We start from the raw sequence: 67666 nt of genomic DNA on the forward strand, positions 1-67666 counted from the left end.
TTCATCGCCTCCATTCTTCTCCTTGAACTGCTTCTCCCACGGCTATCGCTACTACTGCTGCCGGTGGTGCCTTTGGGCGCCGGTGAAAGACATACTACTACAGTACTACCACCAACACCAAAGGCAGCACCTGATGAAGACCTAGAGCTCCCTTGGATTGACGGAGAGAAAGAAGAGAAAGATTGAAAGAGGGGAGTGTTGATTTTCCGGCAAGATATCGCTAGTTCGGCAAGATATCGCCAAAAAATCGACGATATCCGGCAGATATCGTTTCGCCCCTTGGGTTCGGTTCGCCGGGGGGCGAAATCATCGAATTCCGAATTCGGTGAAGATAAGTTCCTTGATCCCAACCCCAATTTCCCTATATATAAAGTATCTTTGTTACAAAAAAGATGTTAAAAGGATTTAAAATTTACAAGCTCATCCTTTTAATTATTTAAATTCATAATTTGAAACCAAAATTACTGAGCCTCAATACAACGAAACTTCGTTCGAATCTAAACCCTAAGCATTCACATCTTGCTGCCGTCGTCTCATCCAATCTCTTTTCGTGATTCCTCTGTCAGACCCAAGCAAACATCACCAAAGATGAAACTGGCAGAGCTGGTGGTGGCAGAACGCTTGAATGGGTTGAGTTTTGGAATGATGTAGTCATCACTAGACCAGCAATGTGGAGAATACTTGCAGATGACTAAAATCTAAAAGTACAATAAACTAGCAAGAACAAGTAATCCATGGTCTAGCATATTTAGTTATTTATTGAGTTGGATTTAAAGGTCAAAAATTCTAAGGTTATAACCCCCATTCTAACACTAACAGCCTCACAACTCACCATAATCTAGTTCCAAGAATAAACAAGGGAGAATGAAAGAAAAAAGAATAATGAATAAAATTGAAACCAACAGCATAAAGGACAAGGAGAGGTTATGTTTTATATTGATTAGTGAAAAAAATCCCCAATTCAAGTTCAGCAATTAGAATGTCATTTTTCTTCTTCTTAAAGATTCCCAAATCTCTTTCCCTACATACTACACATCCCATCAAATCTCCAAAAAGAAGAATTGAAGGTCAGCAAGATTGGGTCATTGAAGACGAGGGCAACAAGTTCTTGATGATTAGGGTTTAGATTTGAATGAAGTCTCATTCTGTTGAGCTGAATTACCTGTGTTTCAAATTGTGAATTTACATAATTACAATGATGAGTTTGCAAATTTTAAAACCTTTTAAAATATCCTTGATTACTTGAACCGTCAGATTCCAACGTGGACAGGTGTCAGATTTTGGCGCCTGCATGGATATCAGCAGGGACGATATTCATGTAGGCGCAAACAAAAATCCGAGGCAAAGAGGCTTGGTAATGGTGGAGTCGCTCACATTAAATTTCTTTCTTGATTTGATTTGATTTTACACATCTAAATAAATAAATAAATCCTTATATATATATATATATATAAGGATGCCAAAATTTGTGAAAAATTGAGTAAAAAAGTTATATAAAAAATATGATATTTAAAATAAAAATAAAGGATACAGTATTCAAGCGAAAGATTTGCCACAAAACAGGAGTACAAGTTTGATATATGTAAAATGTGGGTTTATTACCAAGGAATGTGATGTTTTTAGTGTAATACATTACTTTATAATATATTGATTTACAAATTTTAAAAGACTTTGCATAGTCAAGTAAACAACTTGGCAAAATTAATTTTACTTTATTATATTTACAACAAAATGACATCAAAGGGAAAAAATATTCATTGCACTTACACTTTACTTTCGGTCTCTTTTTTATTCTTGTTGCAACCAAACATACTCTATATATAATCCAAGCATACCCACATTTATGAAAAATAAAGAAGACCAAAAGTTTGGCCTTTTTGGATTGTTTAAGTCATTTTAGAGCAAAAGTTGGTGTTGAGACTTGAAATGGATATGCCGCATGACTTTTAAATGGCACCTTTAAAATATGAGTTGAACTTCTATTACTTTTATTACCCCAAAAAATCCCCTTTTTAAAAATTAATTTATCTTTTAATTCTTTTTTTTTTATTTATGAAGAAAATATTTTATTATAAAGAAAAACCACGATTACAACATCATACAACATTAACCATCTAAGATGATCAGGGGGTGTGTGTACATATAAGAAAGTTTCCTATGTTAACGCCCCTTCCTTGGCCAAAGCATCAGTTACAAAATTAGCTTCCCTAAGCACATGTGTAAATGAGATACATTCAAAATTTGCCACCATCCTTCGAATATCAGAGATGATAGGAAATATCTTCCATGGTACCTTTGAGGGCTGCTTTTGAAGGATGGAGATGAGTGCTTGGTTGTCACTTTCTAAGGCAACGGAATTCAAGTTGAAGTCTTTGGCCCATAGCATGGCTCTGCGCATTGTTAGAGCCTCTAGAGTTAGGACATCATGGGCTGAAGAGCCACTTCCAAAACTAAGTATCATCTTGCCCTGGAAATTTCGCACAATTCCACCAAAACCAACTAGATTTTTCTCCTTAAAAAATGAGCCATCTACATTAATTTTGATAGTATTTGGAAGAGGACATACTCATTTAATAACCTTCATAGTTGTGGATGGGCCAAAATTTGTATCTTTTTTTCTACTGTAAAACTGCAAGCCCTTCCATATCAGGAAACTAAGTTGAGAATGCTGAGTTGTGTGACTCGCTGTGATATTAGTAGTATAAGATTTCCATAGGAGCCATAATGCTAGCAGGATATGAAGGGTCTTATCACTAGTGTCGTGGCTCTGTGTGGACATGATAAACTGAATAACCGTTTCCCTGATGGTGCAAGCTGAAAGCAGTTCATGAAACTGCAAATCACTCCAGACTTGCCTTGCATACCAGCAACGGAGGAAAATGTGGTCGGGAGAGGATTCCTGATCACCATAGAACAAGCATTCTTCAGAGCACGAACAACCCCGATGGACAAGTAAATCTGTCGTAGGAAGTTTTTGATGCAATAACTTCCATAGAAAATGAATGGCCCTTGGGGGGAGCGATAGTTGCCAAAATTTTCGCCATGGGGATGCGCCTGCTGATAGAACCCTTGGACAATTCAATTGTACACATGCAAGTCTATAGGCAGATTTCACTGTGAAAATTCCTGATGTTGTCCATTGCCAAATAGTGCGATCAGGCATATCCAATTGAGGAAGCTGATGTTTGTTGGATTCTATTAGGAGTCTAATAAGAGTTTGTATAGGAGTTAAATTAGAGTTTGCATTCATGTAAAATTCTATTCTTTGTAATAGTCTACGTTCCACTTAATTATAAATAGAGGGCTTGTGATCATGGATCAATAAGCCATTCTACCACAATCTACTTTCTCAACATGGCATCAGAGCCTAAGTTCGATTAGGATCTTTTTTTTTTTTCCTTTTCTTCAAACTTTCAAATCCATCACAAACCATTGCAATTGGGTTTGACGGAGAGAAGAAGAGAACCACCACCACCGCTGCCTGTAGCTACTGCATTGCAAACCTCATGTTACTAAACTTGTCGCTGCCGGCAATTTTTTTCAGTACCGTCTCGAGGGAAGAACAAAGAATGAAAAAAAGAGGAAACCAGAAGAGAAAAAGCTGCTCCTACTTTGCTGCACTACTGCTGCTGCTTCCTATGTCAATAACATATTCACAGCTATTGGTTGCTGCTTCTGCAATTCTTGCTTCTGCAACTGCTGCTTCCAACTCCAAGAATATACTCGCAGCCAACACAGTTTTCCTCAAAATCGCAGAATACAAACAATTATGGTCCATCGCTTGTCAGAATCGCAGCATATCGATCGTCTAATCACACCCAAATCGCAGAATATCGATCATAATCACAGTGAGTTTTCTTTGGTTTTTTTCTTCTGAAACTCTTCGTCTCCGTCAAATTTTTTTTTCATCTAATTCTTTCTTTCGAACCTTGAATCAATTCCTAACTTGTATCGAATCAAGCCCCAACTTGTATCGAATCATACCTAGTTTATTTTCTCCCTCAGCTACCATTCTATTTGCCCAGAAAAAAAGGAAAAAAAAAAAAAAAGAAAGGAAGAAACAGAATACGATGGTTGAGGGACTTCTTTGGTAAATTTACTTTTTCCCAGTAACCTACATGTAAATTCCCATAATTTTAGGGGTTTAGTTGTAAATTCAGATAATTATAGGGGCCTATTTGTAAATTCAAGTAGTTTTAGGGACCTATTTGTAATTTCATCTTTTCCAGGGACTTGTGATTTCAGCTTTTCTAGGGACGTGTTTGTAATTTCCACAAAAAGAAGAAGAAGAAGAAAGAAAAAAAGTAGATCTGTTTGGGTTGTTTGGCTATTGCATTCTGCAACATTTCTGTTACTTCGAAAGGGTGAAGACTGAAGAACTACAGATAATTTTGTCAACATGACAACTATTGATGGTACAGCCTTGACCACTGCTTCCTCTATTACCCATACCAACACCTACCTTGCTACTTCAGGTAAAACCTTTACAAGCTTTCAAGCTTCTTCAGTTTCTACTCCTTGGATCATTGATACAGGAGCTACATATCATGTGACAGGTTTATCCTCCTCTTTCTTACAATATTCTCCAACTTCTGGAAAGGATAAAGTTCGAATTGCTGATGGCTCCCATTCAGCATTCTCCATCACTTTCTTTGTCTAAGGTTTTACATGTTCCCTCTTTCTCTACTAACTTGCTCTCTATCAGTAGTCTTACACATGACTTGAATTGTAAAGTGACTTTTTTCCCATCTTACTGTGTCTTCCAGGATCTGGTCACGGGGAAGGAGATTGGACGTGGTAAACTAGACAATGGACTTTATTTGCTCGAGTCGATTGGAGAATCTATGTCTGCTTTGAGTACATCTTCTAATCCGGTCCATCAGTAATATCAGACCTTCATCAGTGGCACCGTAGGCTAGGTCACCCCCCTCTAGGAACTCTTAAGAAAATACTTCCTGATTTGGTTTCTTCTTATACTGAAAATAATTTTTTTTGTGAAGCCTGCATTTTTGCAAAATAGACTCATTCTACTTATTTACTTTCTCTTCATAATAGAAAACCTATTCCTTTTATGCTAATTCATACTGATGTGTGGGGTCCCTGCCGACGTGTGTCTATTACTGGCCATAGGTACTTTGTTACTTTTATTGATTGTCACTCTCGTTCTACATGCATTTATCTTTTAAAACAAAAAAAAATGAGGTTTTCCGATGTTTTCGTGACTTTCATAATATGATTAAAACTCGGTTCAATGCCACTGTGAAGATCCTTCACAATGACAATGGCACAGAGTATATTGATGGTGAATTTCAAAGATATCTCTCTGATTCTGGCATAATACATCAGACCAGTTGCATTGATACGGCTGCCCAAAGTGGGGTTGCCGAAAGGAAGAATCGGCATCTCTTAGAGATAGCCCGTTCCATTATAATTTCTATGAATGTCCCTGACCAATACTGGAGTGACGCTATTCTCACTGCTACTTACCTTATGAATAGGATGCCCAGTAGGATACTTGGTTTTAAATGTCCTAATGAGATTCTTCAGGGAGCCTCTTCTTTTGTTATTCCCCCAAAGGTTTTTGGATGTGTGTGTTATGCCAAAATCACAGCCCACCAGAGTAAGCTGGCTCCCCGCGATCTACGCTACATATTTTTGGGGTATTCTGCTACTCAGAAAGGGTACAAATGTCATCATCATCCTTCCAGGAAAACCATTGTATCCATGGAGTAATTTTTAATGAGTCTTGCCCTTACTATACACCTCTCCAGGGGGAGATTCCTAGAGGAGAGGTGTTGTTTCCAACTCTAGATCTTCCTATCACACACCAACACAACTTAATAGTCCCAGAAGAGTTTCGTGACCAGGGGTAGACTTTGGCCAGTATACCTGGGGACTCTAATCCTCCCCCTTCGATTTCTGAACCCTGTGAAGAACCTAGCCAGGGGGAGACCACTCCTGTGAAACACACTGTTGGGGTCTTTCAAAACCAGATTGACCAGAATAAGGAGGTGCAGACTTATCAGAGGAAGAAATACAACCGGCTAAAGCAGGTGGAGAAAGGTGATACGTTACCACTTCAGTCTCCTGCTCCAGAATCAGATTCTACTGAGGTATCTTCTTCCAATCTTCCTATTGCTGTTAGAAAAGGGGTCAGATCTTATACTCAACATCCCATAGCTAAATATGTTTCTTATAACTCTTTGTTTGACTCCTACCGTGCTTTTATATCCTCTCTGTGTTCTGTATCTGTTCCTAAAAGTTGGCAGGAAGCCTATGCTGATAAGAGATGGAAGGAAGCTATGGTAGAGGAAATGCAGGCAATGAAGAAAAATGACACTTGGGAGCTGATTACACTTCCTCCAGGAAAAAAATCAGTGGGCTGCAAATGGGTATTTGTGGTTAAACAAAATATGGATGGATCATTCAACAAGTTGAAAGCTAGACTAGTTGCAAAGGGGTTTACCCAGACCTATGTGATTGATTATCAGGAGACCTTTGCCCCTATTGCGAAACTAAATACTGTCAGAGTTCTGTTGTCTGTAGCTGTGAACAAACACTGGAACTTGCACCAACTAGATGTAAAGAATGTCTTCTTACATGGGGAGTTAGCAGAAGAGGTCTATATAGAAATCCCACATGGTTTTTCTGATGACAATACTGCAGGGAAAGTCTGTCGGTTGAAGAGGTCAATATATGGGTTAAAATAGTCTCCTAGATGTTGGTTTGGACGCCTTCTAAAGGCAATGACTTCTATTGGGTACAAGCAAAGCAATGCTGATCATACACTATTTGTCAAGAAGTCAGATACTAGCATCACACTTCTCATTGTTTATGTAGATGATATTGTCATCACAGGGAATGATGGTGAAGAAATTCAAAAGCTGAAAGACTTTCTTGGCAGAGAATTTGAAATTAAAGATCGAGGGAAGTTACAGTATTTCTTAGGGATTGAGGTGGCTCGATCAAATAAAGGTATATTCCTATCCCAAAGAAAGTATGTCCTAGATCTATTATTAGAAGTGGGAATGTTGGGGTGTAAAGCAGTTGATACCCCTATTGAAGCTAGAGCTAAACTTAAAGAAAAAGAGGGAGAACCAGTGGATAAAGGAAGATACCAAAGGCTGGTAGGGAAGCTTATTTACTTGTCCCACACCAGGCCAGACATCGCTTATGCTGTAGGAATAGTGAGCTAATTCATGCATGATCCATATTTAGCTCATATGAAGGTTGTTACCAGAATACTACAGTATTTGAAAGGAACTCCTGGAAAAGGAATACTTCTATCACCCACCGATAATCTAAAAGTAGAAACATACACTGATGCGGACTGGGCTGGATCTCCAGACAGGAAGTCAATTTCAGGTTGGAGGTAATCTAGTTACTTGGAGAAGTAAGAAATAGAATGTGGTAGCTTTATCTAGTACCGAAGCTGAATATAGATCTATGGTTCGTGGAGTTTGTGAGCTACTATGGTTGAAAGGCTTGCTGCAAGATATTAGAGTCAAGTTCCAAACCCTATGATGTTATATTGTGGCAACAAGTCTGTTATTAGTATTGCTAATAATCCAGTGCAACATGATCGAACTAAGCACATTGAAATTGACAGGTTTTTTGTCAAAGGAAAGTTGGAACAAGGGCTTATCTGTATGTCTTTTGTAAGATCTGAAGACCAAGTAGCAGATGTTTTCACTAAGGGTTTGAAAGAAAGAGATTTCCTTCCTATTATAGGCAAGTTGGGCATGACTAATATCTATGCCTCAACTTGAGAGGGAGTGTTGGATTCTATTAGGAATCTAATAAGAGTTTGTATAGGAGTTAAATTAGAGTTTGCATTCATGTAAAATTATATTCCTTGTAATAGTCTACTTTCCACTTAATTATAAATAGAGGGCTTGTGATCATGGATCAATAAGCCATTCTACCACAATCTACTTTCTCAACAATGTTCATAATTTTGTCCACCACTTGGCAAGGCCACCATGACAGTAGGAGATCGCAATTCCATGTATGAGTACGCTGATCAATCAATTGAGCAACAGAGGAAGGACCCGTGGTGGCAAATGGATAACAGCCCACATCCTAGAGAGTATCAGGGATCCAATTCGAAGTCCACGGATTGATAAGTTCACCATTACCTACTTGGAAAAACAAGCCCTGCTAAACAAGATCGCGGCTCATCAGAATGGATTTCCATCCCCATGAATCCAAAGATTGAGGCTGGACTTCTAAGAAGGAGTGATGCCTGCAATATTTATGCATCCTAAGTCTTCCCCAAAGGGATGAAGGATGATGAAAGAGTTCCCATGCCTTTCAAGACAGAAGTGCTAGGTTGAAAGCTTGAAGGTTTCGAATATTGAGTCCACCTTCAGATTTTGGAGAATATATAGTTTTCCAATCCACCGTATGAACATGTTGTTTTTCTCCATTAGACCAATAGAAATTTCGCATATATTTTTCAATATCCATCACAGTTGTTGTAGGCAACTTGAAGCAAGACATAAAATGAGAAGGTAAAGCTGCAATAGTAGATTGAATGAGAATTGCTTTACCAAAAGAAGAGAGGAGCTTCGATTTCCATCCTTGCAAGCGTTGAGACACACGCGCTATCAAAGTGTCACAATGTTTTTTCTTTAATTTCCCAGTAAAAAGAGGAATGCCTAGATATATATCCAATTCTGACATTGGGGTAATGTGAAAGTGAGTGGATAGAATCCTCTTCATGCTTGCTGAAGTACTTGGACTATAATGTGCCCTGGTTTTCTGTACATTGAGCTCTTGCCCTGATTGGGAGCAGTACTGCTGAAGGATTTGGCCGAAAGTTCTTGCCTCAGATTTTGTGGCATGACCAAAAAGGATAATATCATCCGCAAAGGCAAGATGTGAAAGTCTTTCACCCCCTTGTGCTATGGAAATACCATGTAATTTCCTCTGTGATACCACAATTTCCAAGTGAGAAGAAAGGAGTTCAGCACATAAGATAAACAGATAGGGGGAAAGCGGATCTCCTTGGCGAAGCCCTCTAGAAGGAGTGATACTGCCAGAAATGGACCCATTCACCAGTAATGAATATTTGACTGTTTTAACACAAAACATTATCCAATCTATCCATTTGGGAGGGAAGCCATAAGAGCATAAGGCTTGATGAAGAAAACCCCAATCCAGTCTATCATATGCTTTGCTCATATCAAGTTTGACTGCCATAAGTCCTTTTTTCCTCTTTTTGTGTCTAAATTTTAGTAAGGATTTCATGGGCAATTAGATATTATCCTGAATATGTCTTCCTTTGACAAAACCATTCTGCTGAAATGAAACCAATTGGGGGATAATATGTTTCAACCTATTTACCAACAACTTAGAGATAATTTTATAGCTCGAACTGCACAAGCTAATTGGTCTAAAATCACCCACCCCCTGCAGGCCTTCAGTCTTAGGAATGAGAGTAATGAAAGTATGATTATGTGATAAGGAAAAAGTACCTGAATGATAAAATTGAGATACCATATCCTCGTCATCTAATTTAACTGACTCCCACGCATGCTGATAGAAAAGACCAGGATACCCATCAGGACCTGGAGATCAGGCCATTCATATCAAAGACTGCCGCTTTAATTTCTTCAATGGTGAAAGGGCGAACCAACCAAGATTTGTCCTCTTCTGACACCTGATTAGCAATGGGTGCAAAATATGAGATTGAAGTTGTAATTTGGGCCGAAGAAAATAATTGCTTAAAATGATGTTGAAATGCTGATGCTATGTCTCCATGATCCATGAGGGTTAAACCATGATGAGATAGCTGCCTGATCTTGTTTCTGGCCCTACAAACCATGGTACTCTGGTGAAAAAAGCGGGTACTACGGTCTCCATACTGTAGCCAATCAAGTCGGGATTTTTGTCTCCATTTCTATGATAGCTGCTATAGGTTGTGTCTAAGAATAGCCACCCTTCTTTTTTCCTCCACATACCAACTCTCATCCATATCATCCAGGGCTACAGATTAATGAGCTGCAATAGAAGTTCTGATGGCTTCCTCTCTGATTTCAAGGCGTTTCACTGTTGTTTTATTCCAGAGCTTTAGGAATGAGGCTAATCTTGACAACTTCCTTTTTAGAATGTATGAAGAGGAACCAGAAACTGGAATGGCCCAGGATTGGTGAAGGAGTTCAACATATGTTTCTTCCTGAATCCAAAAAGATTCAAATCTGAAAGGCCTGTTTTGTAATCCTGCATCAGGCATCTTGAGAGATAATGCTTTGTGATCCGAGTGGGGAACTGAGATATGCTCAATATTAGCATCTGGGAACTGTGTTAGCCACTCCATATTACACATTACTCTGTCCAGAAGTCCCTCAATATGATGAGTATCTTTTTGCTTGTTAGACCATGTAAATTTGCTGCCTATATATGGAACTTGAAGCAAGCCAAATTCATGAGTGAAAGACTAAAATGGGAACAAATCATTAGCAGTAAGGGCCCGACCCCCTTGTCGATCATTCCTGTCCAAATAGGAATTCCAATCTCCACCAATGGCCCACGGTTTATCAATGAATGAAGCCATATTTGTAAGAGTTTGCCACTGATACTTTTGGATATGATGGTGTGAGCTTAAATACACACAAGTTAGATAGGATAAGTTATTTGAATCCCCAACAATAAGATGAACACACCACGAAGAGAACCACACCACATCAACTGCTATATTATCACACCAACAAAAAACTAAACCACTAGCTTTGCCTTCAGGAGGCACCGATACACACTTAGAGAAACCTAGCTTTTTACAAAATAAGCTGATGTCAATAGAAACTGACCTAACTTCTGAAAGAAAAACAAAAGATGGCCGATGCTTTAGAACTAAAGCATGGATTTCACTTTGTATAGAGGATCGGCCCAATCCCCTACAATTCAACATTAAACCATTCATTTTTCATCGGATGGCGCTTCATGGCTGGCCATCATAGCCTCGAACACTTGGTGAGATAAAGTGGTATCATCCATTCTAAGTTTTTTCCACCCGGACTCATGAGAATTCATGGATGCATTAACCAAACGTGCATGCAATTCTAACTTTCTCTTACAAAACAGTTCCACTGAGTGAGAAATTCTTTTACCTTCGCTAGAATCCGATGAAGAACTTGAGGAGGGGAAATGAGCCAAGATAATTGCATGCAGACCCTTAGCTGATATCAGCTGAGACATATGGACATCATCTACAGTTAAAGATGGTGAAGTTCGAGAAGATGAATAATGCCTCATGGACTCTAAGGAAGATTTGGGTGAGCCTTTCCCCTTCTCGTGAAAGAAACTTGAAGAAGGCAGATGAGCATAGATTAGAGCTTGAGTGTACTCAAAATTCTCCTCGATAACAGTCAGCTGACCACTGGATTAATAAACTTTCTCCATTGGACGAGCAGGAGTTCATGCTTAGCAAAGTCAGTTGCTAGCCGATCAGATGAGAGAGGCAAATAAGAGGATGATGAACAGCGAGGAGAATACATAGCTTTAAGTGCTTCACACCACATAATGCAAAGCTTCAGATTATAGTGAAGATCAGAACCCCATAATTCACTACCTTCAGTTTCACCTTGAGTTTGTGATGTCGTAGCTTGTATTTGATGAAGATATAGAGAAAAGATAAAGTGAAGAAACTCATAGATTCACTAGCTCTTGAAAATTGCATGAACATGCAATCTTCCATTCGTCGAAGATATAGAGAAACCACTTAAAGATGTTTGAAATATTGCTGCCGTAGATGGAGAATTCAACAATTGTGTACACACACTTGATAAACCATCTGATGGGTAAGAGATCTGGGTATGTTCGTCGCAGCTAACTAACCAAGCCAAGCCTGATTTCGATAGCCAAAGAGTAACAGTTGCTAGTAGCATGGAATGACAAGAAGAGATGTGTTAGGAATTCTAACCATTACGTAGCGGATAAACACCAAGAACAATAAAGAAGAAAGAATTAAACAGACAGTACACAGGGTTTACTTGGTTCAGTCAGTGACCTACATCCAAGGATGAGATGAGCTCTCACCAAGCTCATGCAATCTTCAAATAATAGAGAAGGTGGTTACAGCACTATGATATCTACCCAACAAGAGCCCAAGCATGAGACAAGAAAATGATTAACTAAACAAGAACGAAAGCACCTGTTTACAGCAGAGTTCCAATCCTTTTCTTCAAGGCAACCGAATCAACATATACCAGAGATTCTCTCAAGCCTTCAGAAGCAAGCAAGCTTCAACCGATCATGCTTCATTACTCTTGTATCTAGCAGCTTCAAGCACAGCAACCAGCAACCTTTCGGTTTCTTCAAGAAACCAGAAACCGAAACCAGAGAGGAGAGGAGAGAAAAAAAGAACGAGAGGTGAGAGAGAGTGTTTAATCGAATGAATTGATAAAACCCTAACCCCCAAATCTTGTATACAAATAGAGATAGTAAAAATACTATCATACTGCTTAAACAAATCAATAAGACAAAGCCAATCCCAAAACCTATGGAAAGACTAAAATACCCCTGTACTTATTACAACAAGATGAAAAGACATCCTTGTTGTTGCTGTGTTGTCCATACTGTTTTCAGATGACAATAAATAAGACAAACAGTAGAATAAAGACTGAAATTATGCCAACCATCATTCTCACAAAGTGCCTGCAAACGATCTTGTGAATAAGTCATACTGAGAAACAAAGTTTGACTACTTTCTGAGTAGATGATGCAACGAAGCCACTTTGCTTCCATACAGTGAAACGGTGCTGAGATAGAGTAGCTTAGTAAATGAGAACGTGTCTCCTAGCAGCTTTAGCTACTGCATGCACTCGATGAGCGGAGAAGACCATGCAGTGCATAAGCATGGTGAGGAGGAGATTGTGCATAATTACTTCAACGGATGGATCTGCCTATAACTGCCGATTTGAGTTGTAACAAGAAAGGATGACACTTTGATCCGATGCACCATCAATCTGTGTCAATAGTGAAGATCTGACTGTGGACTGAAATTGAGAAGATCTGGCTTTGAATTGAGCGGATTATGACCCAAGTCCCTACAATCGACTTGGAAGACTTAGAAATCAGTAGAACAGAGAAGGGAGAAAACATGCAGAAGTCGGCAAACCCAGATCTAGGACTTGAAGAAGCATAGTTTAGCCTTTGTTCGCTGGAGCTCCGTTCTCTCTCTCTTCTTTTGAAGTCTGTTGCTCATCTCTTTTAATTCTCAAGAATAAGATGTTGAAAAAGAAGTTTTGTTTGTAACAAATTGATATGGAGAGTTTATGATCAGACCGGGTTCATACCTGGTCCGACCCTCGACCCCGGTCGAGACAGAGAAAACCGAATCGCTCCCGAGCGAACCGGATCCGGAAGATGGCTTGCTGAAGAAGAAAGCTTATTCGGCTGCAAGCGTGCCCTAATCTTACTTATGGATTAGGGTAATCACCCTGATGACAGCAGACTCAAACTGACGGCTGCGGATAATCATCATCAAAGGGATAACCATCGCATAACCTAACGGTTATCTCAGGAGTCCTCTACTAGTCCAAACTAGTAGAAGTCTATCGCTCAACGGATCTCATGGATAAGATCCAACGACTACCCGAAGAAGGCTCGAGTGCATCCAACGAAGGAGATTCGAAGGTACACTCTATATAAACCTCACTACCATACAAGGTGAGGGACGGATCAATCGATCAAAAAGAATACTATCTGAGACTCGGGTTCGGATACATACCGATAGATCCAAACTATCGGCGTTCCGCTATCTAGATCACCTTTCCCGTTTCTTCATTCATTAGCTCTGTGCTCCTAGCAGAGCCGTTTGTGATTAAGTTCATCAACTGACTTAGCCTTCGGAGGTGGACTCCCGACCCCAACGGTCGGGCCACATCTGACGCTTTCGTTTTGCAGGACATCACGTAGAGATCCAAGGGCTGAGCAGATTTTGAACGCATCAATTGGCGCCGTCTGTGGGAAAGACTTGAAAAAGCCATGGTGACTAGATCAGCAGCCGCAGCAGCCGCTGCACAACGCAATTCTGGTGTTCAGATACCTGGGGTGAATAATCCAGATATTCCCTAGGAAAGCCAAAATCCTATCGAGGTGGACAATGGCCAGGGAGGACGTAATCTTCCTCCTGATACAATCCAAGATCAATTGGATCAGGTAAAGATTCAACTCTTGGAGGTAAGCCAAGCACTCCGCGTGCTCACCAGATGAGTGGTTTTACCACAAGAACCTGATCAACACGATTCAGGGAGACGTGCATTGCCACGTGACCAAAGAATGGCTGAAGACCGGAATGTTGATCAGAATTTCCATGAAGGAGACCGAGGACTTCGGAGGATTGATGATCAACCAAGGCGAGGCGATCGGTTCGACAGACCACAAGAGAGTACAACTGATTCAAATACAAGGTTGGATACAGGGGTAAGAACTCACTCACCCGCTGTCAGAAGAACCGTTCGTGATGATCGAGCAGTTCGTGACGAGAGAAACGTTCGTGAAGGACGGGCTGTTCGTGATGATCAGGTAGCACGTAATGATCGTGTTAATCGAGGTCGTGATCGTATTGCTGAAGATCACCCGACCCAGATTGGTCAAGAATTGGCCAACATCAATGAGAAGTTAGGGCAGTTGGCTAAGGGAAGAATAACTGAGGATATTTACTCAGTCATTTGGAAGACTCCTTTTGCTGAGCCAATTGTGGGATATCGGTTTCCCCATAACTCTCGTTTGCCTACATTCTCAACATTCGATGGCTCCGGAGATCCAACAGCTCACATCAGCTATTACCAACGCGACCATGGCGAGTTTCGGGTAATTCGATGAAATTTTATGCGGGTTTTCGGTTCATCTCTAACCGAGCGGCACAAAAGTGGTTTTCTAACCTCCCCTCGGGAAGGATAGTAAACTTTGACGAATTGGCGCGCCAATTCATAGGGCGATTCCGAGTGGGATACGAGGTCAAGAAAACGGAAGAAACCTTGTTTCTTGTCAAACAAGGAAAGAATGAATCGATCAAAGAGTTTACGAAAAGATTCAACAAAGTGACGATGGAGATAGAAAACTTGGATGAACAAGTAGCCGAGCCGCTCTATTCACAGGACTCACAAATCGGAAACTCCTGGAGTTATTACTACGGGATATACCCACGACTTATGCTTGAGTTGGTACGGAGATGCCGAAAGCGGCTGAAGTCATGGAGATTCTAGATGAGCGCCAAGGAGATAATAAAGTCTCCAATAAGGAACAAAAGACTCTGAGCGAGCGAAAGCCAAAGAAGAATGTTCGCGATCGGGTTGGAAAATCCCAACCTTGGCGCCAAAGATCCCCCGGTAGAAGTGAGTACACTCCATTGAATGCTCCTCGGGCCGATATTTTGAATATCCTCAAAAGAAAAAATATTTTGAAGTGGCCGCCTAAAATTCTTTTGAAACCCGGAGAGCAACGGGATCGGGAAAAGTATTGCCGATTCCACAAGGACTATGGTCATTACACTAATGAATGTCGTCATCGAAGGCGGATATTGAGAGATTGATATCTCGGGGACATCTGCCGATTTGTTAGCGGGAGAAGGGAGGAGCCACGTGGGTCACGTGCGGCTGCTCCTAAAAGGGATCGTTCGGTTAGTTCAGAACGATCGAGGGAGGCCCCGAAGTCTAAAAAAGGCAAGGAGGTGATTGAAGCTGCTCCTCGGTCACCCATCCTTACCATCTTCGGGGGACCAGAGCGAATCATTCCGGAGTCTGAAAACAAAATCCAAATTTGTTGAATTCGGAGAGGCGCAGAAGCGGAAGAAGCTGAATGGTGAAGATTCTATCACCTTTAGCAAAGAAGACGAAAGAGACGTTTGTTTACCTCATGATGATGCTATAGTCATCAAGGTAGAGATTGCACGGCGGGAAGTGCATAGAGTATTGATTGATACAGGATCTGCAGCTGACCTAATTTCTTACGAAGTGTATCAAAAATTGAAGGTGGATCAGGACTTGATGAAACCTTCATCTACACACCTATATGCTTTGCAGGGTCATCTGCAGTAGCGGAAGGATCGGTTCAGTTGGATCTTTCCATTGGAAGTTTTCCTAAAGAAACAACTGTCCGAATCAATTTTTTGGTGGTTTGAGAACTACCAGCCTATAATATGATTCTCGGGCGACCATCTTTATCCAAGATAAGTGCTATTGTTTCGACAAAGCACTGAAGATAAAATTCCCGATCGATATGGGAATCGGTCAAGTCTCCTCCGACCCGGAAGATCTCTCGGCGGTGTTATGTTGCCTATTTAAAAGACAAGGAGGGTCTGAGGAAGGTTATTGGCCTCCCCATAGAAGTTCGAGATGATCGGGAAGAGACAGAGATGCAAAGGCCCGAACCAGTGGAGAAACTGGAGCAAATCCAGCTATGTACCGAGGATGAGAAAAAGATTACTTATATCGGGTCCGAACAATTGGAAGAGTTTAAAGATGAGTTGAAGTTATTTCTTCAACGAATAAAGATGTATTCGCATGGTCTGCCGAGGACATGCTCGGGATCGATCGGGTCATTGCAGAGCACAAACTCGGATAGACCCTAAGGCGAAACCAGTGGATACGAAAAGAAGAAATTTTTCTATTGAAAAGTATGAAGCCGTTCGGAACGAAGTTGAAAAACTTAAGAATTCTGGTTTCATAGAACCAATCGAGTGCCCAACTTGGTTGGCCAACGTGGTGATGGTGAAAAAGGCGAATGGGAAGTGGAGGATGTGTACGACTACACGGATCTAAACAAAGCTTGCTCAAAAGATTGCTACCCGTTGCCTCGGATTGACCTCTTGATAGATGCTATCGCAGGATATGAAACTTTAAGTTTCATGGATGCCTACTTAGGGTATAATCGGATCCTTATGAATAAGGAGAATGAGAAGTATACGGCTTTCATGACTGATCGTGAAAGCTATTATTACAAGGTCATGCCTTTTGGCCTCGAAGAATGCAGGAGCAACATATCGGAGGGCCGTCAACAAGATTTTCAAAGAGCTGATAGGAAAGAATGTTGAAGCATATGTTGACGACATGCTGGTGAAAAGCTTTACAAAAGCAAATCACATTACAGATTTGATCGAGGTTTTCTCGATCGAGGAAACATCAAATGAAGTTGAACCCCGAAAAATGTGCCTTTGGAGTCTCCTCGGGCAAATTCTTGGGTTTCATGGTATCACGAGAGGGGAATTGAGGCTAATCCCGCCAAAATACAAGCTCGATTGATATGGAGGCTCCCAAAACCGTTCGGGATGTACAATGTTTGACAGGAGAGTTGCTTGCCTTAAATCGATTTATCTCCAAGTCCGGAGAAAAATGTTTGCCTTTCTTCAAGGCACTTAAAGACCTGAAGGGCGTAAGGAAGCAAAGTGGACTGAAGAGTGCCGTAAAGCTTTCGAGGAATTAAAAGAGGCACTTGGACAACCACCGATCCCGTCTAGACCAGAGAAGGGGGAAATATTACAGCTATATCTAGCGACATCCCTTTCGGCGGTCAGTGCAGTACTTGTTCGGGAGAAAGATAAGAAACAGTGGCCGATTTACTATGTAAGCCACGTGTTGCTAGATGCGGAGACGAGATATTCGCAGATTGAGAAGCAGGCTCTGGCTCTCATGATGGCTGCCAGGAAGCTAAGGCCGTATTTTTAGGCTCATCCAATTGAGGTGTTTACAACTTTTCCTCTTAGTAAAGTTCTTAACAAACCTGATTTGTCTGGAAGGATGGTATCCTGGTCAGTTGAGCTAAGTGAGTTCCAAGTGAGCTTTAAGCCCGGAATCGCAATCAAGGCTCGGGCATTAGCCGACTTTGTAGTAGAAACTACTGCACCAAGTGGAACCCACCATTGAGGATCCCATTATACCAACCACTTGGGAGGTATATGTGGATGGTTCGAGTAATAAAGATGGAGCAGGCGCTGGAATTCTATTAAAAAGTCCAGCAGGATTTAATATTCGATATGCTTTGAGATTCGCATTTGATGCAAGTAATAACGAAGCGGAATATGAGGCCCTGATAGCAGGACTTCGGTTGTCAAAGGCATTAGCTATCGCAGATGTTACTATTTATAGTGACTCTCAACTTATAGTCAACCAAGTCTAGGGGGAGTATGGCATTAAAGAACCACGCTTGCAAAAATATCGGGAGATAGTGCAGGCATTTCAGAACCAATTTCGAATTTGAAGATATCTCAGGATTTCGAGGAATGAAAATTCAATGGCAGATGAGCTATCCCGACTAGCCAATGCCAAGGAAAAGAATCTAGACCCTTCGGTCTACATTGAAGAGGTAACTTTTCCAAGTTATCATGAGAAAGAAATTTCTTATATTGAAGCGAACGTTCTTTGGATGGATCCAATAATCGAATATCTAAGAGATGACAAGTTACCCGAGGATCCAGTAGAGGCAAGGTTGATCAAGATTCGATCAGCTAGATTTGTCATTTAGAATGGGAGACTATACAAAAGATCCTATGCTGGACCCCTTATGAGATGTATAGGCCCCGAAGGAGCAAAATCAGCTTTGGCTGAGGTTCATGAAGGAATTTGTGGCGCTCACATGGGTGGCAGAGCCCTGGCCCACAAAATTCTAAGACTTGGGTTATATTGGCCTAAGATCCAAGAGGCTGCTATGGACTACGTTCGTCGATGTAGTAACTGTCACAAATTCATGCTACAAAGATCGAAGCGCCCAACTGGAAATTATGACTTCAATTCTAAATCCCATTCCCTTTGCAATGTGGGGAATTGATATCATGGGCAAATTCACCAAGGCATCGGGCGGACGGGAATATCCGATAGTAGCAATTGATTACTTCACAAAATGGGTAGAAGCCGATTAATCGGCGACAATTACTGAGAAAAAAGTGGAGAAATTTGTGCTTGAATCAATCATATATCGCTTTGGGATTCCAAAGATAATTGTCACCGACCATGGTACTCGGTTACTTGTCCACAATTTGAGCAATTCCGTGGAACATATATGATCGAGCATCGTATGTCCTCGGTGGCATACCCCCAAAGCAATGGCCAGGTAGAGGTTACTAACCGAACACTACTGGAAGGAATAAAGAGAAGACTCGAAGCTGACAAAGCTTCTTGGGTCGAAGAACTACATAATGTATTGTGGGCTTATAGAACTACGGTTCGAACACCTACAGGAGAAACTCCATTCAGGTTGGCATATGGATCCGAAGCATTGGCACCTGTGGAGATAATGGCGGGGACGTTACGGGATTGTGAGTTCGAGGAAAAAGCAAATGAACAAGGACTGCTTGATAGTCTTGATTTGTTGGACGAAGTTCGAGCAAAGGCAATAGCACGAACTCAACATTATCAAAGAAGGATAGCGTCTCATTATAATACTCGAGTGAAGAATCGTCAGTACTTAGCCGGAGATTTGGTGTTGAGAAACACCCTAGCTTCCGACCCGCGTCACCAAAGAAAGTTGGACCCTTCCTGGGAAGGACCCTATATGGTTGTGAAACCGGTCGGTTCAGGAGCTTACAAGCTAAAGAACATAGATTCCTAGAAAGAGTTGGATCGTTCGTGGAATGCTAGGCATCTCAAAAAGTTTTATCCTTGAGGATGATTTCAATTTTGTTCGTGATGTAATCATTTTCAACTCAATCAATGCAATTTTTGGCTTTCAACAAACTATCTTTTGATTGGGGGGCATCATACACCACATTCAAGAACAAGATCCAACTATAAGGCATCGGATGAAAATTCGTGTGGGTCCTTCAACACTTCAACGCTTATGGAAAATTTTTCGAACTTTCTTAAGTCGGGGCATCGGATGAAAATCCGAGTGAGTTCCTTTTGCAAGGCGTCGGTTTGAAACCCGAGTGAGTTCCTTCGAGACTTATTGAATTTTTGAATTATCCTTAAGTATAAGGCATCGGTTTAAAACCCGAGTGAGTTCCTTCTCAGACTTATTGTATTTCTCCGGAAATCCTTAAGTATAAGTGTGACACCCAGCCCAAATCTAGCCCGGAAACCCGATGTGTTTTAGGTGAAGTCGGGTTTTGTTTAATGTTGACTTTGAAGTTTGACCGTGATTTCAGTTTTACTATCTTTGAAAATCTTAGGAAGATGTCTTTGTGGGCCATCTTAGTAGAAGATATGGTGTTTGACCCAAAACCCATGGATATTGATGATGGTGTTTCCTTATGGAAACCTTACTTGATTTGGTGTTGAACTATTTATTTGTGAAGAAGAACTTGGTTGATGGACCTAAAGCTTAATTGGACCTGGTTTGAAGACTTCCCTCCATACTAGGTAAGTAGTACGATGTATTGAAAGAAGCCCATCCAAAAATATTGAAGTTTAGCCCATTAAATCCCTATTTTTGAATAAGCTATCCAGGCAGTGGCATTTTGGTAAATATCTGTTTTGAAGGTTTTCAAAAGCTTTATTTCTTTTAATTTCGTGGTAAACTATTTCCACCATGTTTCTAAACCTCTAGATAGTGTGGGATCGACCTTTGAACTTCCTCTTTGGCAACCAATCAACCACCGGGGTCAATTTGGTCAGTTTGGTGAAACCCTAGTAACTCTTGAACTCTTTGTGCTATTTAAAAGGGGGAACTCCAAGTGTTTCACTCTCAATCTGTTTCTAAGCCTTGGGAGAACGTGGGAAGATCCCTATAACCTCTCCTTCGAAGCCAAGAAAGATCCTCAAGCATCTCTTCAGATTTCTTCATCGGTTTCTCTTCTAAAATGTTGGTATGCAATTCGTTTCTTCTTTAATTCATTCTTTCTTCTCTACTTCTGATTTTCTGATCATGAGAAGGGTATTACACTGCTGTAATAACCTCTTCTTTAATTCTTTTAACCCTAGAGTGAATCCCCCAATTCACTTTATGATCTTGAAGCCATATGGCGATGATCCTTGATTTTGATTCCACCAAAGCTCTTAATGATACTTTCCCTAATTTCCTACCTATCTTTATTATTGTGGGGAAGGTCTCATATTATTACCATGACCTTCCCTTGTGTCCTCATGATTGAGGAGTTGATCCTTGTTTTTCTTTGGAACAATTGGCAACCCTTTTATTTTCTATTAATTCATTGGACCCTCCCCAAAACCTTTCTTGATTGTAAATTCCTTACCCTAAGGGTGAATCTTTATTCTCCCTAGTCTTTTCATGGGATACACGGATTCTTGTTAGTAAATCCCTAATGGTATGATTTGAATTTGTTTCCCTTCACTTTAATTGAGAACCTTATTTTCTCTCATTAGTAGACCCTTTCTAATTCCATTCTTTATTTTGAAATACTAATGAGATTTTCCTTTATCTATCTTGGGTTGTTTTTGTGAGAATTAATTATGGGTAACTCTCATGGGAGGTAACCAACTCTCATGAGAGGTAACCATATATGAAACCCTATTGTTCTTTTATTTGTTGAAAACTTCCCAACACTTTTTCAGATTGTGCATTCTTTGTTTCTCTTTCCCTTGGGTGATATTTGTGTTAACCTAAACTTGATCACTATATTTTCTTCATGATCCATGTTTAACCTAATTAGGATTTCTAATTATTCTTTCTTCGTTCTTGTTCTTTTTGAGATCAGGAAGAAGATGATGCATTCTTGCAACCATCTATTCCATGATCTCATTCTATTCTTTGAGATCTATGATCATCATCATGATCTTAACCCTAGCTAATAGATTCTTGAAACCTTAACCCTAACCCTTGAATGATCTTTCTGGAAACCTCTTGTAACCTTCCATGTGCGGGAAACCTCATGGGTAATGTTTCTGTTAACATAAACTAGATTTCCTATGATTTCTTGATAACAATCATTCCCTCTCTTTCCGTGATCATAACCTTTTCATGAGCCATATGTTATGATGAAACCCTAACCCCTTTATTACAAACCTATTATGATTGATTTTTCGGACTATGATCTCCCCCATGTCTTCATTTGGGTTTGGTTGTACTTGGTCTTCAACCCCATGAGCAAAGCACCCTTGTATAGCAATATACATGGGGGCGGTTACTAGTGGCGGTTGATTAAACCAAGCGACCGCCTTAAGCGACCGCCCGGTTCTGCTTGCGGGAAAATGCCCTATTTTGCCCCCTGTTCGTTATAAATAGCATCCCTCGCCCTATTAACGCATTATTTTGTTCGGGATTGCTATTTTGGGCGATTAGGCGGCAGTGGAATCGTGCGGGATTCAGGTCTGAAGTGCTGTTAATGATATGAAACCTTTTCTCTTCTATTCTTGGTGATTCCTACTAAGGTAATGAATCTCCATCTTCTATTCTCTTCTTTTTAACCTCTGATTGATATGAACCCATCCCCATTTTGTTGGTGGTTACCCATTTGATTTGTTGTACTCCCTTTCCAATGTTCTTGATGAGATCCTGTCCAGAAACGAATCCCCGCATTTGTTTAATGGATGGATCCCATCAAGGGGAATGATTTGGGTAATAAATCTTTGTTAATTCTAGGGTTTCTTGTTACCCCCTTGTTCTAGACTTATTAAGCTTGAATTTCGGACTAAGATCATCCCAAGACGGATTGAAATCGGATGATAAAAAGTCTGATTTTCGGAGTTGGAAACTGCTCTGAATCAGGCGGTCGCTTGTGGAGGTCGCTTAACTTAAGCAACCGCCACAAGCAACCGGCTGGTTTCCGATAGAATCGTGTAGGTTTGATTTTTGAATTGTTTTGACTCTTGACTCTTATACATTCTTGTAACCCTATGCCTAGGTGTTCTCTGTTTCAAATAAAAGTCTTATAATAGTTTTTGGATTGCAAGTTAGAGGACTTCTACTAAATTACAGGTAAGGACATGCATTCTTATTTATATGCAATTACATATACATGATGATTCTGTTGTTCTATTTACTATTCTTTGATCATGTAACTTGCTGTAATTGTATAAAGTACGTGAATCTTATTGTACACTTGCTGTTTGTGGTATTCCTTGATGTACTTCATCTTTCATGATATTGCACAACTGTTCATGGTATGATAAAGAGTGTTGTAGTGTGGTTGTGATGGAAGGGGTATTCCATTGGGATATCTTGGCTTGGGATATCAGAAGGCTGTGGAATGGGACACATGCCTGCTGATGTCTCCAGCACTATCATGATTACTTGATGACATACTTAGGGAGTCTAGAATTGCATGGCTAGGTACCCCACATGCTATTACCCTTTCGGCAGGGGAATTGAAGCCGGGTGACCCGTGACAATGGTGACGTGACTATGTTTCATCCAACAGCGGTAACCAGTCCGTGCGGAGACTCAGTGGTCCACTGTTGGTCATGTAATGGTAGGGTTGCATATGTTAGGGTTGGGCTCATGGACGTCCAAGGAGCGGACCGGGTGTCGCGTGGAGTCATGAGAGCATCCGCCCCAATAATATGTGGATGACCATAGGGTTAAGGAGTGGAGTCCAACAGAGGTAGCCAGTCCGTGAGGATTCACACTCCTAGGTTGCGAAGGATACTGAACCGAGTTGGTTGGTGCCATAGGGGAAGTATCTGGACTTCATATAGTATGTTAACATTATGACCCTGCATTGGATTAGAAACCCCGACATGCGCCAGTACTCATTGCCAATGGTCGTGGTGAGAGAGTGTTGACTTAACCCCCAGCCACGGTTTTGAGAGCCAGGTGTGGACTTACCCCTTTGCCCAGGATCCCTACAGAGGTAACCAGTCCTTGCCGGATCAGAGTGATGAGACTTACCCAAAGGAGGGCTGGTGTATATCTTAAAGCATGTCAGCCATTAGAGACTTGCATAGTTAGATCTTAGTAGCATTCATATTTCTGCATATCATCCATATCCTTTCATATGTGCATTCGTGGATTGTATTGACATATATATGAGAATTGCTTGTTCCTTACTGAATTCGTTGGAACTCATTCCTTTCATTGTATGTATTATATAAACTGTACAGATGGTTGCACAACGTCGAAAGTTGGAGATGATTTGTATAAAAGAGCCTTCTCGTTTGAAGCTGATGTGGCACAGACAGTGATACATGAACTTGCAGAGCATGAAGCCTCATGAAGATGAAGATTATTTAGTTATTCTTTTTGCTTCCGCTGAACTCGATATTACATTTGATTCTTGATTCTTTCCTTTGATTATTTCTTGGATATTTATTGGAGTATTTGGACTCCTGTAACCTTTTTATTAATTATTGCACTATTCTTGCTCTTGATTACAGGTATTTGTATTTATTATTATTGATAGACTAAAACCATGGATCTTGTGACGGATCGCACCCACGGGTCGTCGGGCAAGTAACCGGGCCTGGCGGGCGGGGTGTGACAATAAGGCATCGGTTTAAAACCCGAGTGAGTTCCTTCTCAGACTTATTGTATTTCTCCGGAAATCCTTAAGTATAAGGCATCGGTTTAAAACCCGAGTGAGTTCCTTCTCAGACTTATTGTATTTCTCCGGAAATCCTTAAGTATAAGGCATCGGTTTAAAACCCGAGTGAGTTCCTTCTCAAACTTATTGTATTTCTCTGGAAATCCTTAAGTAAAGGCATTGTTTCAGACAACTAAGACCTAATGCAACGGCGATTCAAGTGGCTAGCAAAGTTCAAGATAAAGTAATTTCTTATTTCTTCAGAAGATCCAAAGAGGCCAGTATCAAAACTGTGAAATCCAGCCCAAACCTAGCTAGGGCACCCTATCTGTTTTGGGTAAAGAAGGGTTAGTTTAAATGTTTGACCTTAAAGTTGGACCTTGATTTGATCTTAGCTTGTTGCTTGTAGACCCTTTTGGTTGTCGATTTGGTGTCGGAACCCAAGCCCATGGACATTGTCGATGATGCCCCTCACTTGAGAGCATTGTCAGTGTTAGTTTTGAATCTGTGCATCGAAGAGGGGTGAATTAGTTGAAATACCTAATGAACTCCTGTGCCCAATCCGATTATATTTCCCGAAACTAGACTTCTTAATGGACTTCCAGGAGAAAACCCCACTCAATTTGACCCCATATAACCTTCCAAATCCTTGTTCGAAGTTGCTGAACTATGTCTGGCAAATCCTGCTTGCGCATCGAAGAAGGTGAGCCTAGTTGGTGGACCTAATGAACTCAAATTCTTGATCCAAAGGTATTTCTGGAAACTAGACTTCTTGATTGACTCGTAGAAGAAAACCTCACTCAATTTGACCTTGTATAGCCCTCCGAATCCCTGTTTGAACCTTGCTGTCCTGATTGGTCGACTCATTGGTCGACTGGACCAGTAGACCAATCCAATCGACCAATGGTGTCTGAATTTACCAATTTGGTCCTGTCTCCTCTATTTAAGCCTAATCTCGGGATTACTTCGCCTCCTATGCCTCCTAAGCCTCTGAAATGAGTTAGAACCCTAATCTAATCAATTCCCTTGCATTCCTTGGTGATCTCTCACAAGACTTGAAGTAATCTTCTTCCTCTCGCATCAAAGGTATGTCTACTCTCTTTTCTTTCTTCTCCATCTCTGATTTTCTTTCTTTAATCTGTTCTTGGCTGAGATCAGGAAGAAGATGATGCACTCTTGCAACCATCCACTCCATGATCTCATCTTGTTCCTTGAGATCTATGATCATCATCATGATCTCAACCCCAGCCAGTGGAATCTTTGAAAACCCTAACCTGGGTGATTATCTGAGAACCTTTTTGGTAACCTCCCATGTGAGGGAAACCTCATGGGTAATGTGGAGGTTGATCTAAATTCAATATTCTTTAATTCTTCTTGTTGTAATTGGCCAATCATCAATTCCCTCCCTCCTGTGATCTTAACCTTTTTATGGGAACCATAAGGGTGAAACCCTAATTTCTTGGGTTAGATCAAGAACCCATCTTTTGACCATGATTATCTTCCCATAATGTTTCTGTTAACCTAAACAAGATTTTCTTATTATGTTCTTGATTTCAACCATTCCCTTTCTTCCTGTGATCATAACCTTTTCATGAGAGCCATAAAGGTTGAAACCCTAATTTCTTGGGTTAAATCAAGAACCCATCTTTTTACCATGACTTGATGATTTTATCTTCCCTTATGATTCTAATACATCCTAAGAAGTTCCCCTTCGAATTTCGGATCAATCCGACTTCAAACGAAGAAGTTATGGCCAAAACAGTTTTCACTATTCCGTACTGACTCGATTGGTCGACTGATTGGTCGACTGGGTCAGTAGACCAATCAATCGACCAATGAAGTCAGTAGCTTCAATTTTTTCTCGATTTGATTCATTTTCTCTCTAATCTTTTAGGTATCTTTCCTAATGTTATATCTATGCTTGTTAGGGGTTTATTTGCCATGTTTGGTGTCTCTCTCTTTGATCTTTGGATTATCTTCGGCGATAATCAGGTAAGGACAATTGATTCCTTAACTACATAGATTGCTTGTTCTCTGGTTTCTACATTATGAAACTATGAGATTACCTACTGTTATTGTATTTTAATTCTGATCTCCTACTGTGGGAACAGTAGCACTTATTTATATCATCTTTTCATTGTTTATGTTATATGAATTACTTATTACTGCTTAATCTGATGTTGCTTTTACATTCTCTTTTATATGATGAACTGTTGGTTGTGTATGTCATGACTGATCTGAGAATGTGTTTGCTTAAGTTTGGTTTGGGAATGGGGAGTATCCTATTGATGCTTCTGTCCTTAGACATCGGAGGGAATAGTATGGGCTGTTTTCCGAAGATGCCCATCGACGCTTTCCCTAATCAATGGTTGTCATACCTAGGGATGTCTAGCAGTGTTTGGCTAGGATATACCCCTGTTATATCAGACCCGATTCGGAAGGGTATTGAGACCGAACGACCCGTGGTAGCAATGGGGATTCGTGGGTGCTCAAGACCGGTGAAAAGATCCGTGAGAGGACATGGATCACATTGTGGATACTCGAAAGAGGCCATTTATTGGAGGGTTGCATATGGCTAGACTTGGGCTCATGGGCGCTCGAGACCGGTGAGTTATATCCGTGAGAGGACATGAGAGCTTCCCGTTTACCATATGTGGATAACCAATAGGGTTGATGAGTCCGTAGTCCGAGTTGGTCGGTGCCATAGGATACGCTGACTCTAGTGCGAAGGATACCGGAAAGGATCGTCAGGGACGAGGAATGGACGTATCTGGAACTGAGTTGATATAACTGACTAGATGACTTGCATTGGGCTAGGCTTTTCCCTGACATGCGCCGGTACTTATGCCAAATGGTTGTGAGAGAGTGTGTTGACTTAACCCCCTGCCATGGTTTGTCCTGAGGGATGAAGGACCCATTACCAATCGGCTGCTCAAGACCGGTGAAATGATCCGTGAGAGAATCCAAGATATCTTAAATGGTTGAGGATGTGAGCGGACCTACCCAAAGAAGTACGGTGCTATGACTTAAAGCATGTCTACCATAGAGACCAGCATACATAGAGTTAGATGCATACATACATTACTTGTTTCATATTGCATTGCATCTTGTTATGGTTTGCTTCCATGTTATTTATGTTGTTATGGATTAACTTGCCTTCTTGGGTTTCTTTCAAAACTCATTCCTTTTTTTTGTACAATCTGTTGTTAGACTTCTCTACGAGTTTGGATTTCTTTGACGGCCCGTATGAGGAAGCGCAAGGTGAAGAAGATGAAGACTGAAGAACCAGAAGAGCTGACTGAAGATGTGGATTTGATTTCCTTTGTTTCTTCTAGACTTATCTTTTACTTTACTTGTATTAGCTTAGAGCTTTATTTAGATTTCGATCTACCTTCCGCATGTGTTTGTAGGGTATATTTCCGCTATACTCTACAGTTGTCTTTTGATTTGGTATCTTGTTATTCTGCACTCTGATATTCTATAGTGATCCTTCTGAGATCCTTTCTTGACTTTTATTATAAATTACTTGAACATTATGATTTGTTCTTGCTTTTGATTATGTTATTGTGCGAAATGGATATGATTGTTCCTAAACTTGATCTTTAGGGCTGTGGATCACACTCTCGGGTATGCCAGATAGGGTACCGGCTGGGAGGATGTGACAAAAACAATTACAAGAGCTGGATACAATCTCTGATCAAAGAAGAAAGTCATTACAGGTGACTGTTAACAAGTTATACAAGATCGACGCGACTTTGCTAGAACAAACACATGAGTCAACCATTGGTGGGGAGTCAAGGAAAAGAAGAGAAGAAATGAGGATTATAAAAATATTTCGATATTCAGAAAATCCTCCGCAATTTCATACTCTTTGTCCAGCTTGTCCAGGAGAAGAATGGTCCTCGACCAAACTCGCATTCGGTACAAGCTCGTCATAATTGACTTCTTCCAGCGGAGAATAAACAGGAGAATCTTCCAGATATTGCATAATATCTAGATCGGAAGGTGGAGGATCAATCTTATCCTTGGTCCAGTCGGGAGGAGGAATACCCAGGTCGGCAAATACTTCAGGATGGCAAACAGCACTGTAGGGAGTCGTATCAAAATGAGGATCTTTCCTTAATATTGATTCCCATACTTCGTTCTCACCATCCCGATGCGCCTTTGCAAGTTATAAGCATTCAGCATATCAACAAAAGGCTTACTTGTGTAAATACTTGAAGACGCAGGCTCTGCGAACATCAGTTGGAAGGGATTAGGGCAAAGGAACGACAGCTTGCCTTTCGGGTAATGTTTCAGATCCTTTAGCTCCTGACTTTCCAACTGTTCGCTCCAGTTGCCGGATCTTCTCCCTGGCATCATCAAAGTCCGACCGAAGACGACCAATCATCGAATTCTTTTCTCCTGCCACCTCCCAAGCTAGATTCCGAAGGCGAGCAATCTCAACATCTTTAGCTTCAGAGATTTCCCGAAGCCTAGAAACTTCATTGCTCAACCTCACGAGTCTAGTAACTTGCTTCCACTTGGTTGTGGAAGTTACCAAAGAAGACTCCTACAAACAACTTTCGAGTTAGCGAGGAGCGAAAAAGTAATTTTTTCAAAATCAGAGGATAATGAAGAAAGACTTACATCACCAGTGACTTCGTAAAGACTTCATCTGGAAGTTTGTAAAGAATTGCGCTCTCAGAAGTCATTTGAGCAGCAATACACCATTCCAACGCTCTGTCAAACTCGTTTGACTCTAATTCAGGCGAAGGATGAGAAGGATGAACTACACCAAGAGAAGGATGAGCTTCATCACTTGTCACCCGACGGCGCTTCCTGGTGGCAAAATCCTCCAACTCGGAAGGAGAGGAGGAGGATGCCAAACAAGCACTAGAGTTAGAAATAGGAGCAGCACCTGCTGGGACCACACCTTCATCGAGACGCCAACATAGTTGCCTCGGATGCCCGAAGAGTCTTCTTCGGGGGTGCACCAACAGAGCTCACCAACAAAGCTCACCAGGCGGGAGTTCCGGCAGCACCATCGGCAACGGAGTGATCAAGATCTTCCCGGGAAAGACGAGCGATCACTTCGGGCAAAGGAGGCGTAGGGACGGCATCAACGAAGCTGCGGGAATCGACTTGAAGATTCACCGCCAGCGAGCCGCCTTACGCTTGGAGGATTCACTAGCTGAAACCACCACACCGGCCCCAACCACCACCGACGCAACCCTTTTCTTGCACGATTTTGCTCTGATAAAGTTCGGGTTGATCTTGGGAGCCACTATGCAAAACAACCAAAAAACCAGCCGTATCGATCACGAAAAATAAACGACAAAGAACAATGGGGAAACCCTAGTTTTCTAAAGCTTCGATAGACCAACAAACTAAACCCCAAGTATAACTACTGTGCGGTTTACTTCGGGGGAAGTGGGGAAAGAGATGAGAAATCAAAAAACTCACTTGTTCGAAATGGATAGAGCTGTCGTTGGAGTACGAGGAATACGGAAGCGGCCGAAGGACGAAAGGTTGCTTTGGCACTTTAGTAAATCTATCTTGCGAAGTCGGGATAGATGGAGAGTACCCACGAAGGCTTTAAATAGCCTAAGGTATAAGACGACGGTTGAAGGCTAAGGACAACCGACGACCCAAATCGAAACGACGCTTCGAAATCCGCAAAAAGCAAGATCAACGGTCGAAGGGATGCCACATGGAAACATGTGGAAGCGAGCACCTGATGCGAGAGAAACCTCCAATCGTCGCACCGCCATTAAAATAATGGATGTATTTCCGATTCATTGGAAATAGTGAATGGTATACAAAAGCAGGAAAACGTTTGAATTTCGCAGAAGGGAAACGTGCGGACTTTGCAATAAATGAAGTAGTGGGGAAGATTAACGCATCTTCCCGAAACGCATCTTCACAATATTTCTATAAGATCATTATTCAGCGAGGAATGAAAAGTTAAGTGATAAGTTTTATCATTAATACTTTGATATTCAAGGCAAGACTTCGGGGAGACGGGGAAATTTTGAGGCCAACATGAATAAAGAAATGTCTATTCATTAAATTGAGGGTACATCTTTACAAAAGAACAACTCCCTAAGCCTTTTCTTCTTTGTTGCCCAAGGGACCCTGGTCGGGAGGACTTTTCTCAGGACCATGAGAAGAGCCTTCCTCAAGAGTGGCATCGGCTGAATCCTCTACAGCAACAACTTGAGACTCGGCTTGTGATTTCTCCTCTGGAAGTGCCGGCTCGTCATTCGGATATGCCTCATATTGAGGGTCAGCTGGAAAAGGATCATCTTCTCCCCGAGCCCAATCTGGAAGATCCATACCAACTTTCCCGAAGACCTCCGGGGTGGCATACCTCACGAAAAGGAGCAAGTGTCGAAGTCGGGGATCGTTCCAAGGATCTGCTCCCAAACGTCGTTCCGCCCCCATGCGATAAGCCCTGAATGTTGTAGAAACCTAGCAATTCGGAGAAAGGTACGCTGTTCGGGTATTTCCGAATGCACTCCTTCCGAAGGTCCGGCTTTATATGCTCGGGCTTGCTAGGGATTGCCAACTTTAGATGTTCTTCGAGCTCCCTACTTTTGATTTCAAGGCTGTCACCAAACAACGTGGCAGCTGCCTTTTGCTTCCTCGGCCTCGCGCTCGGCAGCGAGAGACACGAATTCTCGAAGCTTCAAGAGCTTCCTTGAGGGAGATCACTTCTTCCTCATGCTTTTTCTGCAGCTCCACGGTAGCTGCAATCACTGGTCTATTTCAGAATTGGCCTTGGCCAATTTCTCTTCACAAGTTCGCAGCAAGGAGCTAGTGCGACCAACCCGGCTCAATGCTTCCATGTGTTGATAAAAGCTCAACACAAAGCATTCCCGAGAAGACGGAAGATATCGAAGAAGTCATAAGAAATTATGAAAACATAAGTAAGCAAGAAGACCGGTACCTTGTAGATTGACCGACAAGGGAGATGTCATCCAGGGCTTCAAACTCCTGGCGATCGAAGGAGCAAGACCGAGGGAGCTCCATTTTTCAGCTTTCTCGGGATCCCGAGTGACCCCGTCGGTCATCTTCGGGGTCCACTGGGGATGAAGACCTCCTCACCATCCGTCGAAGCTTTGGATTTTTTGTTGGAGGGAGCATCAATTGTGTCATGCCTCCTCTTGGTTCGGACGGAGGAAGAGACGTTAGCCCTCTCCACCATTGGTTTCTTCCCTTTACCCGAAGCATCAGCTACGGGTCCGATATTCCCGATACCCCCGTAAGAGGGGTCGGGAGAGGGAAGAGAAGCCTCTTGATCTGCAGTCAAGACCCCGGGCGATCGTTGCTCGGCTGTCACAACGGCCCTAGCGGCCTTCACCCGCAGGCTTTCGGGGGTTCGTTCCGGGAGGCACCGCAAAGAAGAAGGACAAGAATCGGAATTCAAGACATATCACTTCAACCAAGCCCCAATGATCGAAGGATGGAGTTATACTCCACTTCATATCCATGTATCTCTTGATACCACGGAATGGATTTGATCTTCCCGATGGCCGCCTCGTCTTCTTTGGATAAGGGAAGGCCCCGGTTACTTTCGGACGAAGAAGTAAACCTCCTCCGGTGGTCGGGAAGTTAAGATCTGATGGAGGCGCTCGACGAGAAAAAGTATCGTTCGCGCCATCTTTTGTGATTAGAAGGGCAAGTTCCTTTGACAAGGATGCTGCCCCTCCAATCAAGTTCAGCCTTATTGCGTTTGGAAAGAAAGACCCATCCGGGAGGATGGGAGATAGAAAGAACATGAAAATGTACAAAAAGAGAAAGAGATGGCGTAATGCCAAGCTCAAAACACAAACCCAAGAAGCCGACGATGAGACGCCAGCTATTGGGGAGGAGCATTCCGGGACAAATGTTCCAGTGATTCAAAACTCATGGAGAATAAAGGATTAAAAAAGGGAAAGCGAACCCCGCTTTCTAGTGCATCTATGTACAGGGAAAATTCACCCTAAAGGGATGAATCAACCCTCTCATCAGGGTGGGAAGCCCTAACCTGATAAGAGGAAGGAAGGTCAAAATCTTGGACAGCTGAAAGAAGGGTTTCTCCATTATAAATGGAAGGAACAGAGCCGGGCCCACCATTGGACCCGGAGGTTTGAGGCTGCCTAGAAGACTCGACAATCTTGGAAGATCCAGACTCGAGAAGGACGGGGAGGGAAGTTTCGGTTTTTCTTTCAAAACCTTTTTGAGAAACTTCAGCGAACTCCTGCCGAGAGGACGGTTAGAGTTTTGTTATCACTATCCGATTGTTTGGGAGCAGGGGAGAAGCAAAAGCATCACTTGCTATCACCAACATGGGGTACTAAAGAAGCCCTATCGTCCTCCATTACTCGTTTCAATAAACTACAAAAAGAAAAGACCAAGAAACTTACCGATTCGGTGAGACGGAAGCTTGAGAGCAGGAAGGGCGAAGCAGACAACAAAGGTTCAAATTCCAGACAGGAAGAATGAAACCTACGAAGACAACGAACCGCTTTTAAAACTCCGGCACGAGTGTTCGGGAATCTGAACGATCGAGATTAATTCAAAATCAACGATCAAGATTGAAAGACGTTTTGAAAGTTTGAACTCACGAATCCGAAATAGGCGTTCGGAAACCGTCGCTTGGATGACGTGAGCCACGACAGATCAACTGCAACGAAGATATGTGGCCTTACACTCACAACGCTCGAGGAAAAGTGACCACCACATTAAATGTGATATGACATTTAATGAAGCACACAAAGATCATCACCTGACGACGAACCCAGTTAAAAACCAAGCCCTCGGGATCGACCGAACGCTTGGTCTGGGGGGCTCATGATATGGAGAGTTTATGATCAGACCGGGTTCATACCTGGTCCGACCCTCGACCCCGGTCGAGACGGAGAAAACCGAATCTCTCCCGAGCTAACCGGATCCGAAAGATGGCTTGCTGAAGAAGAAAGTTTATTCGGCTGCAAGCGTGCCCTAATCTTACTTATGGATTAGGGTAATCACCCTGATGACAGCAGACTCAAACTGACGGCTGCGGATAATCATCATCAAAGGGATAACCATCGCATAACCTAACGGTTATCTCAGGAGTCCTCTACTAGTCCAAACTAGTAGAAGTCTATCGCTCAACGGATCTCATGGATAAGATCCAACGACTACCCGAAGAAGGCTCGAGTGCATCCAACGAAGGAGATTCGAAGGTACACTCTATATAAACCTCACTACCATACAAGGTGAGGGACGGATCAATCGATCAAAAAGAATACTATCTGAGACTCAGGTTCAGATACATACTGATAGATCCAAACTATCAGCGTTACGCTATCTAGATCACCTTTCCCGTTTCTTCATTCATTAGCTCTGTGCTCCTAGCGAGCCGTTTGTGATTAAGTTCATCAACTGACTTAGCCTTCGGAGGTGGACTCCCGACCCCAGCGGTCGGGCCACATCTGACGCTTTCGTTTTGCAGGACATCACGTGGAGATCCAAGGGCTGAGCAGATTTTGGACGCATCACCAATAATAGTGTCATTAATCTCTTTCCTTTTTGCATATGGCATAAGGCATTGCTACTACCTTTTGGCATATCCAAGAAACTCTCATTTACTGAAGAAAAAAAAAATCAATAATTGAAAATTTAATTTGAAATCCATATTTGAAACAAGACATAGGACCTAAACAATATTATTACTATTTTATTTGTATCAACTTTGAACTGCAAAAGTTCATTCTTTGATACCTTGAAGAATGATACTAATGTTTGCCCAAAAAGGAGTAAAAAAAAAAAGAGAAAATAAACAAATTTTATTCAGCACGACACTGGTTTCCATAAAAATTTAGAGGCCTCTATCATAAAAATACATGACCGTGCCTTCACAATCTAAAGGTTTTAGTCATATGTCGTGATTTGCATAATAAAAAAAATTTTTAAAAAAATTTATTTACACTTTCGCTCCCTCTATTCGTAAACAATTACGTTTATACACCCTAAAATTTATTTTATAACAAATGTTCCTCTATGCCTAAATTGCTAGTTTTAAACATAAAATGATATATTGAATGTTAATGTAAGTTTTAAGAAAATAAAAAGTAAAAACATACATAAAAAAAGTAGTCAATTTTTAAGGTGAATTGACTTTTTTACGACTTTAGGAAACTAGTTAGAAAAAAAATTATAAGTTTATTACAAGAAAGTCATAATAAATTTAATAAAATAAAATAGGGGTAATTTTCATCTGGACTCCCTGAGGTTTGGTCCATATCATTTTTAGTCCAAATAATTTGACACTTTGCATCTCCCTCCCCTGAAGTATACAATAACATCAATTAAGGACAAATTATAATTTTTATGACCAAAATACCCTTTATATCTATTATTATTTACATCATATCTTCACAATAAAAAAAAAAATCAGATTTTGATAACTTTGTCTTCATCATTAATTCATACTGTGCAAATTCTTCCTCTTCAATGGTCACAATCTTCAGGTCTTCTCATCCTACGAAATGGCTGTCTTCTTTATTTTGTTTTGGCAAAAAAAAAAAAAAATTTCGTCTCTTCTTCTTCTTCCTCTTCTCCTCTGTCTCTTAGCCAAAAAATAAATAAATAAATAACTGTCGTCTCATCTTCTTCTTCCTCCTCTTCTCCTCTTCTCCTCTTCTCCTCTTCTCCTCTGTCTCTTATTATTTTTCTTCCAAATCTTAAATGAATTCGAATAGCAAAGTTTTAGAAAGAGGAGGCAAAGAGTTACCGTTGGGTTTCTTATTCAGTAGTTGCAGGTGAAGTAAGAAATAACGCTGTTTTCTTTATTTTGTTTTGGGAAAAAAAAATAATAATAATAATATCGTCTCTTCTTCTTCTTCCTCTTCTCCTCTGTCTCTGAGCCAAACAAAAGCAAAAAAAACTATTGTCTCATCTTCTTCTTCCTCTTCTCCTTCCTCTTCTCCTCTGTCTCTTAGCCAAACAAAAAAAAAAACTATCGTCTCATCTTCTTCCTCCTCTTCTCCTCTGTCTCTTATAATTTTTCTTCTGTTTATAATCCAATCGATCCTTTAGGTGATCGACGAGTGGAAGTCCATAATCTACTGGGATTTTGCGAATCGGAAGAGCAAGAGTCGGCGGCAGAGAAGAGGCGGCAGTTGCAGGTGTGTCTGAAACAGAGGCGTAGATCGGAGCAACTGAGAAGCGTATGTTGGGTTTAATTTGTCTACACAAGAAATGGTGTAGGAGAGGTAAAAGGGTTGATGGCGATCTTTATGGATATCAAAGTTTAGTTACAAAAGAAGGGTATTTTGGGAGGAAAGCCTGAAAGAGCCATTACAGAGTATTTTAATCTTCCCATTACATAGTATTTGAAGCTTTTGAGTTTGCTTGTGAATGATGGAAGAATAGATCAACAGAGCGTGGAGACTTGTATATAAAAAATAAGAGATAGAGGAGAAGAGGAGGAAGAAAGAAGAAGAAGAGACGACTTGAAGATCGATGATGAAAATGGACTTATGGAAATCTGGCTTTATCATAACAGAAATTGAGATCGATGCAAATACCCCAATTCTTTTGATTTCCGCCATTAGATTTAATTGTGAAGACATGATGTAAATCGTACGGTAGATAAAATATAAGGGTATTTTAGTCATAAAAATTACAACTTGTCCTTAATTGATGTTATTGGATACCTCAGGGGAGGCAGATGCAAAGTGTCAATATATTTGGACTAAAAATGACATGGACCAAAACTCAGGGGTCCAGATGAAAATTACCCATAAAATAAAAAATCTACAAACTATAGAATGGGTGACAACATCCTCTACCATGAGAATTTGGAACTTAGAACTTGACCCAATAGACAATCGCAACAACTTCTCATTTTCTTTTCTTTTCTTTTTTAAGAATTTGAAATAAAGAAGAATAATATTGAAAACCTTAAAAATATAATACATGTAAATTAATTCAAAGCATAAAAGATTTAAACATAATAGAATAAATTTTTGAGTACGTGAACATAAGAGGATGTAAAAATAATTTACTCCAAATAAATGAGGCATAGAGAAGTATGCTCCCCCGCACATCCCTCCACTATACATTTAGGAGACAATCTACCTCTGAGTAATGATGAGGTAGACCTAAATCGAATCTCGTCTTAAATATGTGGTAGAGAAATGTGAGATAGCATGATCCGCCACCCTCACGGGAAGAAAATCCCATCAAAATACTTTGTTAGGATTCCAAGTAAAGGCAAATTACTGCAGGAGGTCATCTTTCAAGCAACAGTTATGGCAATGGAGTTCTTTTGGTTAACACACCCCAACCCTAGAGGAGAACAGCAGTGACTCCAAAATATTCATGGAAACCATCCGACCGATCCACTCCCTTAAGTTGAAACTTAGATGCAATGAAATTGGATGGTGAAGGTGGACTCGATTTTATTTGCATTCTCTGCAATACAAATAACTACAACCTCAAACGGCTGCTTGGAAATTTTCAATGGGGAATGTTTTTGGTTGAATCAAGAGCTCAAAGTCAATGGCATCCAAATCTGAGCATACAGAAAAATATTCAAATCATAGTGAATAGCAAATATGTCAAGAGCTGAAAAGAACCCTCAAAAAATGTATTATAAAAATAAATACAAGAGAGAGTGTGAACTCATCATGAAATTTCTGCATCCTACGTTGCATGATTTCATCCATCTCTTACGAAAAATAACCATCAACCAAAACAATCTCCCCTATAGTCCTTGATTTTAAGTTCCTTAAACCATGAGATCTCTGATTCAGGTTCTTTAATGCCAGCACTGAACTTCCTTCACCCTGATTCCAGAGTGGTACCACTTCCATCACCACTTTCTGTAACAACCCTTGGTCAAGACCTTCTTCAAGCAGCTCTCGAAGATCATCAGTGCAATCCCCGAGCAAGTCTATCAAAACACTACACAACCCCTGCTTCGCACAATAATCCAGAACTGTATTTAGATTTATCTGATCAAAAGCCACAATTTCAATTCCTTGTCGAGCCATTTCTAGGCCAGTAGCTGTGCTTTCTGTGGTAAGAATCACCACCCGGGAAGTGGCCTTTGTAGTGAGAATAGGCAACTGTAATAATGATTCTGGATACTTAGCTATGATAATTTGTAGGGGTTGATTGGCACTAGGTTCTTTAGACATAGGGAAGGAGAGATAAGATGAGGCACTAGAAAGCATAACTGCATCATATTCCTGAAGCAATTTTGAATAGTACCCACCGGCTTCAGTGGCCCCATGTCCTACCTGATTCAGGATGCAGCCATTGACCGAAACAGAGTATCTGCAAGTCAAAGAAAAAGGGGGTAAGAACATAATAATTCATATTTATAAGGAGCTTCTTAAGAAATTTACTTGTTAAAGCCTAAAACTTTCTATAATCAAAGTTTACAGAAAACAAAGCTAAAGTACAGAGATTTTGCTACAGGTGTATTGTAGTATCAACAATCTCTTCTATCTAGATCTCAAGGGGAAGAAGGTCAAGCTTGTGATAATAAAGTAAATCCTTTATCACTGAATCTTAGCCAGCAAAGTTTTCTGTTACTCAATACTATGAAATGGTATTCAACATAGACAAGCCAAGATTTAGAAGCCAAAGTGGGAATACAAAGACAAATTATTTGACATTTAATTAGGCTACACTTCTATATGATACAACTGCACAATTTTTAAAATATATTTTTTTTGGTAGAACAACACATAATTAAGACATATTTTTGGGTACATGCTTGGAGAGTTTGGTTTCTTTTAAAACAAACAGTAGTCATCTGCTTAGCCTACCTCAGTGTGGTTAAGGGCTTCCCTGTAAGCATTCGATGGATATATGCCTCATTAAGGCTCCAACATAATTCTTCCTCAACACCTGACCTCACATTAATTCCCGAGTCTCTTAACTTCTCTACACCTTTTGAAGCAACAATTGGATTTGGGTCCACCATTCCAATCACCACCTCTTTCACCTTGGCCCGAATTAATGCTTCAGTGCAGGGTGGAGTTCTCCCATAATGGTTACAAGGTTCTAGGCTCACATAAGCTGTTGCATTTTCAGCCAAATCCCCAGCATCCTCCAAGGCAAATACCTACACATTTAAGAGATCACCTCAAATACTCCACCAGTAGTGGTGGAAATCAATAATAAAATTCCTCTTTTCATTTTATACCTAAAAAATACACCAAAATGAAAATTTCTTTTTCAGAGAAAATGAGCAAGAGTAAGAACAACAAAAACTGAAAATAAAAGCATAATTAAACATGAATTTTCAAATGAGCACATAGGAAAAGGATAAGAACAGATATAATCCAATATACATAAGAGCAAATCAAGGTCAAGAAACTCAAAACATGACAACATAGTTAATATTGTACAAGTAAATTGAAAAATTAAAAAGAAAAAAAGACAAAAAATTGTTACCTCAGCATGAGGTTGCCCTGCTTTTGGGTGAAACCCTTCACCAACAATATTTCCATCCTTGACAATAACACATCCAACCATGGGGTTTGGGCTTGTGTACCCAATTGCCTTCCTTGCAAGATCCACACACCTCTTCATATAAAAACTATCATTATTTTCTTTGAAACCCTCACATCTGATACCAACTAAACTGTCATGCATCCTCCAACTTGTTAAAGATTCAGCAACCCTTTTCCTTACCCTACAAACCTCACTGATGAAATTTGAGTTGGAGAGACCTTTACCAAATTGGCCTATGGGCTGGAATCTAATGATACGAGAAGAACAAAGTGCAAGACTAGGAACATTAGGATTATGTTTTGGTGGAGCAAGTGTTTGAAGTTGCATCTCTTGAGATTCAAAGACAAGAGATCAAACGAGACAAGAAAATATGAGAACACTAAATACAATTGTGATTGATATCCAACTCAGGAATAACTAAGGCCTCAAGTTCATTAAACTCAAAAAATCAAGTTTTATAATAATTTTTTGGACAGGAGGAATAATCTTGGGATTAGATATTATATGTATATTCTTTTCACCCAAAAAACAAAAATTATGCAATAGGATGTTTCTCAAATGGTGCTATTATTCAGGAAGGAAGATGGAGAAACACGAGATGATATGACAGTGTCTCGCATTTTCCTTGATAAGAAGACTAGGATCATGCGTTTACCAAGAGGGGGGAAAAAAGACTAGGAACTCGAATTGATGGACATTTGGGAACACAAAGACACATGAAGTAGAATCTTAGTGCCAGAAGCACAGAGCAGGGCGACTGGTGAGAACAAACAATGGAATGAGTCCAAAAACCATTGCTGCCAATCAGTTTGTCCAATAATCTGCCAAAAAAATTGTAAAAGAAGTGTAAGAGAAATTTCAACTTTTTAATATAAGATTAGGCAAATATTTAATATGCTAAAAAGGGAGGGAAGCCTCACATGAATACACGAAGTGTAGACAAAATCTAAGAAAGCAAAAGCATCTTGTTTTTAAATCTGAAACCCCAACATCTTATCAATTCATTCTTTATTTCAAATACCATAAACCAAGACAGCAAGTTAAATGAATTAACAAGCTGTTACACTAATCATAAAACAAAGGCAGGTAACAATTCACATGACTCATGGATTATATGAAGGATTTCTTGTGGAAGACTCTATGAGCCTATGTGAATAAAATTGGCCGAATAGGTATTCTAATTCCTACATATAACACATTTAAAAGAAGCGTTCTATAGCATATAAAATCAAAGGGTTCTATATCATTTCAACAGTTTTCTCTCTATCCTTTTCCATATCATTTCAACATTTGAGATACGGTAGTAATATTCCTTTTTTACTTTTCAAATTGTTAAATTAAAACATAACAACACTGTCTAATGCCTGTGTAAGTACGGCATTTATCTTACTATTGAAATATTAATCCAAACATCTAGGACTTCACAACATTGTTATAGCAATTACTGCAAATAAGTAAATCCTCGACAGAAACGAGAATGGGGAGGAAGAGAGCATAATCTCCCTTCCCCTTTAATGTGTACCTATTATATTATGGTAACAAACTACATTTACAGTTCAAATTTTCGATAACATAACTGGAGGATATAAATCATATTATGTAAATTGTAGTGATAAACATAATATGCAGTTGTCATGAAGCTAATAAGATGAAAAGTGAAAGGGTGTCGACAAAAACACCCCCCCTCCGGGCAGCAAAGAAAAAAAAAATAATAAAAGAAACGAAAAAAGAACTCTCAAAGGACTTTGTAAAGCTTCTTTGGATGGGAATAGCAAACTCACACACCAAATGATGGAAGAGGTTTAGCTAATTAAGGCACCCCGGCCGTAGCACGGGCAAATCTATCTTCAACGGGTGCCCCCGACTGCTTAGTATTTCCTAGGAGTGCTTGACAAAGATAATACAACATCAACACTGGAACCCAGATTACACAAAACTAAAAGCAAAGTAAAATGCCACTGAAACTACTATCTCAAATTTGTCGTGCAGGAGGGAAGGGAAACACACTCCAAACAAGCATCATGGACAAGATACCTACAAAACTTCATAACTTATGATCAACTAGAACTTCTTCGAAGACATCCATGGAATGTTTGCTTAAGAGTATTTTGATGGACCTATATACATTGACAGCCTATCTTCCACAGATCTCTCAAATCAATGGAAGCCCCTCATCTGATTAGGCTGCTTCAAATTCCCCATGATTTTCCTTATAAATCTATGTCTTATGAGGCATGCCATGAATGTCAACAAATTACACTCCAAATGTACATGAGACCCCAGCTAACAAAGATACATAGTGAAGAAGTAACAACCCAACGCATGAGGTTTGGCCCCAGCACCATTATATACAAGCTAATCTGCTTAGAGTTTCTAGATTAAACTCTCTACAAGAATAATCTGCATGGAATTTAAATATAGTAAGAATAAAAACAGATTTTGTCAGCATAAGTTGACAAGAAAAGCTATAATCTGTTTCAAGCACTCTAATGCAGCTTCGAAATGGCAATCCAAGCAAGGCAGCAAACACCCAGGACCTTAAGACAGGACCAGCTTATGGAAATTTCAGGCATGGGCAGTAAGGCTGTAGGTGAATGTTTAGGGACTTGTAGGCGGTATTTGGGTTGTGATATTAAAAGTGTGGTGGAACCTAGGGCTGATTAAACATAAGGAGTAATTTGGGTAAGTTTGACTTTTTATAGGGGTTGGTTGAGTGATCCTAGGGGTTCAAGGCCAATGGTGCTGCAAGGCTTGGATGAAGCTAAACCTTTAAGGGAATGGGAAGAATCATACTAGGGTGGGTTTAATTACGAGACAGGATCCTAAGGGCTGGACCTAACTTATTAGGATTTGAAGTTTGGGGAAGAAAGGTGGATCAAGCCTGCTCAGTTGTAGGTTTAATGGCTACCAAAATGAAAATATAGAGGCAAAATAGAAAGAGGGGGAAGGAGAAGGTCCCAGACGTGGTTTGACGCCTGCCTGAGAAACTCCTATGTGGAGTCCTTGCTTAGCCAACTAAGGATATCTGCCCACCAGCTTCATAGTTCCCAGACCTGAGATTTAGTGGAGTCTAACTCCAGTTCTATTTGAACCTTCCAGCCATATGATCATGGTTGTCACTAGAGAGTTAATCTAGCAAATACTAAATAAGTGAAGTGCCCAAATACAATTGGTGTACATTTGGTTACGGTCTTTTCTGAGAACGACGGTCTTTGTGAGAATCGTTTTCTAGCGTTTTTATCAAAGAACAGTGTTCTGAGCACAATTTTGACCATTTGGTAAAATTTGTGCTGAGAACACTTGAGATGATTGGAGACTTTCTTTTTCCTTTTTTTCAAAAAAAAAAAAAAAAAAACCTCAAGTAGACATGAAGGATTTAGAAGTTGCATGTGAATGAAGTTTGGGTTTTGTGTCCCCCTTTGATGTAATTTTGACGTACTTTTGTTTTTGAGAACGACAAAACAAGTCAAAATTGTTTTGTAAGAAACCTTCTCATACACGAAAATTGGACCAGTTCATTTCCTAAAACGAAAGAACGACCCATTTTACCAAACGCTTTCTGGCTTTCTTCAGCGTTTTGAGAATGAAAGAATGCCAAAAATTGTTCCTTGGCCCATTACCAAACAGACTCTTGGTTTACATCAAGGATCCACTTTAAGCCCTTATTTGTTTGTGTTTGTCATGGATGACCCACCAACCCAAGACATTCAAGATGGGGTCCCTAAGTGTATTTTTTTCGCCGAAAGACATTGCTTTTGTGGATAATATGAAAGCAGGGATTAAAACCATGTTAGAGTTACGGATATCAACCTATGGAATCAAAAGCTTTTAAGATAAGTAAACAAGGACAGACAAAATGCTACATCACTTAAGTTACAGTATGATGGATAATGAAGTGGTGAAAATTGATGAACGGGAGAGTCTGCAAAGGATTTTTATTTATTTTTGGTTTGCAAGATCTGAGCCCTTCATGATCAAGTGGAAGGGAAAAAAGCCCCAGGGTTGCTATCCAGCACCTATGGCTGTTGCGCAGCATCATAATTGCTGTTTAATTTCAGTTTCTAGCTTACTTCAATAGGCAGTGGCAGAATTGTAACTATGTCCCGGGCACAAAAATAACTCCTTTTATCTTATATTTGAGTCATAAAGTGGCCCATGGACTAAGTCCAGGTACAAGTCTATAAAGAGCTAATAGTATTTCTAATTCCTAGATAGGATAGATATTTTGATTCTTCAGTTAAGAGTCCAGCAGGAAGTCCAAAGCGGGTTAGGACTCCAGCATGTTAAGTCTAAATAAGAGTCCCTCCACTCAGCGGGGGAAGGCACCTAAATTTTAGATGCTTAATAAAGCTTCTCTCTTCAAGTATACTCTTGTGTTTTACCGTTGCAAACCTGGTTTTGTTCGATTTTGGTCAGTGAATGTCCAAGATAGAATAAACTACTAAGAGTTCTAAGGTAAAGAAAACCTAGATCTTTGCTGTGGCTGAAAGTACTACCTTTGACACCCCATCTCCACTTGAACCAAGCATCTAGAAGGCACCTATCCAAGTATTCTGGCAGCTTACCTCATCACCCCTCCTCTTTCCCTTAAGAGTTTCTACTTGAAATCCCCCATCCCTGGTTCGAGCATCGCCTCCACCTCACATCAATAATTCACATAACTCCACAACCACCGATACAACCCTTTCAAACTTCATCCACCATACCACCATTACAGCCCTCACATTTGATCCCAGTTACAGCCCAAAACACCCAGCCGAAACCTAGATCTACACTGGATCAAAGTTTCATCCCCTTCCAGTAACTTTAGGTTACCCACCCTATTAATTTATCTCAAGTCTCCCTAACCACCATTCTTGAGATATCCCTATAAATCAATCCAAGACTATTTCAAACCAACCGATTACAGCTCCACAACCCTAACTAGAGAATTCAATGGCATCGCATTCAACCCCTGAGCGATCACTTATCAAAGACCTCTCTAAAGGCCATGATCAAATTTGCCTAGACTTGAGCTTTGCCCAACAAATCTTGGAAGGTTGGCCCTCATTCAATTGAGGCTATATCACCTACGCTTACTCATAAATAAAGAAAGTGATATAGAGGAAGACGCTTTTTAAAATTTTTAACAGAGAAATAAAGACTTACCACAAGTCCCAATTGGAGTCAGCGACTAGACTGAGGACGAAGGTCATGAACTCAAGATTCACGAAGCCCTCGAACCTGCAGACCCAGATGAACATAACATGATGGCACTGGATGGTCACAAGTCACAACTGATCGAGCACTCAAGCTCTCTCAAGCCACCCTTCAAGCAATTTGAGCTCCTGCCAGCCTGCTTTTTTCCACATTAAAATGCTGCTGGAAGGAACCTTAATTACTAAGTTTAGGAACGGCAATAATACGGGTACGGATATGTACGTCAATTAAATTGCTAGACGATTATAATACTTTCCAAAATTCCGGCACAATAAGGTACATAGAGGAATGACACCTAGGTGTTTAATATGTGTGTAGTACAGTCACTCTATTAGCAATTATATGGACCTATATAACAGACATTCAAAACTTAATAAACAAAATAGCAGCACATACACAATTTTTTTTAATCAAAAAGAAACCTACAGCATTCATCATATAACCCACGGAACTCACAATACATGCCGTTTCCTAACAGGTATGCATATGACAGTTTGGACAATGCAAACAAAATTTTAAAATATGAAATCGAAATCTCTCTCACAATTGACAGGGCTCTACAATTTTTGCTTGAGGTAGTCCATTTGACTCCGTCAAATATGATGGAAAGTTTACGTACCTGGCCAGGTCCTGACATTATTCATTTCTTAAAACTTGGGTCACCCTATTGATGGAAATCTTCTACCTAATGGCTGATTTGTAATGCAAAGATTTTCCCTGTACTTGGATTGGGATTGCTAATTTCTGGTACAATCTGTGTGAACAATGAGATGCTTTTGCAGCCTGTGAGTAAATCAAGGATTCTTGTAAATTGAGCGGTTGCTAATGGCTGAACTATACAACTTCTCTTTACATGTCCTGTAACTATACAAATGAAATGCAAGAGTCTAATAGTTTTGCAAGTTACAGTCCCTTCGAGTAGGATTAAATGTTAAACACTGGGAACATTTGGGTGTTTCCCATTGGCTGCACAGGTGACAGGAAATTTTCGAGAAAAGGTTCATCATTCCTCCATTTTCAAATAACTCAGCAACATACTAGTATCACAGAAAGCTTCACTTTCAAATTTGCTTCATTGTGAAACTGAAAACAGCGACAATCTTGAATAATCCATTGAAATTATGAGATATATTGAACTGACCTTCAGTTAACTGCTCTAACAATCCAACCATCAAAAGACACCGAGACAGAGAAGATTGAGAAGAGATGAACCACTGCAACTGTGACGGATAAGACGGACTGGGTCACCAGAGATGGAAAATAAGGAATTGCCTACGACAGCGGCTCAGGTCAGATTTTTATCAGCTACCTCCTGTTCTGACAGGCTCAAGTTGGCCCCAGTTTACCGTTAGATTGCCGACAGGTATAATATTCTAATCCGACAATCAATCAAAAGATTTAATCAAACCAATTCTATCCGATTCTAACCCTTGCGGACGGCATATGTAATATTATCATCCTCTATACATATAACTCTTGCCAATGGAGGGTTAGTAGAATGGTTTAGAACCTTGCTTCTCTGTGGAGAGGTTGGGGGTTCAACCCTTGCCCCAAAAAAAGGGGGGGAAATCTTCTATTGTGCACAACAAAACACTTTTATACCAAATAACAAGCTAAGATTTAAAGCTTGATTTCAAATTTGAAAAGTCCAAAATAGCCTTGTCGTTTCATTGCTTTCCCAGCCAGTTATTTGGCATATATGTGCACAGAGGATATTTTTCCCAAAATAAACCATTGTTTGGTTAAAATAAATAAATTTATTACAAAAAACCTCTTAACCATGATTTTAGTTTCTTACTTCACCTACAATTACCGAATAAGAAACCCAACGGTAACTCTCTGCCTCCTCTTTCTGAAACTCGCTTGCTCGATTACATTTAAAATTTGAGATTAGCACAAGGCTTTATTGAACAATCTTTTGGTCTCCTCTTTCCTTTATTCTCGAAGCCTAGAGAGTTGCTTAGGTTGTGTTTGGATCCGCAAATCTGTGGAGTCAACATTAGAATCATGTTTTCGGAGAATCATGATTATGTGGAATTAGGTTCTGTAGAATCATATTCGTGATAAAAAAATTTATTTGGTTCTGCTAATTCTAACAAGTGAATCTGTCTGAAAAACTATTTGGTTACCCTGATTCTGACAAGTGAATCTGTCTGAAAAAACTATTTGATTACCCTAATTCAACATGAATCACTTGAAAAACTATTTGATTACCCCATAAGTGGATTCAACTTGATTAGTAAATTATATATATATATATATATATATATATATATAAGTAAAAGTGTCATGCGCAAAAGCACGAGGTATTTTTACCAATCACCATGTATTGGCCATGGAAGTTGAATGGCCTATGCATAAGTGAACCTGTTAACAACAGCTAAAGTTGGGATATCTAGGATGGCCTCAAATTATTTTGGACCTTCTACTTTGTAGTGAAATTCATTGGTGTAGACGGTTGTGCTTATCCTCACAAACTCCACATCATCATGAAGATTAGGCGAGAATGTTGCTGAACAATTATTATTGAAAAAATGCACAAACGAAACGAATCAATAAAAAAGGAGGGGAACAAAGACTGATTAGCTATATGAAAAGAATGGAGACACGAAGAGATGAAATTGAAAGAGATGATTGATTAGTAGTATGATTAGATAGAAAAATGCTGAGAAAATTTTTCTAATGGTAACCGATCTTTAATTTCTTTCTTTTTTTCATCTATAGTGCAAGAGATGCCTTAAATAAGACTCCCATCAAGTGGAGAACCTTGTGGGTTTGTAAAGCCCTCCAAATATCAATCAACTCTATTCACTTGATGTAAAGATATGCACAGGTCTTGAAATTAGAAGGTATAACTTTTTTAATTAGGAAGCATAGGTTGCATAGAAACCAGCAATCAATTAACTACCGAATTAATTTTTTGGGGGGGTAACGCACTACCGAATTACTGTTGAAGGAAGATAACTATACCCAGCTAAGATCCAAATACCAACAGCAAATATTTGTCACCCCACAATTCAACTACTTCTTTAGAGTCGCTCTGTTACTGATGAAGAAACTGAACCAGCTGTACTTTCCCACGTCCATTTGGATCTAACTAAATGAATTCTACACAAATGGGTATTTAATTATTAAGAACAAGTCAACTCACCAGACCTTAGCTCAGCCATGAGCGAAAATTTGTCATACCCTCCAAAGGGAACTAAAGAAAAAACATAAGCAGAACTATTTTAGCCTAGTCACCAAGAAAGAAAGAAAGAAAGAAAAAGACGAAGAATTGCAGAACTGAAGCTGTGACCCAGATGCTTATTCATTGCGATAAGAACCCGCAAACGACTTGGGGATGTCATTTCCATGGTTCAATAGAGCATGAACAGAGCACCAACACCAGCTGTCTCAAGAATGGTGCAGCTTCCTATTATAATTCCTGCAGGCATTTCTATTTTTCATAAACTCTTGCAGGTTGCTGACTATTGTCTCAATAGGATTCTCAACAACATCTTCAAATTTTTTTGAAGCTATGGGCATGGACAGTGATAGATGGAGTTCCCTGAGATCCCACCTCAGACCAGCCCCAAAAGCAATTCAAATATCAAATGAAGGTGAGAGAAAATCGTATAAGCAAGAAAAGAAAATAATCATTCAATCATAGAAGAAGAAACTTAATTATATTACTTGTAACCAAATCATTGACCAAAACAAAACAACAATCTCAATTATTATTACAGATTTAAGTGGATTCCTAGATAAACCAAAAATTAGACTAACCTCTAATCTTTAGATAGATAACGAAGAAGCCGAAAAAATGTAATCATATAAGCATCTCAGCACACACTTCACATTTTAAAAGAAAACCAGAAACTAAATTAAGAAGATAATAAAAACCAATTTGGGATTAGAATCACTCAGATGGATGAATCCTAACAGGAGAAGAGTGTAGTAATTTTAGCTAGGAACTATCTAATTGAAACCAGAATGAAGTTTACTGGATGCAATGGAAAAGGTATTGGAAAATAATAGCTGAATCAGGTACCTCCTTAGTTTTTCATCTTGTTGGTTTCTTGGCTTTGGTAGGGCTTTGGCCCACTCTCCTTTCTTTCCTTTTGACAATGAATTCTTTAATCATCCAAAAATAAACAAAATTAACCTCCTTATACCTCTAATAATTAAACACACAGGTCTTGAGTTTGATCCTTTCGATTTCAGCTTTTCATTGTCCTCGTGTATCAACTGTTCATTCCTATCACTCTAGATAGCCTATTTGATTAAGCAGCCATGTCCTCATATCCTGAGGAAACATCCAAGAAAGTTTCATGCAAGTCATCATTCCCACTAATATTAAGAGGCCAGCATAAGAGTGAGCCATGAGCATGCTCCAGCCGCATCTCCCACCATTCACAGGGTGATCAAACTTCTAGAGTCATGATACATTAAATGCTCTGGCTCATGATCCAGGTACCGCTTATGCAGTGGGAAATTGGGTGGGGAAGGTAACTCCTTTCCCCACACCAACTCCAAGAACTACACCGGAAAAGGAAAGAAGAAAGAGAATTCAAAAAATATTAACTGTGTTCCGTGTGTTGCTTCACTTGGTAAGTTCAGAAAACTATTGGGTCATCCCTAAACCTCCCTTTCTTAAGGCCCGAACTTTACACAGTCGATTTCAGGCAAAAAGGAAGACTTATCCACACAATACAAAGCTTCTAATCCTGTCCTAAAAACCACCCCCAAGAAAGTGTATATGAGGTCTAATTCTTCTCACCTTGGATCACATGTTCAGATGTCCTTGATCCTATGCTTCAATCACCATATAAAATGCATAAAAGACAGACCCTGGTTTTCATGGGAGCATTTTTTTAAAAAACTTGTCCTTTCAGATTCCCCTCAACTAATTTATCATTTATCTTTGTCTTTCATTCATGAGTAGTGAACCTATGACTAAAAATAATTCCAACCATGAACAAGAGGAATACCTAAATGTTTTAGTGTTTCAAAAATTGATTTACAATGCATGCTCTCAGTGTTCAATCCTAAGAATAAAGGAAAAAAATCTAGTGGAGAACATCTAGCCAAAACCCACCCTTAGTGCTTACATATCCAATCGAAACCAGCAAACCCTGCTTCGCTAAATACATAACTATATGACTACCAGCAAGAAATACCACTAGCATCACCTTTATGTCCTAATGAAAATTTCACAGAAAAGTTTACATAGAATTTGTTATACTTCAATGATCAAAAGAAGCTTCACACATTTTCTTACCACCGCCCAACCTTTAAAAACAATTAATAGATGTTATCCAATGGGAATTGTGTTTGTAATAGAAGGGCCAACATTCTTACATAACCACCGAGCAGAAAACTAACAAATAAGCAACAACTCCAGACATGGCTGCCTCCAACGGCCCACATAAAGCCCTAGTGAGACTAATATTGAAACAACAACAAAATTGCATTGTATGCAACTGGCCCTACACAGGGGCTACAAAGAAAAATAAGCGCTACCAATACAGAAAGACTTGTCAGATGAAATCCATATACCGAAAATTAGAGAAAATCTAAATTTGTACCTTGAGACTTATAGTTGCAACCGTATAGCTTTCAACTCAAAAAGAAAAGATAAATCACCTCAACTATGTTGCCAACCAGATAAGAAAGTTGTTTGTTGAGCTTGATCCTCCTGGTTCTCCTTTATCTTATCCTTAAAGGAATCCAGTTCAAGATTCGTCCTCTGCAACTCTTCCTGAAATAACAAAGGACAAGAAAGAAAACCCCTATCAATATTTTTGCTTTTGCGTAACCAAGAAGACAAAGAAATCAAAAAATGCTATCGATCTATCTGAAATCATTTGCCTTGAGGATCCGGATTTCGTTATCGAGAAGCCGAGAAGCCCTAACAATATCGTCAATAGACATAGACGAGAACTGGTCATCTCCAAAGCTGGTTGTCTTCGGCCATTGCTGAAGCCATTATTGAGAGAACGGGGGAGGGGGGGGAGAGAGAGATGAGTCGAACAGGCAAGCCTAACTTTTTGTCGAAGGAAACCTTCAGATCACCGCTCACAGGTCACAGGTAAATGGAAAAGCAAGACCTTTCAGATGTGTTTGGTTAGACGGAGACGAGTCATCATGATCTTCTTAATTAATGAAGCTTTTATTATTTTTGAAAAGAAAAAAAATTTCCAAAACATGCAATGGAATTTGGAATAAGTTAGTCATTTTAGACGCATGATTGATTAAACGTTTTTAATGCAGTTTCTTCTTCCTCAATTAACATTTCTTAGTTTTCGGGAGAAACTCTTCATATTCCTTTGGCTACTAATGTTTCTTTAAAAAATGAGAAGTGGAGAAACACTCCTTGCGAACCAGGTTGTTCTACAGCCTCCTGAAATCTATCCAAAACTCAAATCTCAATTCCAATCTAAGAATTAATATGCTATAGGTAAACTTAAGAAAATAATATGAAAGCCATTAAAAACTTGACTTCAAAAAAGTCCTGCTGATGTCAAACTCTAACAAAAAAACCCAAAAATTAAATACAAATTACAAACAGAATTAAGCAATGCCCTATGCTCACTTGTTTCCAATACCAAAAGAAAACTCCATCACCAGCATGATAAGTAGAAGAAACTTAGAAATCCAAAACTTTTTAAATAATTAAAAAAAAAAAAAAAAAAAAAAAAAAAAAAAAAAAAGCCAGATTATCAAACACCAAGATGACCACAACAAATTTCCAACACAAAGGGGGAAGAAAAAAAAACACTCCTAGATGACCACAATAGATTTCCTCTCTATTGCAATGCAACTGCTTTCGAATTAATACCTGAACAAAGCTATAGACAAGTTGTAATTACATGTACTCTAACAGATGAAAGAATTCACTTGCCAGCTCAATGACTTTCTCAGCAGCATGAGCTTATGTGAATGTGATTTCCTTCCCCATGAGGAGGAACTCCAGGTTTTTTTTCTTCTTCTTCTTCTTTTCACTCCTTACCCTATTATGCGCATAGTCCCAAAATTCACCATCAATTGTGAATCTGTGATATTCCCAACTTTGGAAAGAGAGTTTTAAATCAAAGGATAGCTTTACTTGTATGTATGAACCCAAATAACCTATTTCTCTTAAAACCCACAAAAAGACAAAGCTTCAAAACTCCCATTATATTTTCTTGAAAATCTATCTCATTTCACAACAAACCTACTCTCTTGCTTTAATAAAGGGCTCACATAATAAGCAACACATATCAACATTAGAAATTGAAAAATACAATCAACTTCATATTACTCATGTATTTATGAGATAGATCATTCAAATCCCTTGCCTTGATAAGATGAAGGGTTTACAATCCAAAATGAGCACGGTTGATTATGGATTGGCATAAACAGCCATTTCTCTACTCCTACTTGTGCACAAAGGAAAAGCCTAATCCAAGGAGATTCAAACAGTAAGAATTTAAAAACTGATCTTTCAATTACATGTGGTTCATTTAAGGAAAACATATGAACTAATTCCTGTACTTGAGGGCGCTCAATAAGATGGCACGAGCTCAAATCATCATCAAGTGTCTTAGGTGGAACCAGTGGAAAGAAAAATAGAATAATGTAATTAAACTTTCTAATTTATTTCTATCATATGCACATTGTTTCATGAACTGCAACTACTTGATACTTGGAACAAATTTTTGTGACATTTATTGTATTCTACGAGATTTTTTTATCCCTGAGAATCAAGATATGTTGTTGTTTCTTCTATTTTTGTCGGATTAACCTATCTCTTTCCCTTCCCGAACGAATAGTTCAAATCTTATGCATGTTGTTTTTCAAGCCTTCAAGCTCTATTGAGCAGGACTTTTCACAGCTCCAACACTGGTGAAACAATGTAGTTTAGAAAAGCTCATTCAAATCTATACCAACCCATCTAACTTAATGCGAGGCACTCCAAACCTTGACCATGTGCAGTATCCAAATTGCTCTTATATGCAAGACCAAGCTATATCGAGGGCTCTGCTTGAGACGATGGACCAAATATGAGATAGAATGGAAAAGCAGAAAGGGCGATCGTCTCGCAAGAAATAATGCTAAGCAATGAAATGAACACCAAAATCTTAGTGAATGGACAGTACAATGAAAAGCATCCATATAACATCTTCTTAATAAAGACATCAAAAGTTCCCAACTGATACCCGATAGTCGAGTATTTTAGGGCAAAGCCTTGACGGTTTCGGAGCAATTTGATGAAGTAGAAAACCAGATATGGAAGAAATCAAGGAGAAATTACAACACCAGTCGAGAGAAGTTGGGTTTGCCGTACTTACTTGTTTGGAGTCAGGTTGAAAAAGTGGTTTAGTACATCTTCTTGACGAACGACGATGTCAAGTTCTGGTATGTACAGTGAAGAAAGTCGATGAGTAGAAGAGGATTTTAAGCAAAAGGATGATCGAGTGTAGAAACCTCACCGTCAAATGGTCGGATTTGCAGAGGCGGGACCTAACGGAAAAACATAAAGAAAATGTTTTGCACACAACGAAATACCTTTACAGAGCTGCAGAAATGCAGAGTAAAAACAATAGACAATGAGATGTCTTCAAACTTCCAATCTCACAATCTCAGTTCAAGAATTCCAACCTGATGAGGATGAAATAACACTGAACCGAATCCAACCTTGGTCGGGTCATGGACTTCGGTTGGAGACGAGCCCAACCATAATAGGATAAAGAAACTTGGTCGGGACCGGTCCAAAGTTCAAATCGGTAAGTAACGTGAAGGTTAAGGAACCTTAACAATTAAAAGAAATGTGATCCCATAAAATTCGGAATACACGATCGTGACATAGAAGGTAACCCACACCAATATGGAGTGTGTATCATGCTAGAAAAGGTAACTGTCATTACCTCTAAAAAAAGGGTAAAACCCTAAGATCGGGTGGCTACAAAAAAGAGGCACGGATCAATCCAACTATGGAGAACTTTAGGTAAACCCTATATAAACTAAAGGTTCACGCACAACTGAGGTAACAGAATCATTACCCTCCATTATCATTTTCAATATAAGCTTTGCAACTAACCAGAGCTCGGTGGTACTCCATTACTGACTTAACCTTCGTAGGTGGCCACCCGACCGTGCAATCGGGCCACATCTAACCCCATTTTGCAAGTCATTCTTCAAGGATCTGAAAGAAAAAATAGATTCTAGACGCATCATTTGGCGTTGTCTGCGGGGAAATGCTTTAAAAAGCCATGGTGGATACTAGATCTGCAACTCTGAGGAATCAAAATCTTCAACCTCCTCCAAGAAGAAACCCCCTGAAGGAAATCTTGTTTGTGAAGGAGAAATCCATGAGGATGAAGAAGTTGCCAAAGGAGATCACCTGCACAACCTGAATGACGAAGTTCGAATGGTACTAAGTATCTAGGAGCAGATGAACCAAATGCAGATCCAATTTTTGGAAATGCAGCAAGTGCTTCAAACGGTGGCCAGACGCCTAAGAGCTCCAAGACACCCCAATCTCCATGATCAGGAAGAAGCCCAACCACGACCAAGAAGGATTGAGATAAGAAATTCTCCAGTTCGAGGGTGTTCTCCTCGGAGGAATAGGCAATAGACCGAGGGCCAAAACTTCAGGCAGGAAAGAAACCAAGGTCTACAAGGAGTTCAGGAAGAATGATCGGAAGTGAGAAGATCTAGGGAATTGCCCTGAAGAGATGAACAGGGTGTTCAAGATAGTGCACAAGGGAATCAAACTGGAACTCTTACTAGGCTCGAACGAGGAGTACGCACACATTCGGCAACATCTCAACGTTCAAGTCGTGATAGCGTTCGAATGGATGGTACTCGGGCAACACACTAATTGAGAACTGGCAAACATCAATCAAAAATTGGGACAACTCACAAGAGGTAAAAGGATTGATGATATTTATTCAACCCCATTTATGGATGCCATTGCTAGGTACAAGTTCCTCCATAATTTTAGGCTTCCAACCTTCTCTCCAATTTGATGGGTCTAGGGATCCGATTGCCCACATGAGTTACTACCAACAAATTGTCACATCCACCCAGCTAGTACCCTATCTGGAATACCCGAGTGTGTGATCCACAACCCTGAAGATCAAATTTAGGAAGGATTATATCCACTTAGCACAATAACATAATCAAAAGCAAGAACAAATCATTGTATTCAAGTAATTTAACAATAAAAGTCAAGAAACCTTCTTCAATAATCTTCTCTCCCCCCTCCATTCCCGCTTCTATCTACCTCTCAATATTCTTAATTTAGGATTTACTTTCAGCATTTATTTATTGTTCTCCCCTCCCCTGGGTCCTTGATCAGAGATTCCTACAATCATGCCTCTCTTTGGTTAAGGTTTCCCTTTCCTTTTATTACTCTGTTATTTACTTTTTGCAATTTACTTTCAGCATTTATTTATTGTTTTCCCCTCCCCTGGGTCCTTGATCAGAGATGCCTACAGTTGTGCCTCTCTTTGGTTAAGGTTTCGTTTTCCTTTTATTACTCTGTTATTTACTTTCTGCAATTTACTTTCAGCATTTATTTATTGTTCTCCTTTTCCTTTGGTCCTTAATCAGAGATGCCTACAATCGTGCCTCTCTTTGGTTAAGGTTTCCCTTTCCTTTTATTGCTTTGATTATTTCTTTTCTACAATTTCTTTTTCTCTAATATCCGTTCCTTTGATCGGTGGACTGTAAATTACGGCAAAGGGTCCACAGTTAAAGTCATTATAATTATATTCCCCTTCTTTAGATCCAAAGCTGACACTCGGATCACTTCCCTTCTATTTTTATTTATTTATTATTTGCATTTTTTTCCTTTATTAATTATGCGTTGGTTATGTTTACTTTATTTTTCATCTCAATTCGATTGCATTAGATGAATGGATTAGGACCGTTCATTTAGTTTAATTAAGTGATTAACAAATTTGAATCACTGCACTCTTGCATTATCATTAAGAAGTTAATTCTAAAGTGGCATATCTCCTTGAGATCGACCTGTTAGCTACACTATACCGTGCGCTTGCGGTTACTTTTAATTTCACAAACAACTGCCACGGGTCACTTGGTCTCAATTCCCCTTCCAATGGGATCAGATATGACATGGGTTTTCTAGCCAAACACTTCTAGACATGCCCTAGGTATGTCAACCAGTAGTCAGGGAAAGAGTCAAGGGGCACCATAGGAGAGCGTCCCATACCACCTCCATTGGTATCCAAAGACAAAAACGTCAAAAGGGCATTCCCCATTCCACAACTACAACCTAGGCATTCACATCATATCGTGATTTCACACATATCACATCATAGTCTAAATCATACTCACATCATTTCATAGTCAATTCCAATATATAAATCACATAATAAACATGCTACTATAATTATAAAAGTATCATGATGTAAATAAAACAAAACAGCAGTAGCTAGATCACGCATTCATGTCATATCACAACAAAGCATGTAAATAGGCATATTGTGAGTGGAATACTCACCTCGTAATCCGAAATTATAATCTTCAATGAGAGATCAGAGAACAAATCCAAAATCACCTAAACAAGCTTGAGTAAACATGTATAGATCATAAGAAGTAATTCCAAAAGATAGGAGTCGAAAAGGAGACAAAATAGCGAAAAGTTGTTGTTAGCAACACCTTGGTTGATGGGATGGACCAAGCAGATTCAATACGGACAGAATACACTAATTTGGTCATAACTTCTTCGTTTGAAGTCCGATTACTCCGAAATTCGAAAAGAAACTCCACAACAACATACTAAGAATATCTATAAAGATTAAATCATCTAGAGAGGTCAATAGAATAGAATTTCAACAAAACTCATAATAGGTTCAACCATGGATCATCAAGGAAAGGCTAGAATGGCTAGAATGAACGGAGATTCATTCAAAGGGAAAGAATACAATAGATCAGCAATAGAAACTAATAAGAAACAAGTCTAAAACTGATTAGAATAGAAAACTACAGCAGGAATAGATCATGCTATCAAAACTCAATCAAAATCAATGAGAATTATTACATATTATAATAATAATTCATTTTTTACATGTTTCTAAACTATCTTTTTGAAGCAGATAGTTCACAGTGCTCATTCTATAGATACTGGAAAAGGATCACCAATTCACCATATGGCTTCAAGGAATGCATAGAGTGAATGGGAATTCACTCTAAGACACAAGGAGATCAGTGATTGGGTCATTATAGCAGTGTAATGCCTTCCTTATAATCACAATAATAAGAAACAACAATAAGAAGAAGAGATTAGAGATGAAAGAGGTAGAATACCAACCTTGTTGAAGAGGAATCAAATTAGAAACTTGGAGGAATGCTTGGGTATCTTCCTTGGCTTGAGGAGGAGGCTCTAGGGTTTTTCTCATGTTCACCAACAATTGAGAGGTCAAACAATTAGGTTTAGAACAAGGTTTCAATATATAGGAGATCCCAAATCCAAAACTTCCAAAATTAACAAATTCAGCTTTCGGAGCTACCTTGGTCGATGCCTTGGTCGATGGGATCAACCAAGGGGATTGAACAAAGGGTCTTCCACCTTCAAACTGCTGAATTTAGGGTCTCCAGGGTCAAATCCAACACTTGGGCCTTCAACCAACAGAGGGAAAGGTCTTACCTGATTTCCTAGGACCTTCTAAACATATCCACACTAAACTTTAGGTCCCACTTCAAGGTCAAATACCATTAAGTTACTTCTTCATTCAAAACAGATAGGGTGTCCAAGCTAGGGTTTGGGATGGATTTCACACAGATAATGGTTGTTGCAGGTAACTCTAATGAAATCTTATGTAAAGTGTTCGAATCTTCACTCACGGGGCAGCATAGAAGTGGTTCTCGAATTTACCTTTGGGAAGAATTGTTGATTTTGATGAACTAGCTCGAAAGTTCATTGGTCGGTTCCAAAGTGGGATTCATACCAAGAAGACTGAGGATACGTTATTCACTGTCAAGCAAGGAAGGAATGCATCTATTCGAGACAACTTGTAAAGATTCAACAAGGCTACCATGGAGATCAAGAACTTGGATGAACAAGTAGCCAAGACAGCTCTCTTCACAGGCCTCTCCAATAGGCAACTTTTGGGATTGTTGTTACAAGATATGCCAGCCACATATCCCAAGCTTGTACAGAGATGTCAAAAGCAAGCATAAGTAATAGAGATCCTTGATGCTCAGCAAGGAGAGATGAAGACAACCAATAAAGAATAGAATGCTTCAAAAAAAGGCCAAGGTTTGAAGGTGTAGAACAATGATCGAGGGAGAAAAGTACGTTCGGGATGGAGACAATGCTCACCCCATCATGCAAAGTATACACCACTGAATGCCCAACGATAAAAAATCCTAATGCAGATCAAGGATCAAGATATCCTAAGAGGGCCATCAAAGATGATAGCTAAACCTGGAGAAAGGAATATGGAAAAGTATTGTCATTTCCATAAAGATTATGGGCATTACCCAAATGAGTGTAGACACTTGAAGGCAGGTACTGAAAGATTGATATCCCAACGGCACTTATCCAGCTTTGTGAAAGGACGAGGCAATGATCGGGATAGAAGGGTCAGTGAAAAGAAAAGGAAGCGCTCGAGAAGCAGAGACCGTCGGGCTGAAGCTCCCCAATCCAAAAAAGGGAAAGAGATTGTAGGGCCCAGTTGATCTATGATTCTCACTATATTCGGGGGCCCAGAACCTGAATCCCTCGGAAAATTGAAAGCAAAGACTAAGTTTGTGAGTTCGGGAGAAGCACTAAAAAGAAAGAGACCAAATGTAGAGGAGGGCATTGTTTTCAATAAGAGAACGAAAGAGGGCAAAAAGAGGCGTATGTACACCCCATGACAACGCGATCGTGATCAAGGTCGAGATCAGCTGTCGAGAGGTACACAGGGTATTGGTGGACATAGGATCATCTGCAGAGCTTTTGTCGTATGAAGCATGAGGCTATCAGAAGCGAGGTGGAGAAGTTGAAGAGTTTAGGATTCATCCAACCAATTGAGTGTCCAACTTGGTTAGCCAACGTTGTGATGGTCAAGAAGTCGAACGGTAAATGGTGGATGTGTATGATTACATAGACTTGAACAAAGCATGTTCGAAGGATTGCTACCCTTTACCCTGAATTGATATTTTGGTCGATGCAACAATCGGATATGAAACTTTGAGTTTCATGGATGCGTATTCGGGATATAATCAGATCCTAATGAATGTGGAAGATGAAAAGTTTATTGCATTCATGACCGATTGTGAAAGTTTTTACTAAAGGGTCATGTCGTTCGGGTTAAAGAACGTGGGAGCAACTTATCAAAGGGCAGTGAATAAAATTTTCAAAAATCTGATCAGGAAGAATATGGAAGCTTATGTAGATGACATGCTTGTAAAGAGGCTTTAGCATTCGTTGACACATAGCAGATTTGATAGAAGTGTTTTCTGTCTTAAGTAAGGGTGTCAAAACCTAACCCGAACCGTTAAAACCAAACCGAACTGGACTGTTATAGCCTAAATTGGCTCAAAATGAAGCTTAATGGGCTATGTTTGGGCTAAACAACCTCAACCTACACTGGGTTTGGGCGGGGCGGGCCAGCCTTTGCTTGGCCCGCTAGCCCAAACCGTTTGGCCCAAGACTAGCCTTAACCTGAAAGCTTGTTAAACCCGTTATAAATAAATAAAATAAAATAAATTTCAATGTAAAATACAAGAAAACACACCCCAAGTATCCATTTGTTTTCTTTAATTGTTTTGCTTTGGAATATGCAAACATCAAGCAATTTGGAAGATGGGCTTAGTAAATATTTAGCAAGTGTATTATCATTTGAAAATCTTTTATTGTTTTATTTTGATTCATTTTTACAAGTGTTAAGAAGGGGGAGGGGAAATAAGCAGAGACAACTCACTAAAATTCATTAAGATGCCAGTTTTCTTTTGTATATTAGTTCTATAATTTTTACTTATTTGTAGAGAAAAAGTTCTTGGTTTTGAACATCCAACACAAGATATTTGGAGAGAACTTAATGCTTATATGTGTTCACATGCTCTTGATAAATTCCACACATCAACAAGGTACTCAAAACATACTGTTAGTAAACCCGAACCCAAACCGTTAGTAAACCCAATTCTAAACCATTAGTCCAAACCGTTAGTTAGCCTGAACCCAAACTGCACCGGCCCAAAACCGTTATTTTCTTAATGGGCCGTGCTTGGGCTGAGTGTTTTTCAGCCCAAAACGGCCCAGCCCGAAACCGGCCCAACCAGAACCGTTGACACCCCTAGTCTTAAGGAAATACTAGATGAGGCTCAATCCTGAGAAGTGTGCCTTCAGGGTGTCCTTAGGTAAGTTCTTGGGGTTTATGGTTTCCCAACGAGGGATTGAAGCAAATCCAGTAAAAATACAGGCTTTGATCGATATGGAACCTCCAAAGACTGTTTGGGATGTACAATGCTTAACAGGCAGAGTAGCAGCTTTGAACCGATTTATAGCACAATCGGGAGAAAATGTTTACCTTTCTTCAAAGCTTTGAAAAATATGAAAGGAAGCATGGAGGCACGATGGACTGAAGAATGTTAGAAAGCATTCGAGAGCTTGAAGGTAATGCTTGGCAAACCACCTTTGTTGTCCCGACCAAGAAAAGGTGAGACATTGCAAATTTACTTGGCAACTTTGTCCTCAGCTGTAAGTTCTATTCTTGTTTGAGAAAAGGATAGAAAGCAATGGCCAGTCTACTATGTAAGCCACGTGCTTCTAGATGCTGAAACAAGGTACTCAGAGATTGAGAAGCAAGCGTTGGTGCTGATGATGGCAGCAAGGAAATTGATGCTTTATTTCTAGGCGCACCCATTGAGGTATTAACCACTTTTCCCTTGAAAAAAGTACTTTATAAGCCATATCTGTCAGAAAGAATGGTGGCATGGTCGGTAGAACTTGGAGAATTCTAGGTAGATTTTAAAACCCGAACAATTATAAAGGCTCAAGGCTTAGCTGATTTATGGTAGAAACTACAGCTCCCACATAAGAAACTATCGAACCTAATCTCTCGACCATGTGGGATATTTATGTTGACGGTTCGAGCAAGAAGCAAGGGGCAGGAGCAGGTGTATTATTAAATAGTCCAGGGGGCTTTGTCATCCGATATGCATTAAGATTTGCATTCGAAGCAAGTAACAATAAGGCCGAATATGAAGCTTTCTTAGCTAGCCTTCAGTTAGCAAAAGCCTTGGCCATACCAGAGATTACTGTTTACAGTGATTCTCAACTCATCGTTAATCAGGAGCAAGGAGAGTTCGGGACGAAGGAGCCTAGATTACAAAAGTATCAGGTAATGATACAAATCTTGAGAAAAGAATTCAAAGAAGTCCAAGACTGTCAAATCCCATGGAAGGAAAATGTTATGGCAGACAAGTTCTCAAGGCTAGCAAATGTGAAGGAGAAAACCCTTGAGTCTTTGGTATGCAATGAGGAATTAAGTTTCCCAAGCACCAAAGAAAAGGAAGTATCTTACATAAGGACGAACTATGCTGGATGGACCTGATTGTGGAATACATTCGGGACAACAAACTGCCTGAAGATCCAAAGGAAGCCAGAGTCATTCGTGTTCAAGCGACAAGGTTCACAATACAAAATGGTAGGCTATACCGAAGATCTTATGCTGGACCGCTGCTCAGATGTTTAGGACTCAAAGATCAAATAATGCATTGGTAAAAGTACATAAAGGTATATGCGGAGCTCACATGGGTGGTTGGGCACTAACACATAAAATCTAAGGCTCGGGATATATTGGCTGAAGGTGCAAGAGGATGCTTTGGAGTATGTGCATCACTGCAAGAATTGCAAAATCCATTGGATAGTGTTGAAGAAACCAGCCATAACCCTAACGTCAATCCTTGACCCAATTCCGTTTGCAATGTGGGGGACTGACATCATGGGAAAGTTCACCAAGGCATCTGGTAATCGGAAATATCTGATCGTAGCAATTGATTACTTCACCAAATGGGTCGAAGCAATCCCACTGGCAACAATAACTGAAAAGAAGGTGGAGAAACTCGTGTTGGAATCAATCATCCATAGATTCGGCATCCTGAAGATTTTAGTCGCCAATCATGGAACACAATTTGATAACCCTCAATTCACGCAGTTCTACGGGACTTATATGATTAAGCACAGGATGTCTTCAGTAGCATACCCTCAAAGCAACGGCCAAGTAGAGGTAACAAGCCAAACCCTGCTGAATGGAATGAAGGAGAGATTAGAATCCAATAAAGCTGTATGGGTTGAGGAACTCCCGAAAATTCTTTGGGCATATTGAATGACAGTTCGAACACCCATGGGAGAAACTCCATTCAAATTGGCTTTGACAGAGGTGATGACTAGCACCCTCAAAGAACGGGAGTTCAAGAAAAAGCAGACGAGCAAGGACTATTAGACAATCTAGACTTGTTAAACGAAATCCGAACTAAAGCCATCGCCCAAACTCAACATTACCAAAGGAGCATAGCATCCCACTACAATGCCCAAGTTAAGCACTGGCAATACCGTTTAGGAGACTTAGTCCTCAAAAGCACTTTAGCATTTGATCCATGTCATCAAAGAAATTGGACCCTTCATGGGAAGGACCGTACATAATCGTAAAACCAGTAGGTTCAGGGGCTTATAAGTTAAAATGCCAATCAGTTGATTGAGAACTTGACCGATTGTGGAATGCGGGGCATCTTAAAAAGTTCTATCCTTAGTTGTTATTATTTTAAGATGTGAACTGAATCAAAAATTTTAAATTTTCAATGCAATTTATATTTCAGACACCAAACCTCTTTTGAATGGGGGAATGTGAGGGTTACAGTAGTACAATGAGTTCAAAAGGCTTTGTTGTTAGCCCGAATGAGACCTCCTAACACTTAGAAAAATTCTCAAGAATTTCCTAAGTAGGGCAATCGGTTTAACTCGAATGAGACCTCCTAACACTTAGAAAAATTCTTAGGAATTTCCTAAGTAGGGGCATCGGTTTGACCAGAATGAGACCTCCTAACACTTAGAAAAATTCTTAGGAATTTCCTAAGCAGGGGCATCGGTTTAACTCGAATGAGACCTCTTAACACTTAAAAAGTTCTCAGGAATTTCCTAAGTATAAGCATCGGTTTAACCAAATGAGACCTCCTAACACTTAGAAAAATTTTCAGCAATTTTTGAAGTAGGTGCATCGGTTTAACCTGAATGAGACCTTCCAACATCCAAGTACAGATCTCTAATAAACCGTAATATTACTTATGAGATTACTGAAGTATTCAAAGAAGAATCACTAAGGAAAGCATAAAAAGAATGAACATAGAGACAATGGAAAGAAAACGAAAATTTTTCATCGATGATTTAATGGCCGTAGGGGGCCAACCTTACAAAAAAAAAAAAAAAAAACAAAAAAGGAGATGCAAAGATACTGAACGCAGTCAGTAGAAAAAAGAGAAATGGTTATCATTCTTGTATTGGTTCGGGGATTTGTTGGGGTTCTGCAGTTAGGACTTGCTCTTAAGGAGGGGCCTTATTCTCTTGGACTACTTTAGCTTCGGGAGAGAGAGAGGAGGAGAGTCACTAAGATAGAATTTGATGTTCGGGTCAGCTATTGGGGGATCTTCCTTAGTTCGGGCCCATTTGGGAAGTGGTTGCTTCAGAGGAATCAAAAACCTGAGGATGGTAGACCTCCTTGAAAAGACTAGTGTCTAAGGTTAGGTTAACCATCAGGATTGACTTCCATACCTCATTCTACCTGTCTTTGAAGGCTTGAGTGTTGAATGGACCAACAACTCGTTAAAAAGCTTGCTATTCAGATACTTCCAAATACAAGCCTTCCTGGCTTCGACATAGATTTCTTTGGGTTTGGAAGGTGCGACCCAAGCCTAGAGTTTTCCCTCAACTTCACTAAATTTTCAATCTTTGTCTCCACCTCTCTCAGCATCCCTTGGAGGCTCTTCACTTCTCGATCAAGGTTGCCAATCCTCTCGATGGCTACCTCCAAGTCTTTGCTGGCCCTCCCCAACTTCATATTTTCTTCTTTGAGCTTCAAGCTCTCCTCTTTCAACCGAGTAATCTTGGCTCCCCTAGACCTCACCTCCTCCTCCTGCAGCTTTGATCGAGTGCTGAGACGCCCAACCCGAAGCATAGCCTCCATCTGTCGGTGAAAGCTATCTGCAATTACCCTGAGAAAAGCATCAAAGTTACACAATCAAGTTCGGGAAAGCTTAAGCACTTATGAATTTCATGAAGAAAAGTTCAAAGAAGATCATTTACCGGACCTAGGAATTTACAAATCCCTCATCACTGACAGATTCAAGGCTCTTGCTTTTAGCAGGCATCGAAGCAAATGTGCCCCACTGCATAGCCTTATCATAATCTTGGGTGACGCGATCGGTCACATTCAACTTCCATGGGGGAATATAGATCCCCCCTTCCTCAGTTCCCGTTCGCCATTTCTTTAATGCGGCGTCATCAGCTAAGTTGTGTCTCCTTTTGGTAAGGATGACTTCATCATGGGTGGACTCCTCCACCTCAATAGGCATCTTTCCCTTCCCCGCTCCCTTTGTGAGCATTTTTAGAACCCCCTTGGGGGCTTGTGTGGGAGACTTCGTGGAAGGGGCAACAACACCCTTGGGCGCTTTCCTCTTCACCCGAGGAGTTCTGTCTTCTGCTGCCTCAATTCCTTTGGCAGCCATGGCCTTCACCGACTTCGGGTTATATCTTGGAGGCACTTTATGATGAAAGAAATGGAGTTAGCAAACCATATACATGTACAACTCAAAGTGAAATTGAATTATGCAAAATTATGAAAGGGTTCGGGAGCTCACTGAAGGCTAGACCCCACATTTGGAGGATAGCGTCGTACTCCAACACTAGGCCATGAATCTCCTGACATGCCTTGATTGATTTAATTTTCTTGACAATGCTTTCTTCGTTGGGAGTAAATGGCAGAGCCCGATTCACCTGGGTATAGGAATTGAGCCGATTCTAGGTGATCGGGAAATTGAGTTCTGATGGTGGCGCTTGGTAGAAGAAGTACCGATGATGCCATGCCTTATGGTTGGAGGGGTAGGTACCCTCAGCTAAGATACCACCCGACCATTGCAGTTCGGTCTTGTGGAGTTTGTAAAGAAAAACCCATCCCAAAGGGTTGGATTTGCTGATGGAATAAAAGTGAGAAAATAGAGGAAGAGAAGGCTAAACTTCAAGTTCGAACCAGATCCCGAGAATGTGAAATCCAGCCCAAACCCTAATCCGGAAATCCATTTGTTTGTAGGTCCAAAGACCCAAAGTGAAGGTAGAAGACAATTGTGGGACATCTCAATGGAAGGGATGGTGTTTGACCCAAAACCCATGGAGATTGATGATGGAGTCCCCTATATGAAAACCTTACCTGACTTGGAGAAGAAATTGCAGCTTATTGATGAAGAACTTGGTTGATGGATTGAGTCCTAGTTTGACACATTTTGGAAGGTCCCTCAATGCTAGGTAAGTCTCTTGGTTGAGTTGGGAAATGCCCCCTTTGGAAATTTGAATTTTGGAGTTTCAAAACCCTGACTTTGGCCTTCTGTCAGTGCTGGTCGATCTGAGCAACCAACCATGACCGACCAACAAAGGATGGGGACTGTTTGGTAAATCTTTGAATTTTTAGGTTTTTGAAGCTCAGCAAATATAACTTCGTGGTAAACTACCCCATAATGTTCCTAAGCCTTTAGAGAACGTGGGAAGCCTCTCTCAAGCACTCACATTGGAGCTTCAAAAGATCTTCAACCAATCCTCAAAGTTCTTCGGCGAATCTTCTTCCTTAAGGTTGGTAATCATTCCTACTCTCACTAGATCTACTCTCTTATTAATTTATTCTTATCTCTATGATTAGTAGGAAGATCTTATGTCATTCCCATAACTGTTCCTCCAATTTCTGTATTTCTAGAGTGGATCTCTATACACTCTATTACTTTGTGAATTAACACATGATGATTTTGAAGGGAAATCAAGTGTGATCTTCATGAATGAATATTCATTCTAAGTTTTTGATTTCTAAAGCATGTTAAATTCATTCTTATGATTATTTTTATCTATGATCTACTGTTCTTTTCTTCCTAGAGTGAATTCTCATTCTCTCTAGCCTTTTCGTAGAATTCACTGATTGGTTTCAATAGAAGCCTAGTTTATGATTAAATTAAAATTCTACTCTAATGATCATTGTTGATGCTTAGACTATGCTAGATAATCTTAGTTTACTATTTAGAGTTTCTCTTAAAATTTCCGAGTGTTTCGAATCCCAGAAGTTGAGTTTCGGATAAAAAACTAGGGGTTCCGTCCATACGAATTGCCTTGGTTGATTAGAGCGACCAAGCCTGATGACCAACAGAGTCAATGACAACAAGGTTGCTCTCTTTTGATTCATTTCACTTCCAATCTTCGAGGGTTTGTTCCTAATGCTTAACCTATGCTTGTTTAGGGTTTCTTTGGTAATTTTGGATCCGTCCTCATACTTTTCTCCAGAATTTTACGAAGTTAACTAAGGTAAGAACGTTTGTTCCCAAATAATCTAAAATCATGATTGCTTATGTGATTCGAATTGCATGATCATACTACTGTTTTCATGACTTACTTATAGTTACATTACTATTGTAATTACTGTAACTACAGTAGGACTTCACTCATGTGATTCACTTGTTATATTGACTATGAATGATTGGTTATTTCTTATGTGAATGATTTATCAGTTGTGGTTATGAATGACTGAATTGGGATGTGTTTGCCTAAGTTGCAATTGGGGAATGGGGAATGTCCTTTTGACATTTCTATCTTTGGACACCAGTGGAGGTGGTATGAGACGCTTTCCTATGGTGCCCCTAGACTCTTTCCCTGATTACTGGTTGACATACTTAGGGCTTGTCTAGCAGTGTTTGGCTAGGATTACCCTGTTATATTAGATCCGAGTCTGAAGGGAATTGAGATCGAGTGACCCGTGGCAGCAATGGGGATCTGTGGGCGCTCAAGATTGGTAACCAACCTGTGAGAGGACATGAGAGCTTCCCGTTTACTATTTTTGGATGACCAATACAGTTAATGAGTTCATAGTCCGAGTTGGTTGTAGCCATAGGATACGATGACTCTAGTGGGAAGGATACCGGAAAGGATTGTGAGAGGCGATGAATGGAAGTATCTAACCCTGACTTAATATAACTAATAGATGACTTGGGCTAAGATTAACCTTGACATGCACTAATACTCATGCCAATGGTGTTGTGAGAGAGTGTTGACCTAAACCCCAGCCATGGAATGTTCGAGAGGGATGCAGGACCCAAGTACCACCGAGGAACCCAAGATACTGAGATGGTTGAGGGAGAGTGATTTGAGACCTACCCAGAGGAGTATGGTGCTATAACTTAAAGCATGTCTGCCACTAGAGACCAGCATACATAGACTTAGAAGTATACTTGCATGACTGTCTCATATCATATTGCATCCTGTATGTTTTGTTATCATGTCATATGTGTTATTGTGGAATAAACTGCCTTGCTGAGTTCTTTTGAACTAATTCTTTTTGGACAATGTTGTTAGATCTTTCTGCAGGTACTGATGACTATGAGAACCAGTACTACGAAGCCCCAGTGGATGACTATTCATTTGTAGATCTTTCTTTTGAAGCCCTAAAGTGCTGGCGGTTATGACTACGAGTGTGAAGACTACTAGTGTGAAGTTGGAGCTTATCAAGATTAGTTTGACTCTAGTGCTTGTGTGTCGACGATGGGACACTAAAGTCTTTACTTTGAGACATATTATTTACACATTTGAAGAGACTATTGTTTAGACTTAGTTTATTTCTTCTCCTTACATTTTGGAATTGGTTGTAATTTCCTTTTAAGTTTTGATTTACTTTTCCACTTGCTATTACAGAGTGATTTCCCTACACTCTATACTTGATTTATTCTTTTGGTATCTTCTTCCGCACTCGATTGAATTGTAATTTTGTTGAATCTTTACATGATTATTCATTTATAATACTTAAACGTTAACTTAGTCATGTTCTTGATTGTATTATTGTAAATGTGGGAGGTTGATTTCCTCGAACTGATCTTTGGGGCTATGGATCACACACTTAGGTACTGCGAATCGAGTACTAGCTGGGTGAATTTGACAGAGTGGTATCAGAGCCCATAGTTCATGGACAATCCTAACCACAGGAACCATAATGGAACATCCTTGAGTCATAGATCTAGAGTGACTCGAATTTTCTTAGTAGTGAATAATATAAATCCTTGGACTAGAAACTTAAATAAATGGAGCATAATATGTTTTGTTGAACAATGCACAATAACCATGGTTGAATAAACATAACTAATGCAATAAAGAAAATGCATAATACACAATACTAGTACAATATATCTTGAAAATCGTAAGGCATAAAAGAAATCCTAGTACAATCTATCTTGGAAATCATCTCTGATCTTTGATGGCTTGAATATCCTCCTCTACTTGTGAGAGCTGAGTCTCCATCCTCTCCTGCCAAGTCTCTATCCGCTCTTGTCTGACCTATGTCGTCTCTAGAATGGAAGTCATTATGGCCAATTGACCAAACATGTCTAGTGCCTCAAGAGCTGCATATGAAGGAC

The 67666-nt window shown here is 40.0% G+C and overlaps 1 protein-coding gene across 3 annotated transcripts; it reads right to left on the reverse strand.

Annotated features, from left to right (window-relative positions):
- Window positions 1-36737: 36737 nt before the first annotated feature.
- Window positions 36738-52678, reverse strand: PYRD (Cytidine/deoxycytidylate deaminase family protein). Of its 3 annotated transcripts, none has more exons than XM_089144458.1 (6): window positions 52495-52678; window positions 52354-52417; window positions 49667-49781; window positions 38780-39660; window positions 38149-38447; window positions 36738-37651 (listed from the first exon to the last, which is right to left on the reverse strand). In XM_089144458.1, exons 4-6 carry the CDS (start codon window positions 39164-39166, stop codon window positions 37042-37044), a joined length of 1296 nt encoding a protein of 431 aa, XP_089000584.1. In that variant the 5' UTR covers window positions 39167-39660; window positions 49667-49781; window positions 52354-52417; window positions 52495-52678; the 3' UTR covers window positions 36738-37041. The 3 variants fall into 3 exon arrangements, with proteins under 3 accessions (XP_089000584.1, XP_089000585.1, XP_089000586.1); XM_089144459.1 differs by having other exon boundaries at window positions 49609-49781; XM_089144460.1 differs by having other exon boundaries at window positions 52571-52677.
- Window positions 52679-67666: the final 14988 nt, after the last annotated feature.

The sequence above is a fragment of the Hakea prostrata genome, chromosome 2 (assembly GCF_041222555.1).
Source record: "Hakea prostrata isolate BN-2017 chromosome 2, UWA_Hpros_2, whole genome shotgun sequence".
NCBI classification, from domain to species: Eukaryota; Viridiplantae; Streptophyta; class Magnoliopsida; order Proteales; family Proteaceae; genus Hakea; species Hakea prostrata.

Coding starts and splice junctions, on each gene's coding strand:
- PYRD (XM_089144458.1), bottom strand. CDS start 39,166: ATGCAACTTCAAACACTTGCTCCACCAAAACATAATCCTAATGTTCCT. Junction 38,448..38,779: donor CAGGGCAACCTCATGCTGAG/GTAACAATTTTT, acceptor TTAAATGTGTAG/GTATTTGCCTTGGAGGATGC. Junction 37,652..38,148: donor AAGCCCTTAACCACACTGAG/GTAGGCTAAGCA, acceptor TTTGACTTGCAG/ATACTCTGTTTCGGTCAATG.